At 47.7% G+C, this 72,089-nt stretch overlaps 2 protein-coding genes and 1 non-coding gene across 3 annotated transcripts; 2 read left to right on the forward strand and 1 right to left on the reverse strand.

Moving 5' to 3' along the window:
* Positions 1-23,085: 23,085 nt before the first annotated feature.
* Positions 23,086-23,157, forward strand: Trnae-cuc (transfer RNA glutamic acid (anticodon CUC)). Its single transcript has one exon. It is a non-coding gene; the product is annotated as a tRNA-Glu (tRNA).
* Positions 23,158-27,747: 4,590 nt separating this feature from the next.
* On the forward strand, positions 27,748-28,686 carry LOC128726256 (MIT domain-containing protein 1). Its single transcript, XM_053820054.1, has 3 exons — positions 27,748-27,877; positions 27,988-28,426; positions 28,491-28,686. Exons 1-3 carry the CDS (start codon positions 27,748-27,750, stop codon positions 28,645-28,647), a joined length of 726 nt encoding a protein of 241 aa, XP_053676029.1. The 3' UTR covers positions 28,648-28,686.
* Positions 28,687-30,334: 1,648 nt separating this feature from the next.
* Positions 30,335-31,006, reverse strand: LOC128726562 (uncharacterized). The gene has a single exon (XM_053820377.1). It carries the CDS (start codon positions 31,004-31,006, stop codon positions 30,335-30,337), a length of 672 nt encoding a protein of 223 aa, XP_053676352.1.
* Positions 31,007-72,089: the final 41,083 nt, after the last annotated feature.

Below are 72,089 nucleotides of genomic sequence, written 5' to 3' on the forward strand. Positions count from 1 at the left end.
TTCAGATGAACATGTCAAATCTCTAGAAATGGGCGTCACAGCGGGTGGGTGGTCGCGTTCTATGTGATGAGATTTAGGATAAGGATAAAAAGGGGCTGTTACCCTTTTGCGTGGGGGCGCATGGGGCACGGCTCCACCACATCATTCATCCGCAGCGTCAACCATTCTCCAGTAGCAGAGGGAGCAGTTGTGAACCAGCGCACCCTGAAATGGTTCCACCGAACGGAAGAAGACGGAAATGGTCGACGAAAATGAGAGAACAAAGAGCAAAACGCAAACGCAAACCCGTGCCGTGGGTGGCCCCCCCTGGGGAGAAATGGTTGACATTCGGTGTTTTTCCTCGTTTTACTGGTGCCCTTTATTTTTCCTCGTTTTTTTATTCGTGCTCCGTCAAACGCCTACCACCGCAGGACGCATTTTCCGACCATACATTCCGGCTTTGCCCGATGCCGGCCTGTGGTAAATCTCGTATAGCCCCCTCCCCGACACAAACAAAGCTCTCAACCCTAGTCTCGGTGGTGGTGTTGGGTCGCAGGAGTAGCAGGAATAGGAGCAAATCCAACGGACCGGGGCGATAAAATATTCATAACCGGGCACCCGGACCGCTCCCGGGTTTGCAGTTTGTGACGGAAAATTGTGTACGCAGTTTTGAGCAAAAGTCTCCAATTGCGGCAATGGGGCAACAATGCACGAGTCGAGCGCAAAAGCCTAACCCGGAAGTGGGAGGTCACTTCCGGTTCGCTGATTTACCACCCCCTGACGCCCGTCTCTTCTGCAACTCTTCTGTCACCGTTTCGCCACGTTGCCGTTTGTTTCTTGATTTGTTTTCCCCCGTGCATTTTGAGTGCACTCTTTTTTTTTGGGGAAAAAGCCCACCCCCTTTTTGGTGGTGTTTGACATTGCGTTTTTTTTGCGCCCTTTTGTGCTTCTTCTACTGTCCCACCCCAAAAAGGCTCGAGCGCGTGCAACAGTTTGGTGTGCATTTTTATTGCGCAAACACGAGCGAATCCTTCCGGCTGGTTGGGAGGGTTGTCCTTTTTTTTTGCTTTGCTCTCACATTGCAAACGTTCTCGTACAATGTTTTCAATTAGCGCCGGAACGAATCCCTCGAAGGCGTCCGAAAGACAAACAAGAAGGGCAAGGAATGTCGAACCTCACGAGCCGGCAGAATGAGACGCACATTAAAGCATTTTTCCGGTGGTGCTGGATTTATGCTTTGATTTTTAAAGCCACCCGTCATTAATTCCAACCACACGGCTCGTAATTTATTCATCTAATATTAGTTCAATACCGCTGGTCGGGTTCCCGTTCCTGCCTCTCGAACGAACGAAAAAAAAAATAATATTAATAAACCCCCAGCTCATTATGATTCTTGAATCGATGAATTGCTGGCTAGCGGATGGGAAAACACTCGAACTCGAAAGCACCCACCGGTCATGATTTTCCATGAGCAGGCAACAAACGAGCAGAGACCACACGGCGCGATTCGGAATCGTTATTCGAATTATGATAATTTCTTTCGCGTTTTTGTTTCTTCATTTTTCTGCCTCGTGGCGTAATCGCGAGCCTTTGAAAGTCAAGCAGCGGGATTAGAATAATTTTGCATATCGAGCGAACGACCGACCGGCAGCTTGGATTGGGTGAAATTTTCGAAAGTCATGTGTGATTAAGTTTCCACTGGCGAAAAATGAGACAAAAATCGGCCCCCACAAATCTTCACTCCGCTGCAGCTGCGCCACGAGCCTAAGCACGGCTCGAAAATCACGTTGGTTTATCTCCCGAAATTGATTTCAATATTTATTACCACTTACTGGGTTCCCTTCGCAAGGAACCGAACCGGACGGATCCGGCAAACGCACCGCACCGGCCAGCACGACGAAGCAGTTAAGCGACACGGCTGAGTGGCATCCGAGCCGTTTGGATTATTTCGATAAAAATCATCAACCTTCGGGTGGACGGAAAACCGGGAATCCACCCCCGCTCACCATTCGAGAGGGGTGTGTTTGTTTTACCACCCCCATTCACCCAAAGACCGAGAAGCGGACAAGGCGCGCTTATTATGCAACGCGTTTCTCGCGCTCTCGCGTGCGTCTTCTTGAACGGAATTGCTTTCCCTCGTTGGTCCTTGCCATCGCTTTCTCAGACACCCCCGCTCGCCAACTCATTCATTGTTTTCCCGCGCTCCAGGCGCCATTAAAATGCCAACCGGTGCGCAATAAAGTTTGCTTAAAACCGATACCCGGTTGGGAGGGAAAATTTTAAATTTATTCACCCAAATCGAGCGCACTTTCGGATTGCGATTGCGATTGATTGCGGCCTGCTCGTCTTTTCTGCCCTTTGTTGGGGTGCGAGTTAAGTTCTCATCCCCATCGGCCAGATTTTAACCCCCCCAGAGTTGGGGTGAGAAAATTCACGAAACAAAACGAACAATAAGTGAAATAAAATGAAATACAGAATAAGAAAGAAAAAAGTGAGAGTAAAAATCCCGAAACCGGTTCAATACCGAGGCAGGGAAGTCCCAGTTCCGTTTGATGTTCGTTTGTATTGGGTTTTTTGTCTTTTCCTCTTTTCTTTTCTGCTGGTTGCATCTGCTTAAGAGTGAAATGCCACCGAAGGCCATGGGGTTCGCTTTACGACGCACTCCAAGGGCCCAGATTCACGGCCACAGGATGCGGAAAGGCCCACGTTTTTAGTTTGAAATTTATTTCCTCTTGTTTACGGCACAAAATCAATCATTTCCCAGCGTGCTTTTGTACAGTGTGTGTGTGTGTGTGTGTGTGTGTGTGTGTGTGTTCGAGAAAGAGACCAAGAGTAGCTAAAGCAGAGACGGCTTTCTCAACCTCGACGCACGGATCACACGGACGTCGGATTGGCACGGCGCTTTCTGCGTTCTGATGCGAACAATTCCCACAACACCGATACATCAGCTCAGGATTCCCCCAAAGGGTTTGCGTGGGAGGACGTAAAAGAAGCCAGTGGAAGCCGTAAATCGTAATGCCGATTGGCTGCAGAGATGTCGATTCACCCGTCGGGGGCCAACGAGTTTTGACGCTTTCAAGTGATCGTTTTTCTCGACGTTTTCCACGAGAAAGAAAGTGAGCGAGATCGGTGAAACCCAGCAAGGACGAAAGATCCGATTTTCTCGCGACTTCTTCACGCCGTTCGAATCCGTTCGATAAACCACCCGAATGGAGCTCTCCTTTTCACGCTGCCTTTTTCGACTGGCTGTGCAATATTTGGTTTTTCACGCGCGGAATCTCAACTCCAGCATCGAAACTTTACAACTGCAGGCTCCACGGTGCCCCCGCGCAGCACGTTAATATTCCCACACGTGCCGTTCTTACGCAGAACCGCTCGCTTGTATTGTATCGGATTTCGGAGCGGGATTTCGTTGAGCCCTTCCGAGCCACCCGTAGCAAGTGGCAGCAAAATCTCTCCAACTCCAATCCGCATCTCATGTTACCCCTTTTTTTGCTCTCTCTCCTTTAAGTGTGCGTGGCCACTGCGGGGAAAACACACCAAGAAGGTGGCTTATGGAGGGCAAAGACGCGACGGCGTCAAGATTCGCACCAAGCGGCCGTACAAGTGTCATCGCACCGGTCGAGTGCGCCTCCGAATGGGACCCGCGGGAGTTTGACGGATGTTGGAAACGGAACGTGGATAGGGAGCCACGACCTTCGCCAGGGAAAAGCCACCCAGATGCTCGAAAGCTCTTAAAGCCGTGCTGAAGGTAAACCGCACGGTTAAGTGGATCACCGCGGTGATTAGTGCTGCGGATGGAGATGCTTTAAGATGCGAATCGAACCGGTTCCGGTCGGTGAACAGGATTACGGGACATTTGTACAGATTCATTCAATCCAGCAGTGAACGAACGTACGCCACTTTAAGCACGATCTGGTTGAGGTTTTCTTAGCGCTGGTACGGTACAGATAAATTTAAAGGATACGGATATTAGTGATTGATGATGATAAGAGCACATGGGACATTGGGACAACACCGAAACCTTATAAAAACCAAAACAATATCTATTTTTGCTACATCTCTGGTGAAATACAAGACGTAAATAACCTCATATTAAGCCCTACTTCAAGAAAACAGACATTCTTCTCCCCAAAACCAACGCCGTGCTGGCAGCATTTAAAAATTCCGCATTCAACTGGGCGTGTGTTGCGCTAAAACGCACCGTACGCACTTTTATGGTGAATAAATTTCGCTCCCTTATCTCGACAGCCCATTACTCTTTCCGGCTCATCCGGTGCATCGGACAGAGCGTTAGCGAATGCCTACCCAGTAACCGCCCACTACACGCTCATCGATCAATCGGTGCAAATGGTGCAAAATTGAAAATCACTGCGAATCTCGCCCAATGCCCAAGCGCACGTGCCCAAAAGGGCCTAGTTCGCGGAAGGAAAGCAACCGTCGCACACGAATCTCTCGCACGTCTTCTCTCTAACGCTCTGGAACCGGAAATGACATCGCACTGACGTAGAATCCGCCTTCCCGCGTCTGATCCTGGGGCCGGACGCACCGTGAAGATTTATGACCACGGCCACACACGGACAACGTCTTGCTCGATGCTTCTTTGACCCAGCCCATCGGACGCAATCGAGCGCATCGCGAAATGGTCTGTAAGCGGCCTCGGGGTTTTCAAATGCACCGCAGCTAGAGCCGAACCGGGTGACCGGAAATGGCGTGCGTATGAAAGATAAATTGCCGCATTTAAATGTGAACCGTGGATGTGGCGCAGTTCGCAGTCTTGCGTTCGCTTTTCTAACGGGTGAGTGAAATTTTTAACATTATTTCTTTAGCACTTTTTAAGGTGAAAAAAAAAACACTCGGTTTGGACACAAACGCCCTGATCAACGACGCGCAAGGAGCTCGATTTTCCTTTCGAGTGGGCTCCATGCGTGGCTCCCACCATGGCCACCAAACCCGACACTCGAACTCGGAACCTCGACCGGAAACCACCGAGCACCATTAATCCTTCCATTAAATATCCGCACCGCGAGCATTCGACACTGTGGCCGATGGGACGGCATTAATACACTTAGCGGTGGCTCGGTTCAGCCCGGTCAAATCCACCGATACTAATCGAAACGAAACGTTATCCTTAAATGGGTCCTCTCGCGGTACTCCCCGGGCCGTGGATTAATGACGAGCCACGAGCGGGAACAAACGGTGGGATTTCAAGGCTCATTTGCAGGCATCCTCGCATCCTTGCAGGCTCGAATTTCCAAACCCCGGTCGCTTCGGAAAAGCGATATCACTCGGCGGGTCGTAAAAAGGGACCTTGGTGTTGAATGTTCGCCGCGGAAAGAAGAATTGCAAATTGATTACCCGTGCCCTGCCCGGTGGTGATGGTGTTTCGAGTGAGAAAAAGGAGCCCTCCACCCGTGGAAAGCTGCTCGATGATATCAATCGACAATCGCTTCCCTTGAACGGCGTTGGGTTGCACGGGCGGCTTATGAGGTTTTGATGAGCAGTCGCGGTAATCCCACGCCACGAAACGGGCGCCTGCATTTGACGCAATTTATTTTTATTCCATCTTTGTTCGGATTCTTCTATTTTTTTCGTTACTTCTCTGCTCTTCACTTGCGCTTGCCATTTGTCCTTTTCCATCGCTGCAATTGTTGCGTGGTGTTGCGAGGATTTTCCCAGCACAACTAATGACGTCAACATTAGCCCTCCGATGACGTCGAGCGGGAAGGAAGGACTGAAACACTTTCATTCGAGCGGAAAACGCCACCAAAATGGCCGCCAAATGTCCTAGCTTCCCCCGTTGCCGTTCGACACCAAAAGATGCTAATTTACATTTCTTTTGCCCCGCGTTCGCGTTTCCATTCCACCGTGGTGCTCTCTCCCTCTGAAAATGGCAGAAAAGCGAGACCGCTTAGCTCGTTTTCAATTCACTAATTTTCAATTACTTTAATTTGAATTTGTCCGGCACATCGTTGAGCGCGTGGCAGTGATAAGCCCTCCGTTTGGGGTTAGCAAGTAAATGCCGGAAATCGATTAAAAATCTGAGCAAAAAGGCACGGGGCAATTGCGGAAAACGGTAGGCGCAAGGGCTGGTACGCCTTTTTCGAACTGGTAATTATGTTTTATGAACTTTGCGCATGGAATTCACCTTTAGGAAGAGCGCTTTTGAGAGGTCGTCGAATGCAAATTGCTTTGTAATTTTTGGCTGGGATTAATTTTCATCTTATTTTACTAAGCAAACAATGTTTTCATCAGTTTTAACCGAACAATTTAGCATAATTCAAGGAACATGCCTTCAGAAACTGTCGTGGCGAGGTGTTTTTGAAACTAATTCCAATTGCAATGCAAAACACAAGCCACATTGTTGAAAGAACCAGGACGAGCTCACATACTGCACACACGCTTTGGTCCTTAATGCTTGTTTTTACATCAACCGATGAGTGGAACAATTTGGTTTAATTTGTGATAAAAAATTAAAACCCACTCCTTCGTAAAGCCGCCCGGTAATCGAGCCATAGTCCGCTTAACCAACGCATCATCGCATCGATCGCATTTTGTCAGCAGAATTTAGCCAATTTGCCGAACCAAGCAGGCCATGGGACGCCAATTTCAATCTAAGGTAAACCTCAAACACTTGATCCGTGCAATCGAAACGTTACCGGTGTTACTGCAGCGCCATCGCATTCCGCGGAAAAGCCCACTAGCAGGCCGCATCTCGGGGAGGAAACGCAAAAAAAAACCCGATACACATGCACATTTCCGGCCCGTTGATCCCTTAATCAATAGCGGCGAAATCCCGACCCGATTGGTGCGGGATTATGCTGGCCTTTTCTTCTCGATTTTCCCCCCAGCGATGGAATGTGTTAGTTTTCTGTTTTTTTTTCTCTCTCTCCCTTTTCGCTCGCCTTCTTCACCATTCCCATTCCCTTCCGTGTATGGCTGCGCCAAATGGCAAATGAATGAAACCGCCCCGTTGCAGGGACGAGTCCCCATTGAACCGTAACACAGGACAGGGTGTATTTTCCGGTTCACTATTGAATACTAAAACCTCCGAACACGGCACGGCAACAGCTAAGCCCGCTCTTTCGATCGGGCCACTAGCCTGAAACTCCATCCTTCCCGGGGGTGGATGGCATTTTTATCGATCCCTAATTTCATCATCCCCTAGCCGGGGTGGGTGGCGGTGGTGGTCGCGCTCGTTCGCTCGCGAAATCCGGCGACAATCGGAAATCTTGATTAAATTAAGATCAATAATCCATCCCCGGATATCGGGGCGAATTATTCAATTTCATAAAACTCGATTCCGCCACCACCAGCGATTCGGAGCAGCGAGCGAAAAGCATGAGCGGGAAAAACGAGAAAAAAGAACCCTCAACCATCCCACTCCCACACATACGCACGTAAGCTCGCTTCGGTGGGGAAAAGGCTGATCATTTTCAATCCGCACGGCAGCGCTCACACCACCCACGCCGTGTCCTTTTTGGCAGCGGGTAATTGTTAACCCCTCGCACAAGGTTCGAGCGGAAAAGCGGGCACCGATTCCGGGGCCATCGATTGCGTAAGACGCAAACCCGACCCGGGTTTTCCTATTATCATTCGCGAGATTTTCCTTCCCTTGGTTCCGTCGACAGTGGAACGAGCCTACAAGGATACCCCCATCTTTCGAGGTACCGTGTCCTTGCGATTGGTGAAAAAAAGGAAGGAAACCCACCTCGAAGAAAAACGGCTGCCTCTGAGGATGGGCTTTCATCCCCCCGTGGGTGGGGTCCCGATTGGCAGGGCATCGATTTGCAATGATTCTGGTGCGATCCAGCCGATCGGTCGACCCCCACCGAGAGCGGGCGCTATTTTTATCGGCTCCGGAATTTATGTTTCGTAAATAAATTTATGATAATTATCATTATCATCTTTCCCAGCATGAGCGCTCGCGCGAACCGCCGGCAGTGGGAATATTTATTGGAGCTGGTCGTCGTCGGCGTTCATTGGAGCCTTTCGTACCTAACACACACATACACACATACATCCTTCGAGGAGCTCGAGGCAACCACGGTGGCAGATAACGGTGCGTTTTTCTTTTGTGCCCGCGCCATGCCGTGCGCGTGTTGCGTACTGTGGGGGTAGAATCCTTTTTTGCGCAAACGATTCGTTCGTTGATATTCATCAGGTTGTCGGAGATGGCTTTAGGCAAGAGCCGGCCGTCTCATAAAGTGTGGCATAATCTCGAGCGGGGGTTGAGAGTTATTTCCATAGCGCGAGGTGGCAGAATCAATAAATATCGTGAAAGAGAAGGCGTACTTTGACTACAAAAAAGGATGGGCGAACTAGAGTTTGGTTTGGAACCGTTTCGTGGTGTTAATAACATTCCGTTTTTCATATTTCTTTTTGTGATTCAAAATATTATGTATGTGTATAAAAAGCGTGAAATGTTGTCAGTGTTCTATTGGACTTTCTAATGATTTTTCCTACTCCTATTGAGCATAATCCTCTGTATAATCTACAATGAATCGTTGCCATGGAGACAAGCTATGAATTGGAAAATTTTGCCTAGTTGTTATTGGTGATTAGTAGGCCAAATAAAATGACAAGAAATTTATACAATCACATGCCTATAATGCATTTTTTGATTGTCTTTCCTTTGCCGCTAGATAATCATAAACACCAGCCTCGCAATATGTGTGTTTGCATGTTTCTGCTTCCCAAGCCAACGTTGAACACTCGAAAGGACGTGCCTCATCAACACCCCGTAATCGTAATCGCCCTGACCGCGATCGTAAACCAACGAATCGAGCCAAGATGCCACCCACCCACCCCAAAGACACACTACGAACGTGTGCGTGGGTGATTGTGTGTGTGTGTTTGGTGCGTAATCTGACGGCTTTAAAATTGGCTCCCTAAATTGCACGACGACGAGTATGATTTAGCACGAGTGATAAAGTGGCATTTATTCACCTGAATTAACATCCCGACCGTCTTCACCTTACCCCAACCCACACAGGCCTCACTTCCGAGCCGTGAAGGCCTTCGATTGGTCCGGATGAATCCGCTCGAAGACGTGCCACATGTGGCTGTACCGCGAATCGGTCGGAAAAGCGTCCCTTCTCATCGCCCCGAGTTCATCAACCATTCCGCCGAAGCGACTGTATTGTAAACCACAATTTATTATAATTAGATTTTCCTGAATAGTACGCATCTTCCCGCTTGCCCGCACACCGTCAGCTGTCACTACCACCGAACCTCGGCCCAGGATGCCGAGCACTGAATGCACAATCAAACCATCCATCCGGACCGGCCCAAGATAAGGACATCAGCCCACCAACCAATCAGCGGGGCGTCCTGGTACGGCATGTCTTTCCCCCCGGGTGTGGCTGACGGTATATTTACGATTTAAATCCTGTTGCAATTATCAGCCCCAGAGCCGGAACGTGGCAGGGTCTCGCACAAAACTTTCCCCGAAGGCCAGCCAGCCTTTTGTGACTTTTCCGCAAATCTGTCGTACCTTAACCTCGGGCGGTGAAACTTCTCCAGTGGGTGGAGAATGGTGGAACCGAAGCAGGCGGCCTGTAAAGTTTGGTTCTTCCTCTTCGGTTCCTCCATCCGGGAGGTTCCGGGCACAATAATTCACTCATCTTTCAACCGCATCCTGGTTGTTGCCGGGGAAAAAGTGATAGGAAAAATTCCACCATTCCATCGTCGGTGGTCGAGGAAAACTATGCGCCTGAAACCGGGAGCCAGAGCATTTAAAGTGAGCAAAAGCGGTTTTCGCGTTCGATTTGGGGTAAGTTTTTCCCTCCTCTCCGTCGGGTGGGTGTTTATTGTGTGTCATTCACCGCAAGAAGGAGGTTTGCTTGTTGCAACCGCTGGCTTTGGGATTTCGCCGGCGTTCGGTTCGAGAGTGTTGGAAGAAAAATGGGAAATTTTCCGCACCGAGCGGGGGACAAAAGCAAAGTCAGCATCCGTGAGGCGGGATGGTGGAATATTTTCATAAAACTTTGTCAAGATAAACACAAACAACGGTGATACGCTAATTACACAGTTTTGTCGAGGAGCGACTTTCGCGACGGTACCGCGCGCTGTACCAATCAATTTCCCAACGCGGGCTAAATGCGCGGTTCTCATTTAGAACCGTCGAAAAAGGGTGTACTTTCTTCCACGAACTGGAGCAACCCAAACACACACACACACACACGATCCGGTTCCGGTTCGCTTGTAACACTGTTGCGTCGTGGGTTGTCGTTGAACGAGCGGGTTTACATGCCCTGGATTGGAATAATTATTTTCACTCGATCCTGCCTCGTACGACACACGAGAACGCGTGCTTTTCCCGGAATATAGGGTAGGCTTTTCCAGTGGGTGGATGAATTTTTGACGCCATCGGAAAGTAATTAGTTGGAGTTTTGAAACAAGCACATCGTTCCTGAACCGTGCTGGTGAAGATGGGTGCATTTTCGAAGGAGAGATTGGCTCGTAAATATGCAAAGCCTTGCACAGGCGAACCACCGTGGGACGGGTTGTGCATTTGTAATTATCCACTTTTGGAGAAGTTTTGTCAAGCACTTTGGCCCAAAACTTTCAACTCACTTTCGCTAGTGAATCGGTGAAGATTAAAAAACTAATAATGTGCCGTACCCTACGAGAAGTGGATATATATTGCAAGTAAACGAACAGTGAATGAATCATTCGCAACAACTATCTTTCATGCTATGTTCAGCTATCTTTATAGCATAAAAAATTTAAATGCTATCCATAATACCACAAATATATTCCACCAAAGATATATTCTTATTAGAACATACTTGTGTCCTTTAGAAAAGTAGGCCAATTTTGAAGCAAATATGATAAAAAGAATTTCATACAAACACCCTTAAACGGAGTACATTCCTAAGACGATGAGAGATAAAATGGTAGATAAAAAACAGCTAAGATCCTTGTTTATCAAATTCAAGATCCTTGGTCCTTGAAAATCAAGCACATTCCAAAGGATAATCAGCATCCGGGTGATCGGATTTCAAAGCCCCAAGTAGGTGCACTTCTCACAGCACTCGACCCAGCTCGTATTACTCGATTGTGGCACCCTTAATCTTTGCCTCTGATTTCGCACCACCCCCCGAGCAGGAGACCGTTTGATTGGAAATCAGGCTCAATCCTCCACCTTTTGGGCACACCTCATAAGTTCCGCAACCCAAACGGCAACCGCTGTGAAGCCTACCAATTGATTGGCCACCGGACACCGAGGCCTTCATAAAATCACCGCTTTAAGATGGTGATATTTTCGGTGAGAATATCGCACCGACACGCAGCCTGCATCGTCCTGCTCGTCCTGCGGATCGGATCCGTTCACTCACCATCGTTAAAACAAACCACACACTCTGCCATCGGGATATTGTTTAATGGAAACTATCGAACTGGGAGGCGGAAAAGACAAAAAAGAAAAACAAAGCAACAACCGAGAGCTAACGCCCTACCGCACGGTTCCGAACGGTTCATCCTGGGCGGCCTTTTGGCGCCAAACACGCCGAGGTCCCATACGTTATTCGCAGCAGCAGAAGCAGAAGCATCGTTCGTTCCGGCGTACACGCTCGAGATGGTTTCCCATCTTACCGGCAGGAAGTGGATGTGGAGCAAAAAACCCTCAGCCGCACCCGAAAAAGGAGCCAAAGGGCACCCCGGGAAAGCGCTCATAAACAACAGCTTTTTGTGGATTCATCGAGGGGCATCGAAGAGGCCACGAGGATTTTGGTTGGCCACCGGGGCCACGCCACGGGACGTCGACGATGTATATAGATATATATATATATGTATGTTGTTCGGATGCTCGAGGACGCACGTCTGCTTGCCCTGCTCGTCCTGTAAGTAATCGCCATTTAACTCAATCCGTCCGGAGGGCATCCCTACCGCAGCACAACGGCCACGTATCCTTCTTCCGGCGATGCAAAGTGCCTACCGGCAGCGTCTGGGGCAAGCATAAACGAATTCGAGACACGACCAGCAGTGAGTGTTCTTTCTGCCCAAGGTGGAGCTATTGGGGGTTTGGCCATTGGCGGGCATTCAAAGGATCCGGGGATGTCCTTTTTGGGGAAGCAACAGCGAGGGCAACATGGGCAGGCTTTCAAAGTAGTTTCCACGAACTGGCTCTAATTCCTCACGTGCCTGAACATTTGTCATAAAATGACGTTTAGAACGGGAGAGAGAGAGAGAGAGAGAGAACACGCGCGAGTGGAAAACCGAAAGGTCAGCAACACACAGCAACTGGGAAAGCAGGGAGCCGTATGTGGCCACACTATCTGTCGCGGAATTGGGTGCCCCCGAGGGAACAATAATCACCGCAATCTGAAAGTCAAATATTTATTGTTAATTTATGTTTAGTTTTTCCATCAACTTAAACAAACAGCTACATTAAGCATCCGAAACCGACTCGCGCACCGTGGCGCTCTCCGGGTGGAGGCTGCTTCCGCGGGCTGCTTGTCCTTTTCTCCCCGTCAAGGGGCGCCGTTGGCATGAAATTACGATATTGTTAGAATTGCAATGAGCCGCTTACGCTTTCTCTGGCCCCTCGTGGCACACGCGGGCGCACCATTTGCCGCTCGCAATCCGACGATGAATGGCTCGGCTCGAAGCCCTTTAGGCTTATTTCGTATGGAAAGCACGATTTTACGGCCCTCAGTTTAGTTACACAGTTTTAGATTGCTGCCATCACGCATAATACACACACACGTGCATGCTCTACATGTGCCGGTTTTCTCTCTCTCTCTCGTTCTTTCCCGCTTTTCTTCTCTTTCGTTCATGAGCCTCCGCTGGTGTCCTTTTTTTTCCTCTCACTCGCGACTTATCTTCGCCTGCTGCGATGTTTCCTATTTGGTGGAAAGCTAGCAACGGATACGTTTTCTTTTTTTTTTTGTCGCTTCCCTCGCAACAGTACAGATTTTTTATCCTTTCGTGCTGACGCTCTCGCTTTTGCCGGCTTCTTTTTTTTTCATTAAAACGATGTTTTATAGCTCTCTTTCACTCGTGCGGCCACGCGGGTTGTCAGCGAGGGAAAAATCTCAATAGTTCCCCCCCTTCCGCCCCACACATGGCCGCATCGTCCTGCCCCCCGAGAGGATAAGAAGATTGGAAAGCTTTCTGCGGCAGTTGGATGAAGTGGCGGAAGCAACAACAAAAATAAAAATAAAAAAAAGGAAAACCCATAGGAAGGGGGTGAAAAAGCCCGCCTGAAAAGCGCACACGATCGCACATTTCGTACTCCGGAGCTTGGTTACGCTCGTGCTCGTTCCGCCCAGCACCGAAACGGCTCGACCGTGCCTGCAAGAACAGACCAAGCCGTAAATCCTTTCGACATAAATCTTAATTGAGGCCCCCGGGACCTCCCAATGCCCTCCACCAGGCGCATCCCTGCGTCCAATCGGTCAATAGACAGGCAATATGTGTCAATGTGCATTCTTCTGCACCGTTCGCGTTCAGAGCGGAACGTTTGGGGGCTGGCATCGGGTTGGTGTCGCCGATTCATAATGTATTAAATGGGGGAAAATTTCGCAACCAAACTCGGCCACTCTCTCCAGCGCCGGGCGAGCCACGGATGGTTGTGACCTCGAAAGCATGCTGCGAAATAAATAGTGCTTAAGCGCGAGAAACCCCACAGCCTCGGCTCCCAGCGCGCAGGATATTAAAAGCACCTCATTCCACACCGAGTGGCACGAGGGCGGGGGCTCGAGAAGTGAGGCTGAATTATTCATGGGTCATTGTGTAATAATTTGGCCAGATTGAATGGTGGCACCGGGGAAAGTTTCGCGCGCCCGTCGCCCCGATGCGATTAGATCTGATTAACAACCGGCTCCGATGTCGATTTGCATAATTGCCAATTGGGTTTTTGCGGATGCGCCAAAGGTCCTGGGAGCGTGTGGGATCGGTAGGGCAATGGGCTATGGGTTGGAACAGAAGGCGGCCTATTTTTGACGAGTTGATTTTGTGCCATCATCGTCGGAATGTTGGAGTGTGTTGTCGTACAGGGTCGCAGATGAGTGAATTTAATATTGTCTCATATGAAGCTCTTTCAAATTCTACTCTTTTCCATTAATAATTTAGGCCAATCCATATCGATTTCAATCAGAGGCGGTTTCAGAAGTTGTCTTTTAAAAACAAAAAAAAACCATCTCATTATCTTTGTGAAGCAAATGAGCTGAAAGTAATGCGTTTTTTCCTATTTACTGAATATTCCGCACGAAAGATGTACGTCCACTGAATATTATTGGGCACATTACTTTCCAAAACTACGAGCAAAACTGTACAGCATCGCAGGACGCATTCCCTTTTCGAGTGATTCTATTCCACACCCAAAATATCCATCTCATTTCCAAGCGCCCTGATAAAGAAACGCCCACATTAAATGCACCATTTCGCTCTCGGCTGCATGCGTTTTAATCACATCGAGCTTAATGTTGACACTGTCCACTCAAGCGTAACCGTCCGCCGACGAACCGGCCATCATCGCTTTACAGAGCCACCAAATTGGTTCCGCAAAAATATCTCCAAGAGATTACACGAATTAGTCGCACTCGGTGTGCCTCCCCCACGCGAGGCCTCTTAACGACTCAAGGGAAGAAAAAACAAACCCCTCAACACACGCACTCGCACGCTCGGCAGCAATTGGCTTCATTGCGTGCGTATCGAGCCCAGCTTTAAGCGGCCCACCGATGGAAGGACTTTGTAGCAACGAAAAAATGGAAAAGAAAACAAAAAAAAAGCACCCACACAAGATTCGTCCCCCAGCTCCCATGGCTGTGCGGTTCCACAAGCGCCTGGTCGCATTAAATACTTCCATCGAATGACTCAATTTGTGGAAACTGAAAACCGAATCCTCGCACCACCGCGCAGAGACACGCGGGCTCAAATTAGATTGTCCATCTTCCTTCGGTCGAAGAACCCCAGGACAGGCGCGCCGCAGGAGAAGGACGAAACGCACGCACACAAACGTACACACAAACACACGCAAGCACGCAAAAATATCAGCTCGATAAATATATATCACCAGCCTTAAGCCCACCGACCATCGTTGTGGCCCATCGTCATCATCATCATCATCATCATCATCATCATTGTGGGTGGAAAGGGGAGGGAAAGCCGGGGTGTTTCCAACGGCGAGATGGATGGAAAAATAAAGACTTTTGTGAGGATTCGGCAATTTTTTTTTGCTGTTGCTTTCGCGTCGTGTATCGCCAGCACCCTCGAAGTCGAGCTGTCCGGTTTGCAGCTCCTGCAGGAGCGTACCCAAGTGTCGCTAAAGAAATTGCTCTAAAGACGGTGGACGTAAAAAAAACAACAACACACGGCACTATCACTTAAGAAAAGCAACAAACGAACGTTTTTCATTCACTTTTTTTCTTTTGGTGTCCTGCGCTCGCTCAGGTCCAACCCTCGGTGGTGAGTTCAAAGGGAAAAGGAAATCACGTGCAGCTGGCGGAGAAAGACGGCGATTGAAGGGTGGCTGGAACCTGAGAAAAAAAAATCCACCTAAAGTACGCGGCACCACGGGTAGTGAAATTGGTGGAAAACAAAATACCCCGAGCCACAGCCGGAGGAAAATATGTAGAGCAAAGGAAAGTGAAAAGGGAGATTCGAGCAGGTCCGCCTATCTTGAGCTGCCTCGGTGATGAGGCCGTTCGATTGGGTGCCACTGGCGAATTGGTGCAGTGAGCCAACCAGTCCAACCAACACGAGTCCTTGGCGGTCCTGAGCGCCACCGTAACGATAAGTAACGCTTCATTAATCTCGCTCTCGCTGTGGTTGGAGGAGTGGACGAAAATGGAATTATCTAAAAATGGCTCCGCCAGTCGGTGACGGTGGCTTCATCGGTTGCATCATCGGGGGGCCTTCGAGCCATGCCAGCGATGACCATTTTCCATCATTTCCACGCCGCAGCCCACCTAAGCCCGGCCACAACACCGATGGACTCCTATCTTCTTCGGTGTTCGAAATTTAGAGTGAAACAAAACGACCGACTAGAGTAAAAAACAAAGGCCTTCCTTTCGACCTAACCGATAATGGTGTAGCGTTTTGGGGTTTGTTTTTCTCGGGTTTCGGGTTCTTTCTCTCGAGCCCACGGGTGCGTTGGTAAGTATTACAGAAGGAAATCAATTCAAAACAATCGCACGATGGCTTGTCGATTCGAGCCGCTACCACAAGGCAGCATCCTTCCAATTTAATTTAACTTGAACGCTCCAAAGAACGGCTCGAGTCGGTTTTTTTTCATCTCCGTTTGCTAAATTTTCAACCCTTTCACTCCCTCGCAAACGACTCATGCTCTGTTCATATTCGGTTGTCGTGGCGTACTCGGGGAAGGTTAAAAAAACAACTAGAATCCTTCCCAAAAAAAAAAGCGAAACGGAAAGCATTCTCGTGAGGCAAATTGAATTCATTTATAATTTCACCCATTGTTTCGCTCCGCTAAACACGCGGATCGCTCGGTGCCGACCGTCAGAACTATTGTGTGGCCATCGAGTTCCACGTCCTTTGCAGCCGAAAGTGCCGTACAGCTGACCATTGTGTTCGCGTTTGGCGGGATTTTCTGTCATGAACCAGTGCGGTGCCTGGAATCGTTCGAAAGCCCGGACAAGCGCTCCGGCAATGCCACGTGGCTTAGAAAGGGAAGAAAGGACGCTTCATTTTCATCGCTGCCCAATCTTCCAATCATTACGTCCGGTGGTGGAGTGGTGCTGCTAAGGATATCGCTAGACCAAAACGGGCCTCTGATGAGTCAATAACATTAATACTAATAACAGCCTCGAGGGTTTCAGTTGAAGGCTCATCTCTAAGAACTCGTTAGCAAAGCATCGATAAGCTGCAGACTATACACGGCGAAAGGCAACAAATATTTTATTCTTTTGCTATATTACTGTAAACCATTATGAAATTGATTTAGATATTTTAATTTAATTATGTTATCAAGTATGCGTACAAGTTTTAAAATCACAATTTTACTTCCATTAAATGTCTGAAAGGCGTTTCAACTTTTTTCCTCTGAGCTACGACAGATCGATTTTTATCGTCGTCCTTTTCAGACAGCCTTTTTTCGGTACATTTTAACGGTTTCACAAATCCGCACCATCCATTGCAAATCCCAAAAACTGCTCGTTTACGGCTAATTTACGGTAGATAAATCATCAATGCTGTCAGCTCATGTGAAACTCACAGATAAAATGCCCTCGTAACTAAATCACGATCCGTGGGGCGTCTCGCCAGCGGGAGATAAGTTAATTTCCACAGCCTACTGCGCGCGCGTTAAGTTGATCCCAGACCCAGCGCACTATCAACTGGTGCAGCACGCCCCTATCGGTGGAGCGTGGAGTTTCCATGCCAACCGCAGCATCGAAATTTCCACCGTTTCGCACAAGTTTTGCTGAAAGTGAAAAGTTTCCGAGCCAGCAAAAGCGAGGGAGAGCAAAAAATAATTCACCCCACCACCAAATGGTGACGCGAACGAGGTCCAAACATCCCCAAAGTCCCACGGTTTTTTGTCCCGTTCGTGGAATGGCCACTATTTTATTTTTCCCTCCCGGTTAAGCGAGCCCCAAAACGTGAACGATGGCGGTGTTAACTCCTGCGAGATAGCGCGACAACGTTCACCATTTATGTGTTTTTGGGGCGGACTTTAATTATGGCGCCCTAAAACTTTCAATTCCAGAACCTCAGCCCGAACCACCGAGCCGCTCGCCTGGCGTGAGGAATTAAAAGCGCACCAGGAGAGGAGAAAAAAGTGAAATTTTAAAAGAAACTTCCCAAAAAACTCGCCGTCGCCGCACAGTTGATGAACTATAAAGCCGGGAATAAAGGCCGCGCAACAGAATGCGGCTGGAAGCGCCGACGGAACTTTATACGACCACGGGTCGGCGAGTTTCTAGTCCACGAGGAGAAAGCACACAAAAAAAAGGATCCCCAATATATCACCAGGCTCCAGGATGGCTCTCGGCGAAGGGTGGCTGCTGGAAGCCGCACAGAAATCCAAGACATTGGTCCCAAGCGAAATGTTTCTTCGGAACTCGCAGTAACTTACCGAGCGAAAGGTGCGCAAAAAGAAAAGGAACAAAAACGCAAGGACATGACAACTGGTTAACAAGTCCTGGTGGCGGCTCTACCGTTGGTATTTATACATACATTTGGTGTACAATGAAACACGTGCAATTTAATAAAAAAATGTAATCTAAAAATTAAATCCTTCAAAACACCTTCTTTGAGAATAAACCTTTAACTCAAATTTCAACATACCCACACTGATGGTACCAATTTCCCAGGATGTAAACTCTATAAGTACCGTTTTAAAAATGCATGCCTCAAAGCGAGAGCTCTGATTTTTGTCCCTTCGTGAAAGTTTCACGCGAAACTCAGCCCCAAATGCGCGTGCATGCGAGGTGTAATGGCCGCCAATGTTCTGCGGCAGCCTTTTTCCATCCATTCGCGCCCTTCCACCGTCAAACGGACGCTTTATGATGCCCTGGAGCCCTCGAGCAGCAGCATAAAAACTCATCCATTCACCGGCACTACAAACGAACCCGTGGTGGCACTTACGGTGGCCCGTTTCCCGGTGAGGGACGAGTAAAATAGTGCCACTCGAGTGGGCCTGAACCGCCGAGTGCTCGATCGTACATCGCAACAGTTGCACTCTAGCTTGAAATTAAAAACTTCGGATCACCGCACAGGGCCCAAAACTACACGACCGGTGCAGTGGGCCTTTCCGGGCCGTGGTTGAAAGATAAACGAGCGAAATTTAAGTGGATCCCTGCCGCAAGACGGTGTAACACACCGAGACGCGCACTATCCGGTTTCGGTTCCACCGGATGTACGTGGTGGAACAAAATCTACAATAACGTTCAAAAGCCATCTCGATATCGGGCTGGGAGGATGCGTTTCTTTGCACGCGAAGCATCCTGCTGGGCCGCACCGAACGGACCGGAATGATAAAGAGCTCCACCGATAGGGGCCCGTGGACACGCTTCCGATGGAGTCTTTCGCACGAGACAGACACGCCGGTTGCAGTGAGAGAAATGTAATCCGGTTTTTCTCGACACTCGCTCTTATCACCTCGACGTACCTCGAGTATGTGACGCCAAGCTCACCCAGTTTGAGGGCTTGGAAAACAAAAGCCAGAGCATAAGAAGAGAACGACGGATTGGATTTCGTATTTCACACCACGAGCCACGAGCCAAACGGAAGCGGAAAATTGATAGTGCAAAGTAGAAAGCATGAAAATCCCTACGGAAAGAACTTATCACCTGCTTGATCCTCGGAAATAAACTGGTCGCCATTGGTCTCGGTGGAGCGACAGCACCGGTTGTAGACTGACCATCGTGGTGTCGGGAAATCGTCCGGGAAATCGTACTTGAGATCACCGCGACCGACATGTGGGCAGGGTTTGAAGTGTCGATCCTTTACTTTGCGATTGCTTTCTCGTGATAGTTTTATGGGCAATTATTTTCCTGCGGTTGACACTCGGCTGCTTTCTCCACAGGCAGGCCTCTCGGAAGCTTACATTCAATCCCGTATTCGCTGAACGACATTCGCAAGGTTTTAAATACATACTTGTTTGCTGGTAATTTTTAGGCATCCGGTTGGAAAATTGCGCCAACGAAGCATTTGTCAATTGCCCAACACCGCCCCATTTTCACCCGGGATGGATTGGGTTGCATTTGTTCCGACCCAACAAAGGGGAAAACAAATCCTGGCCGTCCCCTTTTTATCCCGCTCGCTTAAATCCAAACCCTGCTGTCCCACAGGAATGAACTGGTGAAACTTTCGGCTCCCGCCAGGAGAAGACCACGATGGTGGTGGGTGGAATTCGCACGGGAAAAATAAAAAGAAAACAAAATCAGGAAAAAGATAGTACCGAAGTAAGTGGAAAATTTCCTTCATCTATCTCCGCCCGGCTTGCCGCCTTGCACACGGCGCGTGCGATAGCAACCCCGACGAGGGTGGCAAAATGAGAAATGATGTCTTCGTTTACCCTTTCACTTTTGCCACTTTTATTTCCAGCCTCGCTCACCCCATGGGAGGGCCGGGTGATAAGACAACACCAACACCGGCTGAAGCGGTCGGATAAAAAAAACGCCCCTTTGCGGAGAGCAGCTCGTCGGCGAGAAAACGGAAGAGATATCGCCAATAAAACCGACGACGACCAACGCAACGCAAAGCGCACATCCGTCTCCCATTCAGCCCATCCGTGGGCTCATTTAAGGGCACCCGTGGTGGCGTTGGGCTAAGAGCGAACGAGAAACGAGATCCGTAACCCATCACACATGATTTTCCTCTTCAGATTTTGTGCTTGGATTTTTTTGTTTTTGTGCGTTTTTTTTTGGCTCGTATTTTTTCCGCCCAAAGTACGTTTGTGTCTCGGGTAGTGTTTCCAATCCGAAAGAGAAAAGAAGGGCTCCCACCGGTGTTGCGAATGAAGAGGACATGGACAGGGCGTTTTTAAAAGTACCGGCGGTCGGAACTGAAAGCAACACGACGCCCGCGGATCTCGTTTCGGGCTTATCACACGGTGGGATGAAAAACTGCATCGATGGGAAATTTCGAGCGTGTGTGTTTGATGCATTTGTGCAACTATGTATGTTTAAGAATAACAATTTTTAACAAAACTAAGAAGTAAGTTCATAAAAAAAATCGCTGTCAAATAGGAAAAGTAGGCATTGGAGCTTATGTTTATTTATTTATATTTTTTAACCCAACATGGTTATTGAATGCAATTTTTCCTCAAATCCTGCACGACGCACCTTGCTCTAAGAGGGTTTATTAATCACTGATTAATAGTAATGTATAAAATCAACCTGTTTCCAATGCCACTAGCTATTTGTTCGAACTCGACTGTATCATCCAACGAGCATTCTTTTGCCATGTATGACAATTGCCTGTGAAAGCAAGGTGAGCCACGTGGGATGATGGATCTGCGTCTCGTTGCCACTGACTGGCGCGAAGTAACGGAATCCCAACACAGTGCCACATAATGGCGCCTTCCGATGGGTTGTGCGCCGAGCCTGACCCGATGATCGTGCCGGAAAACGGAACAATACCAATACCATCGGCACGAAACGGATACGGGCGCTCGATCTGCCGGGTGGACGTAGCAAAGCGGGAAATTCAATGGAAAACTCCCTCACCATTTGGCAGAACGAGTGCCGGGTGAGACGAGTGGACGAAAACATTTCGATTAAGATTTCGGGCGGAGATTATGTTACATAAGAAGGATTTTACGGGACGCGGGAAGAAGTCGTAAGGATGCGTAATCGGTGGGAGCCGGTGCGTCCCGTGTGTCTAAGAGGTGAGTGAGTCCTGCAATCGGTGAGGGTGGTTTCAAGCAACAGCCACCAAGAAGCTGGCAAGTGCGCAAAAATAAGAGCACTGCAAGGAGTCGATTTTTCCCAGCAGACCTGCGACTGCTTAAGTGCGCCTACGTCATACGGGTGGTAGCTGAGTGGGGCTTTTGGCAGCCCGGAAAAGCCCGTGGAAAACACCCCGGACCCCGGTGAGGCAAATGTGAATCCGGCGTACCTTTTAGCAGGGGATAATGCACGGATTGATAAAAGATTGATTGATTGATATTGTACTTGTTGTCAATGCGGGTTTTGAAAGGAGTTCCCTTTCCGCCGCGCGCAGGATCAGAAGGCCCTTTTCGGCAAAAAGGTGGAAAACCCTGGTTGCGGTTTTCTCCTTGGCTTGTCAACGATGATAAATTGGTGCGTCCCGATTGGTGTGCGCTCGATCCTTATCGGATTGGCCACAATTTTCTCGCACCCTCGTGCGTGGTGTTGCTTAGGCTGACCATTACACATGCAGGGCTTAATTCTTTCCCACCGGTGACCCGGGAAAACGACAGCCGATGTTCCTTGACCAGGCCCGTGGAATGCGTACGATGCCGTCAGATTCTTTTCTCCGACGGCTTATGTTGATGTGGAGGGTTTTTTTTTGCACGCCAGGAATTAGAATTTAGCGACGATAAAAAGGGAAGATGAATAACAAGCTAAGCATTCTATTTAGCACGTCTTCGTTCGTAGGGATCATTGATCAATCAGGGTAGGAATTTGAGGAACGTGCCATTGTTGGAGATTGCTTGGGAAAGCCTCCATACAATAAAATGCAATATGATAATTTTCAACCCCATTGAAACGTATGCGTTCAACTGTTTCTAAATCTCCCGCGCAGCATTCATCTTAGCAAAAGGGATGCACAAGTATTTTCTCACAACAGCACTTAGTGGAGCATTACTGCAAAAGATACGAACTGAAAATAATGTATCGCATTTCGAAATTGTAATCCCTTCCGTAAAATAGTGCACACGTTTAACAGCAAGACGCTACCGCTTGGTGGAAAGCTGACAGCGCCAGGCACATCCATTTCGATGGGAAACTTTCTTCTGCCACCAGACGCTGCCAGGACCAGGACGGATAATCCATTTCACTTCATGCCACAAAACTGCTACACGCGCCGGAACTGGCGGTAAAAGCCATACGAGTAGTTTCCAACCCGCAGCCACGATGGCGGTTGCGAGCGATGAGAACCCCAACGAATGTCGCTGTGTTTCTTCCTTCTTTTTACCGTTTTCGCTTTCCCAAACCGATAAAACATGGCACGCGGGCTGGGGAAAAAAATTGCCAGCACAACGAGCAACGAGAGCGCATCGGACTCCATCCATCTATTTATCTAATGAATTACTTATCTGGATGTTATCCCATTTCGCCGCGCATGGCAGGAGTCGGCTCCGGGTGCCTCCCGTGCCTCTGCACAGCTCATCAATTTTACCAACGTCGTCGTCGACGTCTCTGTCGTCCTTGTCCATCGCAAGTCACCGTCGACGGCGACGGCGAGTTAAGGCTCGGTTTATCGTCGAACCGAACGGAGGGGGCCGTTAAACGGAAGCTAAGGACGAAAGGAGATTCCGGCTCGCCAACGGATGCGGTGATGCGTCGTCGGTTTCAATTACGGTGGGTAACTGCTTCGACATGGAAGAAACATGTTGAGCAGAAAGAAAACGGCTCGCATAAAGCACGGGAAAACGTAAAACTAAATTAAATGTCTTATAATTGATTCACATTGGCTGATCTTCTACGATCAACTTGCTCGTACAAATCCCATATTGTCTAGTGGTTAGGATATCCGGCTCTCACCCGGAAGGCCCGGGTTCGATTCCCGGTATGGGAAATGAGCGCTTTTCTTTTTTATCCTATCTCTTTTGTGTTTCTACTTGCAACAAGTTGCAGTATTTTTAGTGCAAAATGGAACGCATTGTTCACATTGACAAACATATGAAACGAGTTTTTCGCCCTTTTCCGTAATCGCATCGCACGCCTCACGTAACATCTTAAACGCTCCCAGGGCTAGGCGAGTGTCCACAGATTAATGGCGAACTGAGAGACAGATACGGCACGAGCATGGATGGGCCAAAAATAAACCAATCCACCCCAATCACCCGCTGCCTCGATCGTTCGCGTTTTTCCGACGACGAAAATGCCATCACGCGGTCAGTGCGAGCCGCCGCCGATGGTGCTGATACGACGCGACGATGTATTTCCGTAACGCATACACTTATTTCAATCCGCCATTGGAGCGGCATACGAGCGCACCCGTTCGGCAAACACACATCAGACGAAGGACGCTAAAACCTCAAAATATTGTCCTACGTCCGAGCGTCCTTTCCAGGACTTCCTGCGACTCGATACCAACCGAGATCACCGAACGGATGCCGTCTCTCGGTTACGATAGAGAATGCACACCACGGGAGATACTATCGGGAGGAGGTCCTTTTTCCTCGAACTCAACCGCCATGAGGCCCATCCTTACCGAGCCTGGGATTGTCGCGGTTAATTCAACATCAGGCGTAGTCGGCACGAGAAGCAGCAGTAAAAGGATGCGTGGAAAGGGCCACAGCCACACGACGAGGAAACAGGAAAAATAGCCACTCGTACATCCTCGGGAACGGATTACGATTTAACGCACGCCGCGCGGCTACGCATCGCTTCCGATTTTGTCGCCATCTCTTGCGCCGTGTCCTTGCGTCCGTGCGTGTGCGTATGTGGGCCTCCCTTTCATCCCTCTCCCTACGCAGCATCCCGCCAGCGGGCAGAGAAAAAGGATGGAATTTGTTTAATTTAATTAGTGGCCAGTGGCATTCCTTGGATATTACAGGCTCCGTCAACCCTCCCGGCCATGGTTAGTATTAGCAATAAATTATAAGCTTGTTGTCCGGGGCTCGGTTTGTCGCTCGTTCCGGGTGGCCATTAGCCGCGAGGGATGTGGCGAGCGGAGCCGGCCCATAATGTTGCGGCCGAAGCCACCCCCCGGTGGGGTGGGATGGATGCCGTCGATGCTTTGATAACAACTTAATTAATAATCTGGAAGTGAATTTGAGGGAATGACCTTGTTTATCTTCTGGAGCCTGCCAGCTAGCTCCCGTACCAGTGGCCAGTGTCTTGACCGGTGGGCAGCCTACGCCCGAGTGGTAGGGTTTTCATTCGCAAGCGTGCCCGGCGGTGTGAGTGAGAGAGGGCATAATAAATACCCCGAGATTAGACGGCGGACCGGACGGGCATTTTCCACATTCCTGTGGAATGAAACTTTTCAAGAAAAACCCTTCAGCATGGCCCCGCCGCTGGCTCGGGGACATTTAGCAAAATGTCACATAAAACATGGCCACCGTTGGGGGTGAGTCCTTGGGGGTTGTGGGTTGAGTCGTGGGGGTAAAGATTTGTCGCCAAAGCCGGAAGCCATTTGTCGGCCGCCGGGGGTCGATCGTTTGCTGGATGGGAAATGTTTAATTTTGCGATGTCGTATCGAGCCGCTGGGTCTCATGTGTTTGCGCGCGTTGGCGAACGGGCATTGATGAAATTCATTATGATCGTCCTTTTCGGGGCGTAATCAAAGAGGTAAATGAATACGATCAGCTTTTCTTTGGCACGGGCAACAATTATCCGGACAGCTATTGCACAGTAATTGATTACGGAACGGAATTTCGACCGGTGGGTAGGCCGATTATAAGCGGCAGAGTGAAAAACGCATCACATTAACGTGAATAGGAAAATGAGACCATACGCCACGAAAAACTATCTGTCCAAGAGTTTAATTTTAGGGCAAATTTATTTGCTAAATATGGCTACATCAATTACAAGGCACAATTAGGGAGAAAATCAAATAAAGAAACGTTTTTATACATGCCATAAATGTTGTGAAAAATGGTCATAAGCTATTTATTTTTACTTTCTTGAATCATGCCACTCCCGAGGGCTACCGTATGGGTCTAAGGATTGCTGTTTGAGAATTTCTCTTCCTTTACAATCGCTTCAAAATCGTGCCTTGCGTTAAAAAATGCCTTCTCACATTATGCCCTCCAAAACTGGCCAATAGGACTTACTGGGCTTATATACCTAGAGCGATACAAATATTTCACACCGATGCCACGTTTCGCATCATCAGAGCCACACCCAACCAAAGCATTCTCAATCGTGCCGTAATCCATCACCACCATGATGGATCGCTTGCTTTCTTCCCACCATGGCCGCACAACTAATCCATCCCACTCTCGGATCACGCCGCGGAAGGATTCTCGCGCATTCTCGTCCTTTCGCACGGCCGTATTCATATATTACCCAAAACGATGTGCCAATCATCCCGAGAATCGACAATGGCCCTGCAGCACCGGCAGATAGCCGTCATTGTCCATGCATGACGTAAAAAACATTCATTACCTGCGCTGAAGACGCCCCGAAATGCCACCCTCTTATCGGTGGGGGTGGAAACCCCAAACAGATAAATATAAATACGAGCCCGCCCTGGGTGAGCTGACGCAACCGCAAGGTGGACGACACCCTGGCAACTCAATTTACCACTGCAAAATGAATCGCCCAAGCGCCAGAGTTCGTCAAAATCAATTTATCACCATTGGACCAACGGTGGGGTGGAGCAACAACTAGTGAAGTGAGGCGTGGGTGGACCTGGAAGTGGAAATACAAAACAAGCCGCCACGGGTTCCGGCCGACGCTAAGCCCAAAATACCAACAAAAAACATCTCAACCGGACCGCCGAGAACCGTGGCCACTTTATCGGAACCTTTCCATCAAATGGACCGTGGCGGCATTGTTCGGGAAAAGGATTTTCTTCCAAGTGTAAATTAATCATCCTGCCAGCCCTCGAGATGCCAGCCCTCACCCGGTTCGGTTGCATCTTTTCTTGCGCTCGTCTTTTTCCTAGGAAAGCGGATCGTTGAATTGACCCACGGAAGGAAAAGCGTCCCGAATGCTGGGTCGAAAATCCACCGCCACCGGGTGCTGTGAGAAATTGAATCCTCTTTATTATCACCGGCCAGAAATTACCATTTCTTTCGCTGCCGATGGTCAGCCCTCCGAGCCGAGTCGCACCTAGGCCCAAACTTATTGAATAAAAAAGATATTACTCAATATCTACGTCGTTCCTCTCGAACCGAAACGGGGTCGATATGGGGTCCACGTTCCGATACCGGGCTTTGTCGCACGCGCGCCTCCACCGGGCTGTTGCCGGCGGAAAAACCCACAAGGATGGTAATAAAAATCCGACGGAGAAGGCGCATTCATCCCACCCAACGGTTGGGATAGCCCACACTGGGGCCGGGATCGAATCGGAGCGGAAAAGGCCAATCGGACGCAAACAAATGAGAGGCAGAAAAAGTTTCCCGAAACCATTTTACCGTTTCCGTGTCTCGGGGTCTTAAAAATAAGTCATTTTTTATTTCCACTACCACCGTCTCTATCTCTATCGCTGTCTTGTTCTCACTTTCTCCCTAGTATTCCCATCTTCCATCTTTGGGTTGGGAGCCATCGCGCGGGAAAGCTAACCTCCAGGTATGTGTTTGCGATTGGTGTTTCCCTTAGCCTAGTTCGTGCTGTGGAAAAGGATAATGCACTTTTTTCTGGCCCTGTGCTTGTTGGTGGCCCTTTTTCTTATCTAACTGTGCGATGGGTTGAAGAATGCCTCAATTTATGTTGCCAGAGCCCCTCCCGCTGGGACGGGTAATGTCTGTCATCAAAGCGTTTCCGAAACCCGACGTTTCATTCGGATTTAGTTATCCTTCTATCATACGCAGCCGACCGGTAGTTTGCGGGGTGGATCCAATAGCTACACCAGCGTGTAATAGCAACCGTCGTAGCGTAATTTCATGCTATCTTATTTTCCAAAACATATATGTTTCTTCTTTACGATGCGTCTAGCAAACGCTTTGATTCAATTCGAAACACAAATGGTATATTAAGTTAGAGATCTGTTCTTAAATTTACAATAGCTCACTTGATTTAAATACTGTCGCCATATATTCTACAAGTTACTGGATAGTATTATAACATTGAAATTTTCACGGATGTGGATCCAGTTCTCTAGCAACCAATTGTTGCTATCACATGATTTGTTTTCATCAACGAAAGAATCAACAACCTATGCTCACTAGACTACGCATAAGAACAAAACATTTTTACGATAAACAACCATTCGAACGCATGCGTGAAATTCTCCTCAGAACATGTGCTTGCCGAGCGAATGGCGGTAAAACATTCAAACGTTTGCATGCTTACAATAACTGCTCGACTTTCTCGAGCAGTTTTGACAACACGTGTTCGCCGTCAAAAACGCGCCCTTTGATATTGTTGTCAAAATGGACAGCTGTTTTTGCGAAACTTTGTTTACGTTCGGAAATGTGTTGCTCCGTACGGCGGAGGAGGAAACAAAAGACTGTTGCTTGCAGTGAAAAGTGATAATAGTTTATTTATCGTCATGGCATCATCACCACTGATGGCCATTACGCTGCTCACGCGAGCAATCGAATACGATGTTATTGGCCGAAAATTGGAAGCGCTGAAATTGTACCAAGACGGAATCGAATCATTGCTCAAGGAATCTAAAGGTAAGTGTTGAGAAACGAGATCTGAAATACATCGCAAATATGAGTCACCGGTTGTGTGTTGACACTTTTTTCCACTTCACTTGCCACATTGGCATTCTCCTCAACTGCAGCTGAAACAGATGCACAAAAAAAGCGTCACTACCAAAATAAGATAGTTGAATATATGAATCGCGCTGAACAGGTGAAAGAATTGCTCGATCGGATCAAAAATAAAGGTGTGATCAAGGACAAATTTCACATAGTAGACGACTCTACTGGGTACGACTACCATCGAATCTTTAATAAATATTTAAACGATAGCGTACGGGAAATTTTAATTGAGGAGCCTTACGTGCGTGACCATTACCAGATCTGCAATCTCGTAAGGTTCTGCGAATTGGCCGTCAGCAGTTGCACAAATCTTAAATATGTCCAGCTGATGACAATCAAAGACGCGAAAAACAATGATGAACAAGGTCGAGCGTTTCACACGCTGGCAGAAAACTTACAGCAACATGCCGTAAAATTTGTGATAGAATACTCTGAGCATATGCATGACCGGCAAGTAATGTGAGTAAGCTACTCATATTTGTCCCAAGTTTCTTCTAACGCTTGCACCACCTTCCTTTTCCAGCTTAAGCAATGGCTACATCGTGAAGATAGGCCGTGGACTGAACTACTTCAAGAGATCTCCCAGCAACTATTGCCTCGGAGCCTTCAGCTACAACTTTCGAAAGTGCCTGGAAACGAACGTGGACGTGTTCTACTGTCCGGAAAATGATAAATCATGACCCGAGTAGACGCCTCAGACGATGTATGTACTTGAGTGAAAATACGAAAATAAAAAGTTCGAATAAACATGGCAAAGCCGTCCGCTGTTTGTGTACGCCGCGTCCGAAAGCTCATCAATAGCACTTCACTAATTGCCAACACTAAACGTTGCAGAGATTTTACCCTGAAGCGTTCTTTTCTTGGTGAATCGGGAGGGTATTTTCCTTTATTTTTGCTGTTTCCTTCTGTCGTCCTTTATACTGCTATCGCCCGTCTGCTCGGTGGAATTCGATGGCTCTTGGCCGAAGTTGATTTTTCGTCCTTCGGATGGCTCATTAATTCGCCATTTCCACCAGCCGCCGCTGTCGCCTTCTTAGGCTTTCCTTTTTGCTTTAGCATTCGCACCGTACACCGCCGCAGATGGACATTTTTTTGGGTCCTCGAGACACGGACAGTGAGCCTTGCAAACGTTTGCCGGCCCCGCCAGGAACCCGTGTGCCAATCCGCACTGCAGTGGCGATTGTTTGTGTAATAATTCATAACTAATGACTAAAGTTGATTGAACAAACTCAGTCATGGCCGTTCGGAGCTGGAACTTTCCTTTCGAACCCTGGCCAAAAACATTCGTTTCGTAAGCATCATTAGTCGGTTGCCACAAGTAAGGGAACCAAAGTACCTTGTACATGTTTTGGCTAGAATCAAAGCAATTTCCAAATTAATTATACTAATATTAATTAGTACAAGTATATTAACATTGGTTTTTTAACATATAAAATATTTTGTAGATTTAGCAGTATATTTTATTAAAAAAATGTAATAGAAATAGTCAATTCTTTTCGTATTTTAAATGTACTAAGATAAATCAAACAATCGATTGAAGCGAACATTTTTCAGCAAACTTGAAAGAGCTATGCTTCCAAAAGTAGAGACATTTCCACACTGCGGAACAACCTCCGACACGGGGAACCGTTGCAAACGAAAACAAATTCATTAATTACAATCGCAAACCATCCCAGCCGTTTTGCTTGCAGTCAGTAGAACTTCAGAACGGAGCTCGGTGCTAGTGGCCTGTCTGGGACGTTTACTTTTGCCGGTTCCGGAAGAGACATAATGAATTATGGCAGCGACAAGCGGTAAACAGGCGCTACTAAAGGGTATCCTTGGGAAAGAGTTTTCAACTGGTACTGCAATCAATTTCCGATTGAACATCCAAGGCGTCCAGAACGCAAATCTGCTTCCCTTAGTATACGATTGCATGGTTTGGAATGATATATTCCTTGCATTGTTGCAGATTGATTTTTTTCTAGATACATAGAATTTTGTCTGATGATTATCTCGATTGTTCTTATTTTAATTTATCGTATTCTGTGCTAAATACGAGACGTAAACAGATAAATGGACAATCATTCCGACGAGAAGTAAATCCAGCGAACAATCCATGAAAAAAAGGAAACGGAAACAATAACACACTGATAGATGATAGGAACGCTGAGCAAGTCATGTTTCGGGTTTCTTTATTCGCGTGAATGGGAAATGGAATTCAATTCATACAACACACCTTAATATTCTCACCAATTTTCTCCCTAAACACAACTTATGCGCATAACAAGGAACAACAGCACTCTATTCCACAGTCCAGTGTTAGGTGGGCAAGAAGAAACGCACTGAGCGAGCAATTTTGGTATCATCCTTATCCGCATTCGCGCTTCAAACATACCGAGCGTACGTGCTCACGACCGGATCAACTTCCGGTGCCGCAAACGAACGCTCTCCGACCGGGTTGCGATACTGGTTCAGAGACAGAACACTGACACACCTCATATCCACACGTTCACCGATGCGAGCCGCTTCCTTGCACGTGAAATCCGCACTCACTACCCGAAAGCGAAGCGATTTTCCTCGTGCCAGCTGAAATTCCATGAGCTTCTGGCCAATGGCTCGACGCCGGAAGTGTGGTTCTACGGCCAACACGAACACGTGGTAGGCACGGCGTGATCGAAAACGCCCACAAACATCTCCGGTGTGCTCGAGATGCGCAAACAACCGCAACGTTTCAGCCCACTGATGCGATCCTGTTTGTGGTACCGCCGTCAACAGATCACCTGCCGTTGTTGGCTTCACGCAGCGCGCGATCGCAACACCAATGATCCTCCCGTGGTCTTCCTCGATCGCCAACGCGGCCATACCCTGCTGGGCGAAGGATAACGCATGCTGGAGCTGTTCTTCTGGTGGTCCTGCTCCGGCGATCTGCTGCTCTCCGGCGTACGATCGACTCAGCAGTTCCTCTGGGTAGTAGAATGATAGCAGGGCCTCTCGGATCCGATCGCTCTCACTTGGAGCCGCAATGCGGTACAGGATCTTCGGATATTCTCCGTTCATCTGGCTCAGTCGGTTGTGGTTCTGCAGATGCTTCCCGAGATCACCGATGGATCATTTCACGTACGAAGATCACCTTCAACCGGAGGCAGCACCTTCCAGGGACTGTTACTGGCGAATTCGTTTGGCAGCATGGCGCTATGATTCTTTTTACTGCGTTCGTATGCAGTGATGTGGTCGATTCGATGCAGAGTAGTGCACCCTTGTTTGGCGTGGGAGCCTTATCGCTGGTAACCGATAAAGGGAAGCAATAAAACGAACACAGCGCAAGAAAAGTATTGTAACCGGTCACGAGAAACATGCAGAAAATGAACAGCGAAAAGTGGCTGTACATTAAGAACGAATCTATTTACTTCTTTGCTAATAGGTGGAAAGCATCTCTCTGCACCTTCAATAATTTACTAGCATACTGTATAAAATTCACAGTCTCTCTACCAGTCAGTACCATACTGTACAGTAGCGTACTGTTCACGCCAGGTGGTCCGTTGTCACGCCAACTGATAAGCATTACTAACTACACTCATTTCCCTTTCCCTTTCGATATTTTGCGTGTATTTCTTTCCCCCCTCACATCATGAGCTAACGTTCGAAACATTCCCTCGTGATATGTTTCGAAACAGCTTGGTATTTGAGCGCGACACAGCCTATGCCAGCAAAGCTACAGGCAGCATTAATTAATTTGCTATGGAGTGGGATAGCTGTAGCTTTGATAACCGGAAACTGAACCAGCAACTTAGGCTAGTGGTTGTTAGTAATGGGCAGCAAATGTTGTTGATGGTTTGCGGGAAAAACAAGACTATTTCCTCAGTATACTTACATACATGTTATTAAATGAAGATTTTGAAATTAACTGTTCAACTTTGTCCTTACAAGAGTGTTATAGCTGATACGACGTAGAACGATAACGATGTTTGTGTATAAAGCTCAACTTACCAAACGTACTGTTGCCATACATGATCATGATCATATGGATACGTATGATAAATTCCGTTTTCACGTTATCGCTTCCTAAATTGGTTGCATTGTCCTCTAAACATTTAATGAAGATTTAATGCCAAGCCCAAGCTTTGTTTTAAATGGCTTCCCCTTCTTTACACTTTACAGCACCGCCATGCTCCGTCCCGAGTATTGTCGTTTGCAAAAGTAAATACATCGCAACATGATGGGAATGCTTCTCAAGCTTGTAATACAAAATTAATTACACGAGAGGAGTTCGCAACTGGTCGCCTGGCAGCTCTCAACGACACTCCAGAGCGCTCCAGAGAACAGCGGGAAAGCGCTTTAAGCTCACCCCAGTCGGTTCCAATCTTCCCGACAGCACAGTACGGCAACCATGATAAATAACATAAGTCACTGGTAAAATAACATTACGCTTGCTCCAGTCCGCCCGAGAGAACTGCACCCTTTAGCGATGGCCCCGGATGCACATGCACCGTGAGTTTCTTTGTTTTTCCTGCACGACTTCCCGGTTCTTGTTCGTTCCGTCGAGCGTTAATCTCGTTCTTCGGCTCTAATACGGCGAGCATAAGTTCAGTAAGCGTGACACACACACACACACACACTTCTTGACGGGTGAAAAGGGGTCGCTTTTGGTGGATGGTAGAAAAAACAACGTCCCCGAGAGTCCCTGCTCGCAGGATGAACAATAGTGCTGCACATGCACACAACCACACACACACACTAGGGAACGCAGCATAAACAATGATAATGATACGGACTGCCACTACTCGACAGGGAACCGGCTGCGAAGGGGATGCTTCGACGTAAGCCAGCTTCACTTAAACGTTACCACGACCGGATTGGCGAGAGGGTATTAAATTTATCATGATCATCGTTATTATCGTTATCGTCGTCGTCGTCGTCGTCGTCGTCCTCGCGGCTTCGTCACTGCTGACAACAAAGACAATTCCTTTCGTTATCCTTGCCGCGTTTTTTTTTCTCTTTCTCTCGCTCTCACTCGCGCTCTCCTCTGGCATGAGCCGTATTTCTAATCTCTATCATTAATTCAATTACAATAATTGATTCCGTAATTATTTAAAAACGTTACTTAACGCGGCCGCCGGTTCACGGACGACTCGCGATGTCTTCAAAATCCGTCGTCTTCCGCCCGATGCTTATCAGGACGCGCTCCCGCCGAAGGGTGGATGCTGGAACAGCATCGGCGTTGTGAAAACTGCGCAATCCTTTGACCCGTCTGGCATTCGATCGGACTTCGAAAACTTCGGGTTTCTTGAGCACGTTTTCCACCGTCGCGGGAAAAGAGTTTCGATTACCAGCGAAAGTGAAAATGGTTTCTGCCCTCCCGGCGACCTCGTTTCAAATGACACCGAATGGATTGTGGAACATAAATTCTCAATAAGACTAATTGTAATTAACGAAATCGTCGGCGATGGCTGCAGAGCAGCACAAAAGGGGTTCGAAATTGATATTACCTCGTCGTGTGATTTTTGCGGGGCCCGATCCGACCCGGCCACTACTGTCTGGCTTATGGAAATGAGTATACGCAGGCTGCAGTGGGTTTTTTTTCTTTCCACGCCACTTTCGACCGTAGCAAGGGCGCGTGCGTTTCACCTTTTCCTCCACACAACCGCCACCAGGGTTCAGTGGTTCATCAGCATTTCCGAAGCGAATTTTCTAATACAATTATGGAGCGGAAAATTAATGGCCGTCGGCGGCACAGTGCGATCCGTCCGGGGCGCGTCTATTCGCTAAGATTCGCGCCCCCAACACGCCAAGGTTAATGGTGCTGCGGATGTAGCGACTCAAGCCCGGCTCTGAGGTTAAGGTCTGCGAACAAGGCACATAAATCAGGATAAGATTGCATATATTTGGGAGCGGAACCCTCGGCATAATCCAAATAAACTGCCCGCCAGGAGATGGGTTTTGTCGCAGCGAGCCGAAAGAGTTGCAGGAAAGTCAATCTTTTAGCAAGGGCAAATGCTAAACAATGTCCTCGTTCCAGCTTCGGTTTGACTGTTTTCCATTCCTTCTGCAAAATTGCCAAAAGGATGAATAACATAAAGGCTACGTTTCTTCTTTAGATTACCTGTATGATGAAAAAACAAGTGACTTTATTGTGCAAGCAAGTCCAAAAACACGATTTAAAATGCCAAGGATTGAAAATCTGTAAAATCAGCACAAGTTTTCACCAGACTAGGCCATTTTTTTACTATTTTCACAGACGTTTTCATGCAATTTCTCACAAAAAACGACATTTTCAAAGCCAACCAAATCATGGCCTGCTTGAGCAAAAATCCGACGCGTATAACACCGAAAAGCCCCACCGCATTGGCCACAAGGCTTGACTGATAGCCAAAAACCTTCCCCGCAGACAAATCGGCCTCATTTCTTTCCGGAAGTGAGGAAAACATTCCACACGCCCAACCCACCAGCCCACCGGGTGGCGACAAACACTTTCCGCGTGCAAAGAACGCGCTCATCCCTCAGGGCCGCCGCTAGCAAACAACCGAAAACCACGTGAAATGCTAAACGAAGAACTCGCTAGTAAAGGGCTCGAGACGCAGGACGTCAACAAGCAATATTTACGTAAACAAACCGCAACGAGCCAACGATCTCGGGTTTGGGTTTTGCGCGCCGACCAAAGGAACTATTTGCCAAAAATACTTCCCCAGTTATTTATTGTCCCCGCCATACGATCTCGGTATTCAATTTGTCAACGTTCAGTCGCTGTCGCGGCCTTTCAGCCGTTCTTCACGTCCTCCAAAGCTGCTAAAGGAGGCATGAAAAGCCGCACCGTACCGTATATTGAATCCGGTGCGCGGTCGTCGAATTCCAGCATTTCACTTCCGATGCCCAGCTTTTACAGCGCTAGGAAAACTATTTCCATCGCGTTACGCGCCACCCGAGCAGTTCGATTCGAGCAGTCGGCTCACGATTCGTTCGTGGCTTGGCAGCCACGGCATTCCTTGCCGATGCCGAGCGGCTTTCCGTGGAGTCCTTGGCCGGGAGAAACCTCCAGAATCCATCGATCTAACGTAGAACGTGGTGGCTTTTGCAAACCACTGACAAACAATGCACTGGCCCAATGAGTGATTTTATGCTTCATCTCAACGACTGCAAGAGACTGTTCTCCTGTGCCTGTGCTAGCGCACCACTAGAGGCTGTAAATTTTTATTATTTTTCAAACTAATGGTCAAGACGGGATCACATACCAGCCATGTCTATTTGCTTCTCGAATGCACTTTGATCGATTAAAAACTGATGCCAAATGTGAACTAAACTAAATCGCTTAGATTGCGTTCTTCAAGAAGGTAGTGTAAACTTTATATTGCTATACAGAAATAGATAAAACGATTTGTATAATGGAATTTGTGAATATTAGAAGACCTACGATGCATGCATATGCAGATCAAAACATATACGACAGTTGGAGTAAAAGGCCGTTTTAACACACATCCAATAAAAAATAAATTTGATAATGTCTCAGGGTTAGCAGCACTTTTAAAATAATCAAATCAACAAATGAGCGAACAAGCTTTTAAACTACCCCGACGAAACCAAACGTCCAACAATCAAACAGGCAATCTCTTTAGATGGCGCCATCCTAAGCGCGCCGTAAACGCTTCCTTTTTATTCGGCAATGCAAACGCTGCAATTTGCACAATTCCTAGGACCATTTGGCTCGGCATCTGGTAAGTGAGTGTTTCACTTTTTTTTTCTACGTCCAACCATCCTCCCGAAACGACCGCCGAAATTACATGCAGTGTACTACATATTCCCGTTTCCGGACTCGCGACCTCTCGCCACGAGTCTCCCGAATGGAGACGACACGACCCACAGCCCCAAAGGATACAGTGGCGGCAAAAAAAAACTCCCCATCGTCAACGATGTTGACACAGTATCGCGGCACCCAGGAGGACGCCTCGAACGACGAATGGCACTGCGGAGTCGATCAATTTTCCCCCGTTTCCACGGGTTCCGACGTGCCGGAAGGACTTCCCTCTACCAACACAAGGCGCCCGTAATGCATCGCACAAGTCGAAAGTGCATTTTCGGTAGCTTGCTCCCATTTGTTTTTGCGTTTTCGTGTGTGTATGTGTGTTTTTTTTTTGGTTTCTTCAGCCGCACCGAACGGACAAGGTCCCGAAACGCCGTCGCCTTCAAGTAACGACACACCATTAGGAAGACCAGGTGACTAATGATGCTGACAGACATTCGCAACAGCGGAATTCGAGTGGAAATAAACGCTGTTTTATCTTCCTCGCCGGCCAACCGGGGAACGCCCTGTATTGGGGCCAGGACTGAGACCCACCAAGGCAGAAGTGGGAAAAAAAGAACGGAACGATGAAACCTTCCAACTTTCGGCTGCAGCACCTTAGTTTTTATGGTAAAATTATGCACCCTCCACACAACCATGCGTGTGTGTGTGTGTGTGTGTGTGTGTGTGTGTGTGTGTGCTCACACATAATGCATAATGCCTGGCAGGACCGCCTTCGTGCCAAAAGCCACAACCCATTCGCCCAGGATGCGCACCCGTGGATGCAGTGACGTTGTTACTGTGCGAAGCCACTCGTTCGGAAGCACCTCCTCGAGGTGGGTTTTAATTTCGGTGCCATAAACCATGCGGCCGGGGTCACGGGGCGTAAGAAAGTGCTGAATGAACCTCGCAAACAAACAAACAAACAAAAAACACGCGAATAATATCAACAAACAACTGTTAAGCTTGCACGGTGGCGACGTTCGGCTGCCAAAAGCCTTCGGTTTGGTCTGACAAAAGCCGGCCATCTGCGCGTCTGATTTGCAGGTCTTTGTCGGCTCCGGGATGCCGCCCGGTTAACTGCAGTGGCGTTATTGCCGACCGGTTGAAGCGTCGAGGTCAGATCTGACGATCCACAGCTTGGCGGCGACTTGTGTGGCTATTGGAACGGAACGGCTCCATATTCCGTTGGGTATTGGTGTCGGAATGCGTGAAATATTTGCACCGTGTCGCACCGGAATGGGATACACTTTTGGTTCCCGGGCACACGGTGGAAGGTTTTTGCCAATATCCTGCGCATCTGAACATACCGTACCGGAAGCAAGACAAATGTCCATGCACAGACGCCGTTTAGGACATCAGGTATTGATAGTTTAATTCAACGATTTTGTTATAAACCAACGCACAATAAAGACCCGCCGACAGCAAAGAGAACAACTAACGCCATATGCTGAAGATTCAACCATGAATATCCGGATAAATAGCAACCATTTTGTGGTGGTCCATAATTTACACTTTGCTTACAGCTTTTTACGAGCTCCCAGAGGTCATGATGCGCTAGTTGGCAACAATCTATTTAGCACAATTTGGAAGCATAGTTTATTACTTACAATCCACTGGTATCCTGTTGTTAGAGCAAAAAAAGCCAGAGTTTACTGCACTGTTCAACGGCTTGCAGCGAAAAAGGGAAAGAATGTGAAGCGATTGCTTACAACACGTTACAGGACCAGCGCCAACAAAGGAAGAAAAAGGAAGAGTTTTCTTGTAATCTTGTTTCACGTAGAATTCCGACAAGTACACTATGGAGTAACAAAATAGCACTCACTTTTTATATAAAAAAGATTTTCTTATACTGCACATTAAATGAATTAGCCAATGTTGTTCCATCCAAGCAACCCAAAATGCACCACTCATACGGAACACCCTGTTTCGCGAAGCATTTCTGTTAGTTCCTAACTTAACCATCGCCCAGTTGGGCCAAATGCATGCTTTTAGCAAATGTAACCCTTCCCAAAGTGAGCATCGAGAAAGCTCTCCCATTCTACGGATCGTTCTCCACTACTGCGGTCCACTTGAGCTTTCACTGGGGCTTCATAATCAGGAGTAATTAGCCTGAAAATTTCTGTTCCGGCAAGATTTATGATTACTCGCTAGTCAAGAAAGTAGCACGCGCTTGCTTTCTTGATAAAAGTTTGCCTCGTTCGAGTGGTAATCCTTTCAGCCCACCCTGCTCGACTGCCGATCTGTAATGGAAAACTGGGCCACCACTGTACTACTGATACGTTGGCGAAAATGGAACGAAGATGAAGCCCATCTCTCGCGTTTGCGTGGATGTTTTTTTTTTGCGTCTGCAGCATTTTAATGATTTTGCTTTTCTTCTTCACTTCGCTGTTAAGCACCCGAGTAATTGGGTATTTGTGACCGGACGTTTCTTTAAGCCACCGGGTTTGATGATCGCCAAACAAAACCCCTTTTCGCTTAACAACACACAATAATTGCACAGCATCGTATCGGTGCGAATAATTTGCGAAATTTCGTGCCCTCCCAAAAAAAAACAGCACCGTTTCATGATTTCATTTCGATCGTCCACAACGCAACTAGCGCAAAACCAGCCGCATCAATATCGCCTCATTCGCCGACACCTTCCCGAAGGGTGAGATCGTCTGGGCAGTGTCCTTCCGCGAAACCAATTACCGCTCGATGTTCCGGATTCACACCACAGCCATCCGCTCACAGACCCGAGAGTGAGTGGTACCGTCGTTAATTTGAATGCTGCTTTTTATTGTTATGCATATCCTGACCTTTGTCTGCCGATGCCGCGGGTCTGCGTCTGAGAGCATGCTGGAAAAACAAAAAAAGGACATCGCACGACTCCGCAAACATGCACAAAAAGTTCTTCCCCAGTGCTTGACGTCTCAAACCGGTTTGCTCGGTTTGTATGACGATGTTGGTGCGGATGTTGATTACCCGAATATACCCGGTGGAAAATTTGATGCACAGACTGGAAACTGTCCGCCTTCATTTAGCTGAAGCGCTCATTTGCTTCCTCGTGGAATGGAAAAGCAATACACTTGGCTACTCGAGTGCTACCAGCGAAACAACACCGGCAAAAGGGAGATTAAAGTTTAAACCATAATGGACAAACATTAGCGACACCGTCATAGGACGCGCGGGACCGTTAAGTAGCTCGCCAGCTGACCCGTGTCCACTGGGGTCTCGGAAAAGCCACCACGTCTGGCTGGGAGAAATATAAAAATCCATTCTCCAGCCAACCGAACCCGATCCCACCGACCTGCCGAGTGCCATTAACATATTCGAGCAGTAATTACTCCATCGGCATCGGCAAAGTGTCCACGAAAGAAGCATTAGGAATCAATTAAAATGCAATAATTAGCAGACGACCGACCAAGGGTTGGCGTTGAAGCAGACCCACAAAAAACCCCCTGGATATCCGGATTCCACCCCGACTGTGGGCGCGAGCGATTATTACACCCCGGAACCGGTTTGGCACGGCAAGGCAACCCCTTTTTAGTGGTTCGGTTTTTATCGACATTTTCGAATCTATCATTTCCACGAGTGGCCCTGGTACCGGGGTTTCGGGACTCCCCTGCTGACTGGCTTCAATTATTTGCGATGCAAATTTTTGTGACACCACCGGTCATCCTTTATTAATGGGAGCGTGGCATCCATAATTCTCGTTTATGACACGATAGCGAGTGAGGTGGGCATTTTTGTTTCTATAAATATTATAGAACCGCCTCTTTACGACCAGCAGCATCAGGGGATGTTAGTTATTATATCAGCCATTTATTAAAGGTCATACATCTGAGGCAGCCCCATTAGGTGCCACAATTTTTAATTAAATCATATTTGCGATATTATTTATTGTCTGCTCGCGCTTCCAAAAAATCAGCGGAAAACAAAACATACAATCCTCATTCTTCGGCACCGGTAAAGGGGTCTCGTTTTTACTGCATCAAACCGTAAGAAAGTAGCTAAACATTGTGCGCCGTAGGCTTCCCAAACTTTTCCATTCCTACAAACGGTAAACGCTCCGTTCGTGTCTGTCAACCATCGGTGCCAAAAGTCTTCTGGTCACAGAGATCAGAACAAGGGGTTTGAAAAGTCAAATACGTGTGATGCAAGTTTTCCGCGGCCTCCGGCCTAACCGGGTACACATCCTACACTGCGGACGGAATGTATTCTCGGTACGTTAAATCACTCATTTCGCGTTCGTCTGCCGATGTTTAACGTTTGCTTCCAGTCAAAGTTGGGCTCAGTTTAGCCGTGCATCGGTAAATATTTGAAAGCAACACACAGCAAACAAAGCGCAGCGTGGGATAGGCAAACCAGAGAATAATTATTCGTTGCATGTTACTCATTACTGAAGAAGACGATGTTAATCAAATGCCCACATTAAATGTATGAAATTACATTTGCACTCCTACATATTTATGATGATAAAATAAATAGTAATTAATAGTAATAAATAGTAATAGTAATTCTAAAATTATTACACGTGTTGCAATAATATGCATTTTACTTCCTAAAATCAAAACCACCCACATTAAAGGTAAAGTAAAGCATTTTCTAAACAAATGATACGAATTTCAATATTTTTCTTTCAAAATATTTGAACGAAAGCATTTTTTCTCAAACCCATCAGCTTAAAGCATACCCTAAAACTGTCCTCATTCATCATTTTCAAACCCCACACACGGATGGCCCGCGAGGGTGCACAACCTGCAACCGAAGCAGCACGGCCTACTGGGGTGGTCGTTAAATTTTCCCCCATATTTCAACGCATTCATCTGGCAGCAACAGAGCGCCTGGCTTGCTGGGATTGAGTCACGTACTCGCCATCGAATTGTGCGCGTTTCTCATCGATTCTTCAAACGCACGCGCTCGAGCGCACGCTAAAAAAACAAACAAACTACTAACAAAGCGACTGCGGAAGAAATCCTGAGATCCAAAATTGTCAAAAGCGACTTGTTGGCCGTCCGGCTCCGAATTCCTCACCCGCGTGAGCCCTTTCGTCCTCGACGGATTAGCTAAAGCGCAACATCCGTCGGTGTGGGCCAGCTTTGGAAAGGAATCCTGGTTCTGCTTATTACCACCACCGAAAGGGAGGGCAGTCGAGGAATTTTTCATCTTAATCTCCACCCCCCGTCACCCGGGATGGGGCGGAAAATTCCCGCCCGCCGAGAATGCCAAACGTCGGCGAAAATCAAGTCACTCCGCTCCGTGTGCGACCCCTCCGGTTTTTTTTTTGCGACGGTTTATCGTTTCGTTTTATTTATTACTTTCTTTCGAGCCGTCGGTGGCGTGTGTTGCTTTTTCCGAATTCTCGATGCTGGTTGCAGCTTATGTTCGGTGGAAGTTTTTTTCTTCTTCTTTTTTTCCCGCCCCGTTTGGGTGTTTTCCACCCCGTCGTTAGTTCCGCGTCTGCACGTCCGAGTGTTGCTTGCCGCATTGGCCCGCCAGCACTGCGCTCATCATTCAGCTTGCTTCAGCTCAAACACCCCTCCCACCTACGGACAGGACACTGCGTCAAGAATCCGGGAATCCAAAGATAAATATGACAGCTACGTGTTTTTGTTTGACTAGGAATTAACATCGTTCACGTCGGTGTGTTCACCCTCGTTCGCGGTAGTTTTTCCTTCGTTCTTCCATTGTGCTTTCTTTTGTTCCTGCTTTCTTCATGTCTCGTTACTTTCTTGCAAGGACATCATTTCTCGCTCCCAGTCTCGGCTGCCCAAGCAGCTGAATGGGACGCGCTGGTTCTGTTGGAATTTAAAAATAAATTACTCAAAATTACGTGCTGTTTGTAAGTTGCTTCTTACGCGGTCCTGGCCAACACGGATTGTCGCGTTCGGTCGCTCAACTCGCTCGAAAGTGACAGGAAAGCGCGCCTGCCGTCGTTTCCGGCGAATCATCACCGCGACCGCGTTACTTGTTACACCGGCAAGGAATCACACGGTTCTTTTTTCTTTTGCTTTTTGCCCACTCAAAAAACCCACCAAGAGAGCGTCGCGCGAAATCCATCGCGGCATGTGTACGACAATGGGATGGAGCTTTCATTCTTTGTTGCCTTCTTTTTGAGCTCCTTTTTTTTTGCTTAACTTTATTTGCCTTTTGCCAAAGACGTCCGCTTCACGTCTTCTTCACTGTGCCGCATGCCGCAATACCTCACGAGAAATCTAAATGAACATATTTCTTCACCCAGCGGTCCCTGTTGGTGTATTTATTATATTTGTTGGCTTGTTTTTTAGCTCTCTCTCTCTCTCTCTCTCTCTCTCTCTCTCTCTCTCTCTTCTTTTTCTTTCGAGCACCATCACCCAACCGGTGGTTCCGGTGTGCGCCACTCGCGTTTTTCGGGTGGCCTCTTCTGCGCCCGCTAATGACGTCAGCGAAGTGAGAAAATTATGCGAAATGAAATTGTCCCACCGCTCTCGCGAACGGTGTTTGCGTTGTATTTATTTGTATTCCAAGCTGCGAGTGCGCGCGTGGTGGAACAAACAGAAAAGAAACAAAACATCAACGGCTCCCGCATGGCATGATGGAAGAATCTTTTCCACCGCATAGCCGAAAGAAATTGCTCTACGGGATGAGCACAAACAACGCGAACGAGCAATCCGTCGGTTTCGAGGCTTACCGGGTTTGTGGTTCCGGCCCGGCGTCGTCATAGGTGACGCACGGGATTACAAATTGCTTCCGAGAATTAGGATCAAACTTTTGCACTTCAATCTCCGTGTGTGTATGCGTGCGTGTGCGCTAGTGCCGGTGGCTGTGTAACAATGGCAGACTTCACGTCATGTTGGCGTACTTTTTCTTCTTTGGTTTGCTTTTGCTTTTATTTCCACCATTATTTATCAGTACCGTTCTTTTGGGAGGTTCCACACAACGCCGGTTGCTTTTGCATTGAAGTATCCACGGCAACGAGTGCCGAGATTCATCTTGCAGATGTTAATTAAAACATTTATTTCGATTAAAGAAAAAAAAAGCATCCCAAAAGCCAAGACTCGTTAACGTAAGGGAACGAATTTAGTCATCATTATTCCCGCAGGAGCATATATAGCATTAAGACGTTTTTTGTGGCCTACTGAGTATGCCGTTCTTACGAGGCGAAGTGCTTTTTAAGTTATGCAACCTTTATCGTGGAAGAACGTTATTAAGAAGCACCCGGCTCTTACGTAATCGCTTGCATGCATGGTGAGCGAGCCAGGCTCCAGCTTCTAATTAAGGTCAATTTCTACGTTCATACAAACGGCTCGAAAATTATCCTCCCGTGCGCGTTATCATTCATCTTTTAAATCCAACCACTCCCCCGAGCAATAACGCGGGCGACATCGAACGCTAGAGCGGAAAAAAAGAAAACTCAAGACTATCTTTCGAGAACTTTGTTTAATCTTTTGTAAATTAAACCGCTCCTTTCCACCGGCGGAGCTCGTAATCGAGCGTGGCATACACGGCGTTACGTTACGACACAATCTTGCACTAAAATCATTTGCAAAATCTTCATTTACTCCCACCGCCGTGAGGCAGGTAGTGAGAAATAATCTACAGTATGGGAGCCACCACGGCCTAGTTAATATCTGCTTCCACCTGCCACTGCAACGAAGGGGGGCGATACATGGCCGATATGCAGCACATTCGTGCCATCTTTCCAAAACCGTCCACCGTTGTTGGTTGTGGTTCGCTTTTTAAAGACCGATTAAGCCCACCAATATCCCGGTGCGCGTGTTTCGTGTTCACGTGTGCACCAGCAGGAAGCCCGGAAATCGGGTGCGGAATCCTAAAGCAGGTAACATGTGCCTAATTAAAAGAAACTGCTACCATCCGCACCGATTACTGGCAGTGTTGCAGCCATGGGGTCCCGTTCGACCGGCACCAATCACCCACGTGCACCGGAACGGCCACACCGATAAGATAGTCCACCCACCGTAATGACCGGCGTGTCTTTCTGTAGTGGAAATAGGACGGCTTACCCTCCTGTTTTCACCGTCACTTTAGCTCTCGCTCCGTCTCCTTAGCTTCATTTAGCTAAACTAACAACTGCGGTAAAGTTTCATTAGAATTTTTAATAATATTCTACCCCACCCAGCACGTGGTTTCGTGCGCGACCAGGCGCCTCCACCACCATCGTCGGTGTCATTTCGATGAAGATTTTAAATTATGCATGCATGAGAGATAAGCGCGCTGATTCGGAAAAATAAAGCCGGCCACAACCGGGCTACCGATGGTGAATAGAAACACACAAACACGCGTACATATCATACTTCTCCTCACCGAAGCGCTGCAGCGCACACAATTATATTAGCCGTTGGAGGCAGAACGCGAGCAGTGAGATAAACAAACAGCATGTCTTTTTGGAGAGAAAGAAAAAAAACCCACCGGTGGTGGTGAGGACCAGCAAAAAAAACATCATCATGCTTCGTTATGTTAATGTCCCGGGTGCTCTCTTACACGGTGGCATTTTTCCCCCTGAGGCAGCAACCTGAGGCAGCAACCGAAAGACGCAGAAATTTGTGGCTCACCGATATATCTCACAGCAAATCATGCCAATCGACGATCGTGAGCCCGTGGGGTGATGAAAGCCACCACCACCAACGAAATCGCGCTCGCCGCATTTCACTCGAGACGGCTATGAATACGCTAGTGCTGTTTTTTTTTCTCTTCCCGCCTTCGAGGTTTGCTTTCTGCGGCTTCCCAAACAACCACCGCGAGGTTCGTCCGTGGTCTGAACCTTTCCTCGCTCAAATCTTCATCATCGAGGCAGCGAAAAAATTTCACCGCACAAATTTCGTCCCGTCCCGCGAGAGTCCCAAGCAATGGCAAGGGAAAATTATTCGTGGCCCGCTCCCGATGGCACGATAAGCGGGTTGGAATCGGTTGGTACGCTAAGCGAAACCAAGCATGGGGGGTGCTACGTGCTCGGGGTGCAAAGCATTTTTCACTTCACTCCAGCTAATCGTCCTGCAAAACGTCGCCGTGATTGCGAACGTGTCCTTGCGGTGGGTGGCCTGAGGATGTCGGGGTTTGCTGCGGTTTTTGCAGTATCGGTTCCAAAATAAACACTAACCAAGTGAAGGCACGCGCGAGAAGGGACGCCTATGACGCATGCCGCAGTCATATCGCCGGTAGCGAATGCCTTCGCTCTTTCACGCTGCAGGATAATGATGAAGCTTTGGCGCGGATGGGTGGAGAAATGTAAATGATGACCACGTGTGCTGAAAGATGTTTTAAAGATCAATTGGTTCAGCTTCACCAACAATGGTGTCTTACCATGGAGATAAAGCCTTGAAAAGGATCGTGATTTAGCTGAGGGAAAACAACATGCAATATGATAAAATTTACATCGACTCCTTGTCAGTTTTATAAGCTATTGAAACTCCAGTGACAAAATGAATGTGCAAACACCTCATTTTGTTTGTTCAAGAGTTATTTATACATTTTTTTCCATTTTTTGAAACAGATTGGTGTACCTTTGTTGTTTGTTCACCTATGCTGTATTGTATTACTTTTATGTTTTTGAGCTCACTCTAACGAAGTGGCTCTCGAACAAAGAAAGAAAATCGCTCACCACTCAACGTCAATGCGTATCACGAACAGCAGCACTTCAAAAACGTGCCCATTAATTTATCCCATCGTATCCACCCCACTACGGTCCCTTCGAGAATTCCCTTTCGGTGCACGTGTGGACTTTCGAACAACACCCTGATAGCAAACGACAAAGAAGTGCGTTGTCTTGCAAGAAAAACTCCAACCACGTTCACAGACACCCGCACCGATCGGTACTTCATTAGGCATCCCTCAAAAGTCCCTTCGGGTCGGTCGAACTTTTCCAATATTACCCGCCCGGCGCAATCATTGCAAACCCACCTCCTTTTCGGCAGGAGCCAGGCGGTCTGGCCACACGCTGGCACAGATTATTCCGCTCGACATAATCAAAATCCCGCTGCGCACGTAACCCCACTCTCGGGTTATGCGGCATCGGTTTTCCAGACCGATTTTGGTGTTATCTCGCCTCGTGAGTCCTCGCGCGGCCCACGGAAGGAGACACACGTGAATCTCGAGCACCCGAGCGTTGCCAATTCATGCCAAACGGTCTCACTGCAGAACATACTGTACCGAACGGCCATCTCACTCCGTCCTCTCGGCTGGTGGCGTCGTCGCTGTTGTTATTGTTTAATTTTGCTCAACCATTTCGGTGCGATTTCGATTAAATTCAAATTTACAAAAGCCCTCTCACACATGCGCCCGCTTGGTCCACTTGGGTGGTTTTGCCTGGAAACAATGATAACAACTGGCGCCGGATCGAGTGAGCGTGAGGGACAGTGGAAAACATTTTATTAGCCGTGTTCAAGCTCGTTCGAGCGGCGGTCGTTCGATGGAGCTGGCCGGGAAAAGAATGCTACACCACTTCAACAAGTGCTCCCCGAGGACAGCTTGCCGCACTGTGCCTCGAGACCCGAGCCCGAGTACCCGGGCCCTGCAATAAGCGTTTTCTTCCGCCCGGGAAAGCCTCAGGAAAAGTAGCACGGCAAACAGCAAACGCCCGAGATGTGTGCGCCGGATGTGTGCTCGAAAACACGCCAAGACAAACACGCACACACGCGTGTGGCCACATGAAGCCCACCGTGGCCACCAACCAAACCAAAGCAACCCACTTGCACTTGCCGATACCACCAAAAACACACCCACGCACGGACATGACTCTCGCTCAGCAGCAAGATAAACAATTCGCAACAGCCCGATCCATTCGAAACAACGGAAACCAAACAAAGCGGCATCATATAAACATAAATGTGAAAAGCATCACACGAATCGCGTGCGAGCGTCCCGATGCGCATATCCTGCGGCGGCCCAGAGAGAGGTTGAGGGGAAAAAACCCCATAGATCCGTAAAGAACTGCGAGCGTCCGGAAGCCGTCCTGCTTTTCCATCAAGCCCCACACCAGCCCGGGATTCGGAAGGATAGCAATCAAACAATGAAAACCATTTGTTGAGTGCATGCCGTAAGCGCCCGCCCAGGTCCGCCTGCGTTTGTGTGCCAGTGAGTGAGTCTATTTGGCTTGAGCGAAGTGATGAAAATATCAACAAGAGAGAAAGAGAGAGAGAGAGAACTGCGAGGCAAGAAAATCGAAAGAAACGCCAGAAAAGCCGGAACCAGCAGGCAAAGATGTGTAATCGAATTTACTGTCCCCATTGCCGTCGTATGTTCGCACGTTTGTATGGGTCACTCGAGGCGCCCAACAAACATCTTCATGCCATATCCCACCCACCCACCCACCTACACACACAATCAACATCCTCGCCCGCCGGCTGGGCCGATATCCTTGCGGCCGCCCGGCACAAGTTGAATGTTTTGAGTTCGAATGTTATTGTTTGGCCCTCAAAAGTTCCATTTCAAGAAATGGCCCCATGGCGAGCAGCTGACCCCGGAGGGGTAGGTTTTCCTCGCTTGATTCTTCGTGCCAGTTCCCTACGGCTCGCGTCGGTGGGTGGTTCAGGCGACAGAATGGATGTACTGTGGGAAAACTCCTATAAAGAGACGGCACCGGTATGGGACTTACAAAGAAGCAAATGCGTCAAGCTTGCTGGGGTGAAAAACTGGTCGGAAAACTTATATGATTTGCTCGTGATTTTTTCCTGCATAATTTTCAACATTATTATTACATAAATATTTTGCAGTAAATGCATGCGCTGATTATTTCATGCATTTTCGTTCAATTATTGTATTATACTAATTTCACCACACCGAATGGATTAATTTTCCCGGCTCTTTTGTTTCCATTGTTGTCGTCGTCGGATCAAATGTGTTGTTCTTCACTAGTTTGCCTTCCCATTCCAGACGGATAGTTCCCTTTTCACACAGCCACCCACCGGGCAGCCCTCCGGGATTAGATGGTCATGGAAGGCGGCTACAAGGATGGCCTACTCCCAACCTTCGCGCGGATGAACAAACAAACGAACAAACATGCTCGGTACAATTTCACGGAAAAAGCAAAAAATCAAACGGAGAAAGAGCGCAAAAAAAAAGCCACGGCATAAGAAAGAAACCAAACCATAACGCTTTTGTTCGCACGCCAACAAAGGGCATGTTCCGTCACTTAGAGGCCTCCCCGGTGGAAGATGATACGATAGAAATCCATTCAAACGGTATCCCGAGAACGAGTGAGAGAGATAGAACGAGCATCATAACGAGCATCAAAACCTCACAACAATAACCGTGCCCCATGATTCGTTTTGATTCGGCCGACAAAGAATTCAACAATTGAGTTCCGAACTCGCCGGTCGTCGGCCGGTCCTGGAAGTCATACTCACGACCGCCATCGGGCCACCCGAGATGACCACCCTGGGAGTGAGCATAATGGGTGGTTTTTCGAGGGAAAAGCGCCGGTACCGTTTGTGCTGCTCGACGCTCCGAAACGATGTCACTTTATCTTGATGTTTGGTTAGGCCCTGTAATGGCCAATACGGCACCCGGAGGCTGTCACGTGCTGGGTTCGCTGGGGTTGGAAACTCAATGAAACCGCGCGCCCATAAATAGAGGGTGAGTTTTTCCTCCTACTCTTGTTTTTTCGCTTCGCTTTTTTACATCCCTTAGGGCGTCGTTGTGAGCCGCTTGCTTGCCGGCTGGTCTAATAACCCGCTTCCGGTGCGCGTCTTGAGCGGCTTGGTGGGAATTAGAGGCACATTTTTAAACGTCCCAAACGATGCAAAGTTCGATGGTTATGCTTCGGTCGGTTGTGGCGGCTAACGGGTTTTTGAACACGCAGGTCGCTTTCTTGGGAGTTATTTTGCACGATCCCGAGCATGTCCTCGATGTCAAGGGACACATTGGAAAAAGGGTTACACAATAACAGCTGATAAAGCAACGTAGCGAAACTCTGATACTTGACTTTGGTTGTTTGCATAATGAATCCAGTAACTTCAGCTACACAAGTAACGCCAAAATACAGTAATGCAATTATCGCAAAAAGCCTTTCTTTCTCATTTCAATCACGAATTCACTCCATCTGCAGGGCTAGAATCCGCTCTGCCGAATCAATCACTCGCCTACGTTCGATTAATATTTTCGCCAACGGGGTGCAAAACCATCGCCCGGATAACTTTGCCCATAATACCACGACATAAACACGCCTGATCGGACACCCTTCGCCCCGAGTGAATCTCCCGAACCGGCGACTTCTCGTAAATCGTGGGAAAAGTTAACCACCTTCATCATGAGCTTAACCCCGCTCGCAGAAAAACTCCCCAACTAAGCTTGTGACCATTCGGTTGCGTCGATAAAAATGATCCAAAACACGCACGCGTCCTTTCGCCCAATCCACCCACACCCCGCACAGGACGTTGATCCTGACTCGCGGTAAAGGAAGATTGCCCTCGCAGGCAGGCTTTCCTTTCGATTCACTCAATGATGCGTAAGTGATTAGATACTATTGTTATTTGAATCATATTGTTTGATTGTAATGGTTATGGATATTAACACGCGAGTCGGAGACGTCAGCCCGTTAGCAGTTGGTTCCTTCGCGTGGCAGGATTCGTAATTTTCTGCCCTTTTTTCCCGTACTCGTACCGACGACATGACACCGGATGGCGTGGAGTTCGTGTAATCGCATCGCAATGGCTGCAGTACACTTGAACATTCGAATTCGAGGCCAATGAAAGGAAATACCACCGTCGGTCGGTGGCTTTGGTCCGGACAACGTAGCACAATGGGTACCAGGCACGGAAATAATCATTACACCCGCAGCCAAATCGCAACACGTCGGTTGATCCACGGGCAACGTGAACGGATTAGCACGGTTCTGGCATGCGTTAGGAAATGGGCCAGGGCTTGGAAAAGGTGGCTTTTCGGTGGAAAATTTTCAAAACAACCCTCTAATGACGCACACACCCTAGCGATCGATGCCGCAGTGTAATAATATTCGACGACGCACGCATCCCTAGCCGCACGTTTGTCGCAACAGTTATGCGGAAACGGATTACGACAACCGGTATCGGGTGGGCTTTTGGTTCTGCAGCCATAAGCATGGATCGTGGGGGAAGGATTTCATGATTCGATAGACCGCACGGGCATCTTCTCGATGCGCCATGTCGTTAATTGTAGCAGGGGTTTTTGCAGAAATCGGTGAGTTTTCCAATCGAACCAACCTCGACTGCAGTAACACGTAGTAAGCACATTAGGATAGCCAGTTACACATCCATATAAAAATGAAACTAAACACAGTGGGTTCTATTCAATCAAGAATAGAAAACATTAAAAAAGGTACTTTAAAAACCAAAACGCGTTATATCACAAGAAAGAGCGCTGGAAACTTTGTTTTATTTGCTCCCAATTCGACGAAAAAATTGTTTCCAATCACATTCAGCGCTAGCCTGTGTTTTCTTCCGGCCAATAACATCCGCAAACACCAATTAAAGCATTTCCAATTGATCCCAATCCGATCACCAACGAACCGAATGGTATCCTTGGAATGAAACAAACTGACACTCAATTGCCGCACTTCGATATGGGATGTCCGTTTACGCGTGTGTGTGTGTGTGTATTTTTTTGTGTGCTTCATCCTACCAATCGATTGGCATTCAATCATCCGCCAGTGGGCTCAATTTTTGCTGAGTGTCGTTTTTCCACCAGTCGCTCGCTCGACTCGAAATGCTACAGGTACCTTCCGGCCGTCCTGTGTCGAAATCGATTCTCCCCTTTTTTTCTCATCCGCTTTGTTTCGCGTGCCCATCAACCTTTTACGCACAGAATTTAAGCCGCTTTCGCACATTTACTCATCCCATGTTCGGTGTACGCATGAAATACACAAAAAAAAAGCAAAACTGCTCTATTCCGCACTCCCGCACAAATCTCTATCAATTTCTTCAATCCATTTAACACAGCCATCGAAGAAACGAGCCATCGCTAAGTCCCGGTTCCGCACGTTCCCGTTGTGATCGATGCAAGCCGCGAGCAAAAAATGGCTATAAAATCGACCAAAAGAAGAGCTCACAGGGAGGATAGCAAAAAAACCCTTCCGACGAAAGCAGAACAAAACAAATGTGGGGTGGAAATTTCCCTACAAAATTATCCGATAACATAATGCACCCAAAACGGGGTGCAATCCATCAGTGGAGCATATCATCCACTCAAACGGATGCGAACAACCATTGCACTCCATCGGGTGGCTGCGAGAGAAGGAAAATGGAACATGATAAGAGAGCCCGATATGAAACAACCTGAAACACCCGCCATAAGGGACCGGATGGAAACGGTTAGTCTACGAAAAGCCAACCTCAATCGAGCGTGTTGGGGCACACGAGCAACAACGGAAGCGATATAAATAAATACTCCAAAAAAGGAAAATCCCACACAACAGTCTAGCACAAAATCTCTCCACCCCCTTTTCAGGAAAGAAAAAAAAAACTGGCAGATAAATCGTCACCGAACCGGAATAAGCGGATGTGTGATTGATTTTGCTAAATTGAATTCGAATCAACAGAAAGTAGGCGCTGCGTTCGGGAAAAGGGCGTCGTCCTTGTCGATCGTGCGTATCGTCCCGGCGCTTCTCGTATGTGAGGTTATGTGTTCGTTGTTTTCATTCTTTTCTCCACTCTCGAAACGATCCTCTCTCTCTTGTGTTTCTTGCAAACCTGTTCGCGATACTGCTATTTTGTTTTATAAAATGCGATTTCAACTCGTCCCCGGCTGACGATTCCCGTAATGGTGAGGAAATTGAAAAATCCTTTATTAAACAGAGCGCATTTCGCGTAACCCAATCGAGAAGACACGTTCTACCTGCCTACCCTTTGACCCCGACAAAGCTCACGAATCCTTTCCGATTATCCTCGACGCAAATGGTAGAAATTAATCTGTTAACCTTCGCCACCGGCGGTGGTTGAACGCGATCACGTCGCCGTTGCTGCTGCTGGGATTGCGCGAACGCCATTCTTACCATTCGCATTATGATTGCGGTCTCCGTCCTTTATCAACTCTCCACCCCTGGGACGTCCGTTTAACCCCATTCGCTCGGTGGGGCGCGTGTGCGGTGATAAATATTTACCCCAACATAATTCTTACGCAAATTGTCACATTTAGTGGGCGAGTCATTTGCGTTCCTTGCGCAAGGACACCACGTGGGTGTGATAAGCGAAGGGCTGGAAACGAGGACAACGGGACGCTAAGAGCCGCAACCTCTTCCGCATCCGCAACTCGAGCCACGGAAAGAAGCCGGTTTGGTTGTGTTTTGGTGGTGGATCATCATGAAATTAAATTAAGTCACTCCACGCGGTGCCATTCGGGCGATTGGCCCACGGGCGCGTTTCGCCTCGATTTAATGCCGCTTTTCCACTCCTGCGACGGGTCCCGGTGGTTCGTGGGCTTCGTTAATGAAAGCCACATCGATAATCGGGCTTTCCCGGGCTCCGAACGGGCTGGGCTATTTATTCATGGCCCACTCGCTCCACCCAGACAACTGATGGCTGCCATCGGCAATATGGTGGAAAACGGAATGCGTCGAGTGGAACACCGGAGAAGGTCCTGGTGCGTACGTACGCAACAGCTACGCAAACAACGGCCTGGCCCATCCCGCCCCCACGCGCACGCACACCCTTCGATGGACGATAAATTATTGAATGATAATCGGATTAATTTATCTCAGCTCATTTGATCACAAAATGAAAATTTTGATTGTTTCCATTTTCCCGGACAACCGTCGGGCAGATCCGGCCGATGACCGATGTTGGGATCGGTATACACCGGTCTCCGCGGGCTGTCCGTTCGCCCGGCGGGCGTCGGAATGGAGCAAAAGGGTACGGTTTGGAGAATTTAACGATGCTTGAACGTGTAACGATTCACCGCCCGGAGGGCACAGCGAACCGAGCTGTGCAGGCAAGAATGGATGAATGGGGCCTATCTCGGTGAAGCCCATCCAGGACACAACAGATGTAGCAATTTGTTCCTCCTGGAGGCACCGGCTGGTCCTGGGGATGGCCAATTGTGGCGTAATTGAAACAATACACGCGCATTGATGGTTTTTATTGTGCCTCGTCCATGGACTGGGCCTACGGGTATGGCCGTGCGAGCAGATAAGGATTAATGTTCATTTCACAGCTGCATTAAATTGTTAAATTGAGCATCTCCACACCGCCGGATGTGAAGCTCATCTAGTTGGGTTAGTGCTTATGGTTTACTGTCCTTCTTTGAAACGAGAAACTTTTTGTCTTGAACATAGAAAGGCGCTACTAAGACAAACACTCATGTTCGGTGGTTGCATTCCATGGTAATTGCATTCCATGGTTTAATCAAACATCAAACCTTGGGCTTCTATGATTTGTCTTTTATTTGTCTTTAATGGCGGTTATTTGATGTTTTCAAATTTGTAGTAAATATTGACGTTGACCTGTCTGATAACGTTGATCCTGCAATTTCTAATCTGTGCACATTAGCCACTTTTGCTCTTTTTTCCTTTCGAGGGTAATGAACGGCATTGATAATGGAGCAGAAACTGAAGAGCAGAACAACTGTTTTGTGTGATGAACTGTCGGCTTACATGACAGCTATGTCCCCTTATCGCTAAAAAAACAGGCCCCTACGTACTGACATATATTCCACAAGCTCTATGCTTTCAAAGTACATTCATCTCATAGTAATCCGCAGGCATTGGGTCGAATTTCGTAAAAAGACGGCTAATTCAACGCGGAGAATACGCTTATAGAACAAATTTACGCATATTTTAACGAAAATTATTTGGTTCGGTTGATTGTAAGAAATGTTTGCCAACGGTAAAACCATGTGGCCGGTATTTCTTTTACTTCTGCTGAAGCTCTCCTCGAGTGCTACCGAGATGTCACCAAATGGAACCTCCGAGATCACATTGGAGCTCATATTGAATAAACTAGAGTCCATCGAACAAAGGTAAGTACGCATCGATTAGACAGCTGACGAGGAAAAAATGGCCACTTGTTTGCTTACGTGACATTGTTTCAGATTGATTAGGCTAGAGGAACGGCTTACAAACTCGAGAGAAACCCTCACAATGAGTAGCAGATCGAAAAATGAGCTAATAAACGGTGCTGGTGACGTACTTATCTCATCGTAAACTAAATTCTCGCGCTATAACTAACTGCATGTGGTGTTTTCAGATCAAATCCCCAGCTCTTGTCGGCGAATGTCACCGCAGGGCACTGGCATCTATCGCATCCATCCTTCGAACGCTTTTCCATCGATGGAGGTTAGATGCGAAATGCTACAACACGGAGGCGGCTGGATCGTGGTGCAGAATCGTACACTTCACAACGAGTCCTTCAATCGCACGTGGAACGAGTATGAAGCCGGATTCGGTGAGCTGCATGGTGATTTCTGGCTCGGTTTAGAAAAGATCAGCACCATCGTCAACAATGGGCATCGATGGGAAATTGTTTTCTCAGTCACAGATAATGCACTGAAAACTTATTCAACAATATTTAACTCATTTGAGTTGGGAAACGCGTCGGACGGTTACCTGCTATTACGACTTACAGGTTCCAGTGGTGATGACACCGACTGGTACTCCCAGTACGTTGATAGGATGTTTTCTACCTTCGATCGGGACAATGATCAGCAGTCGTGTAACTGCGCCACCAAAAGCTCAAGTGGTTGGTGGTACGGAGTGACGTGTTGCGCTAGGTAAGCTACACCTGACGTTCAATACTTCAAGTAATGGAGTATATTCTTCATTCTTCACGGTTTTTTTTTTTGCTAGAATTGGCAACATTAACAGCCTGCTGAGCAAGCAAGGCAGTGGAATTTGGCGTGATGTAAAAACTACATGGATTATGATACGAGAATCACTGTAAACTCCTTGATACCTATAACATCAACCAGGAAGAGTACTTTTTATGGTCATTAGTATACACAATTTACGAACATAAATGGACATAATACATGCGAAACCGAAACAAAAACAATAAATACTGTATACGTTAATAGAACTTCCATCTTACAATTTCCTCTCTCATTAAAACAGTAACTAAGTATCTGAAACAAACCATTAGGTTTTAGCATTATATTCTGTTTTTCACCATTTTTAATACCGTTTGTAGAAAAGAACAATTGCAAACTCCCAGAAATACGATTGAGTAATCAGAACGGTTTTTTTTGTGTGACTAATTTCTTAAGTGATAACGAAGCCTGACAACTGCCTTATCTCTTGAAAGCAGCAAGTCCCTTCTTCTATTAATACGCAAGAATGGATCACAGATAGATTATTACTAAGAAAGCCACGAAGCAAAGTAGTTCGCATACGTATGCTTAATACAATACAAATTGTTCCTAGAGTTTTCATTGGAGCACAACTGTAGGCAAACCTTACCCATTTTGAGTTGGGAGATCACAAAAAAAGAGTCCGCGACCGGAAAATGTGGCCAATTTTCTTGCTATTAGTATTGAAGCTCTCCTCGAGCGTCATCGAGACATTGCCAACAGACGAATCCGGTATTAGTGACGAGTTTTCAGCATCTCTTTGGTGATCTACGGAGAACGGTGATAATATATATTTTGCATCAACTCCTGTGTTTTCAGGTGGTTCAAAGCTAACATCGACTCAGAACATTCCCAGCTCATGTCGGGAGGTCTCTTCGAATGTATCTGGCATCTATCGCATCCAGCCAACAAAAACCTTCCCACCAATGGACGTTAGATGCGAGATGCAATTTGACAAAGGCGGCTGGATTGTGATCCAGAACCGACTTTTCAACAACGAATCTTTCGATCGCACCTGGAACGAGTACGAAGCTGGCTTTGGCGAGCTGAACGGCGACTTCTGGCTTGGTTTGGAAAAGATCAGCGCGATAGTCAACAATGGTCGCGATTGGGAGATCGTCTTCACGGGAACACATAAAGAAATGATTCCCCCTCCAGCAAAATACACTAATTTCAGGCTGGGTAGCAAGGCAGAAGAATACACACTAGAGCTCTCAGGATTCCCAAGTAAAGGCATTGACCTTACCAGATCCAATGGTAAGAAATTTTCCACCTTCGATCGAGACAACGATGGGGAGCCGTGCAATTGCTCCCAAAACAAAAAAGGAGGCTGGTGGCACGATACATATTGTTGCTATATGTAAGTTTTTCAAGTGTTTCATACCAGAGCTATATTTATTATAGTTTTTTTTTATCATGCTATGTTTTTTTTTTAGGGATGGAACTATGAATGGGCTAATCAACCACGAAAATGCTGGGGTTTGGAGTGATATCACAGGTACAAGTATCTCTATACGAGAGCAGGTTTGATCCAGTTGACATCGAATATACTTTAGAGATATAATTTTGCATCGTCGAATGTTGAAAAAAAAGAACAAAGATCAATAAATGAGCATTTCGTTCCTATATGGATGAACACTCATGTCCTTGTGAATAATACTAATTTTGGTTTTCCAAAAAAAAGGTAATGGAAATTTTATGTAATAAATCGTTCACAGCATTCAATAGATTCCACTGAATCAAGATCACACCTAAATTTGTATCATGCTACTTCTGCTTTGTTATTTGTAAATACAAAGAAGCTTCAAAAACCACCTGCGATGCTCATTCATGCCCTAACATTCGAATCGTAAGGAACATTTCAAAATGAATGAAAATTAAAAGACAAAGAATAGCCTAGAGTGGCACAAGAAATACAAGTGACGAAACGATTAGAACCTTACCGTTTTGTTACATTATAACTTTGTGTTGAGTAACGGTTTGGCCTTATCTACAATTTACCTCATTAGCTTTCCTTTTTTGGCTCATGGTCCACATTACACAGCTCCAACCCGAAAAACTCTTATCGGACAAACTTTCGCATTGATTTATAAACGTCATTCGAGTTAAATCAGTTGATCGCGAGAAGTCGTTGCTAACGGTTGAAAGATGTGGCCAATGTTGCTTCTGCTTCTGCTGAAGCTCTCCTCTGGAACCACCAGCACGGTATCGGAAATAAAACTATCCAACATCAGTAACGAGCAGCTGCTGGCCAAACTGGAGTCCATGGACATGAGGTAGCTCTCACCAATCAATACACGAGTGGGAACCATAAACAGCCATGTCGACTTAATTTCAGATTAGTGGGTCTTGAGGAACGGCTGATCCGACTAACAGAGTTGTTGGTTCCGACGAGCCCAACCAGTACCAGTACCCAAGTGAAACAGGATCTAACAAACGCTAGTGATAATATCGTTTCAACTAAAACGGTTGAACCCTCGTTTCCAAGCAGTACTCTGACAGAGGGACTACAACATCACGGTGGAAACATCCTTATTTCGTGAAATGGCCGTTACCCTTATTTAGAATGTACATACTTTCAGATGGAAACAAAGCAGCACCGATCCAGCAGCCTGATGATCTTCAGCACATTCCCAAATCGTGTCGCGGGATCTCTCCGCAGGTCACTGGGATCTATCGCATCCAGCCCACGAATGCCATTCCACCAATGGACGTCAGGTGTGATATGGAAGAAGACGGAGGTGGCTGGATCGTGGTGCAGAATCGTATCTTTCGAAATGAGTCCTTCGATCGAAACTGGCGCGAATATGAAGCTGGTTTTGGTGACCTCCATGGTGATTTCTGGCTTGGTCTAGAGAAACTCAGTGCCATCGTGAACAATGGGCTTCAATGGGAAATAATATTCTGGATGACAGAAAACTATTCTACAACTTTTTTGATAAAGTTAGGAAAATTCAAGGTGGGAAACGTGACAGACAATTACACTCTGCTGCAGCTCGCAGAACCATACGACGACTTCACCTTGGACAGCTACATCGTAGGTAGGATGTTCTCCACCTTCGATCGAGACAATGATCAGGAACCATGTAATTGTGCATTGGAATTCAAAGGAGGCTGGTGGCATGATTCGAGCTGCTGCGAAGGGTAACACCCGGTTTTTGAGTACTTTACGTATAGTAGAACTCTCATCAAACATTCCGTTTTTAGGGCCCCCTTCATGAACGGCCCACTCAAAACGGACGACGAAAATGGCCCCGGAAAGTGGACTGATGTAGAATCGACAAGGATTATGATCCGAGAAAAAACATCAACGAACTGATACCAATCACACCACCAAATCTACATATTAGATCATTGATTGTCGATAAGAAACAGGTTAACAATGGTTAAAGAAATGCATATAAGCAGTAAATTCTAGAATTTTCTTTCTGACCAGTATGTATAGACTTTTTTGACAAAAAAAATCTTCCAATTCGGCAATCAACCTTTTGACATGTTTGGCTTTGACTTGATTAGGATTTGTTTTACAATATTAGCAGCCCATTAGAGAAATTACCGCCATCCATGGTAACTATGCTCTATAATTGCCTTATGTTGTTTAAAAAACAACAAAATCATCCGCTCGTTTATATATCTGCAGAAGTTTATTCAATCATAGGGAGTCATACAAACGATTCATAAATGATACAAAACGATTTTATGAAAATTAAGGTATTGTGTGATACGACTGCCACTGAAATCAGATGAAAACAATACGGAATCAATGTTTCATATTCAAAAAGACTTCCATAAATTTGTCTATAACAGGTATACGATATCTATAATATCATGAGTATAATGGCAGATCGCGAAAAAGATAAAACAACGTCCCACTCACTTTTCCCACAACAGTGCCACGCCGAACGCCACTGGCCAACCGACGAAAAAAAGTTATTCTGATTCGATTTTAGTGCCGGCTCGATTCGCAATTCCGTTTTCCGAACGCAGCTGAGGTTGCTGAGCTCCATCGAACACCTTAACTCCTGGTTACTCCCATTTTGTGGGAGCATCTTCGGCAACGAAAATGGTGGGAGAAGCGCAAAAATGTTCCTTCCAAGCACTCCCAGCGAAGGATGATGCTTGATTTGCTATACCCACTGGTCAAGAGCGGTCAACGAGCAAGGATAAACTTGATGCCTCTAACGCAGACTCGTCCGTGTAGGAGACCGCAGGTGTCCGATGGTAATTGGGATGCGTGGGATGAGCAGAAACGGCAACGGAACGGCAGGAAACTTTCCCTGCAAGCAAGTAACGCACCCGAGTTGCCCACAAAACTTTAGAATAATCGAATTAAACTCGATCCGACTCGGTCGGGAATTTATTCACCAAGGGAGACAGGTGTCGCGGAACTCGCTGAAGTCAGCAGCGTCTTCGCTGGCTCGAACCCCACGAGAACCGAGCGAACAGCACCACCGGAAAACGACACCGGGAGCGAGTACTCGGGATCGAAGCCACAGCATCCCGACGATCGATGCGAACCAGGACGAGAATCTAGTGTCAATTGCGTGTGTGTCGGCGATTTATCACTGTCATGTGGCAGCCGTGCCGAGGACGGTTGAGCTACAACAGCTCAGCTCAGTTTGGTGGTTGAACTGTGAAATTGATTGCGATTTGATTCAGCCATCCGGAAACCGGCGGACCACCGGGTGCTGGGACCTCCGGATGTCAGCCAATTCGGATCGCAATCGCGTTGCGATGGTTCGTTATTTTTCGGTTGCTGGTGGGTGGTGCCTTTTTTCACTTGCTTTTTTCGGTTTCGCCCATCCTTAACATCGTCTGCTTCGGGTGATTGCGCGTGGCTAGCGTTTGATGAAAGGAAAAATTAACTGTTGCTGTTGCGCTTGACACCGCGGTAAAAAAAAGACCGACGAGCCAGGAGCAATTGAGCCAAATCGTTGGACCTTGATCCTCAACATCAACCCTGTTTGTTTTTTTTTCTTCTTCTTTTGGTACTCATTGGTGAGAGAGTGCTCTGATACTTTAAAATAAGCTCAATTGTGAAATGAAGCCAAAAAAGGGGGTGATCAATCATTACGCGTTTTAAATTCGAGCTCGGATTTGAAGATCAGCGTCGTGGAAAATGAACCTTCGAAGGATACAGGGCGCTTTTCGACATGCAGTAATACGTTAGGCTGATCTCCGAGATTATCTAACTCACCTGCCCTGCATTCTTGGTTGCATCTGGAAACTGGAATTGCTTGCTGGAAACAAACACCTACACGCCACGCCATCAAACGCAACCCATCGCTGATTTAAGCCTCACTGGTGAACAAAAAAAAACACCCAAACCCATCGTGGCCCTTTCACAGGCGCTGTGGCATTCTACCTGCACCAACGCAAAAGGGCGGTTGCTTTGAAACACGATTTCCAATTCATCGCAAAGCGTAACGACTTCAATTTGTGCAAAACTTCAAAGCGGTTCCGCCGGCGAAACAAAACGTTTGTTCATGATAGTGGAGCCCTTTCGTGGGTGGGTCCGTGGTGCGATCGTTTTTCCTGCTTTTCCATGCATCGACAGCTCGAGCGAAGAGTCGCTCGCTTTGGTTCGTGTGGTTGAATCTTCCAGCCTGGGCCGCCGAAACTTCAATGGGAAATAAATTTGAATTTCCGCACGACCATTTCCGCATCGGATACATGAAAAAGTTTGTTCTCTTTCTCTCTCTCTCTCGCTCGAGCGCGCTACTCTTCAGCGAACGTGGAAACTGGCACTCGGGTTCTGGCGGGCGTTACTTGCATTCTAACTGCACCTTGCATTCCTGCATTCGACCTGCCCTGCCTGCTAGTGAGTATGTGTGAGTATGTGTGTGTTTTATTGCAAAACGAATTCCCCAGTCCCGGCGACAGGAAATGCAGAACAAACGGTCACTTTTCCTTGCACGCGTTTTTTCTCCCAGCCGGTTCCCGTTCTTGAGCTGGTAAGTGCAATGCTTTTTTTCCCCATTATGTTCCACCCCTTATGTACTTTTTTCTTTGGTTTTTCCTACGACCCCCAGCAAGGACTCACAGCGTAGGGCAAAAGTAGGGGGGGTTTCGCGCACGCGGAAACCGAAAGCAATATAGCGTGAATATAAATCTCCACGCAGTCCCAACGTCGCAGCCGTCGCGAGACATCGTGTATTTGGCAAAGCCCGTCTGCTCACCTTAACACACCCCAACCCTTAGGTGGCTGAACCCGCGCGCGTCCCGGACATGTTGACAACGGAGTTTTCCACGGCCCCAAACGTTGCCCCACGGCGGCACTTGTTGTGCGCCGGAGCAGAGTTTCGGGCTGCATTCGGCCACCACCACGGCCAAATGCACCGCAAATGCACGCCGAAACTGAGCGGAGAACCACGGCACCTAGGAAACGGAGAGCAGGGAACCGTTTTAAAATGCATTTGCATTTCAATTATATGCGGCGTTATGTGAAATACATTTGGCAAACGGAATTTGCACATAAATTGAATTTTGCTTTGCTATTTTGCTGCTTCCGCCGAAGCCCGTCACGAGTGGTGGGCAAGATCGCCCCACGGTTAACACGAACAGCGAAAAAGAGAGAGTGTGAGAGAGAGAGAGAGAGAGAGAGAGAGAGAGAGAGAGAGCGAGAGAATGCTCGACAAAAAGGGTAACGCGCTGACCTCTGGGAGGTTGACTTCGCGCCCCAAAAGGGGTGTCACGCGCGGGATTGGAAGGCCAGCCCAGCTAATGGATGTCGCGGCCAAACCTCGAGCCCCGAAGCTGTTTGCAGCAGGGAACCGTGCCAAAAAGTTTGCAAATCCTGCAAACGGTCGGCGTTGCCGGGAAGATGGCTTTTGATTTCTTACGCCATTTTGCCGGCGGCAGGCTTTTCTTGGGCGCCGGGCACCGGTTTGGGGACGGTTATTTATCTAGCGGGCATACATGATTTATGGTTATTGAAATTGTTTACATTTCTTCGAAAACACACGTACGTAATGGCTGTTTGTGCGGGCACTCCGTCATTCGGTTGGGTTGTTGGATGATATTCGCAGACTGCCACTAATATACGGGCTGGTGAAGTTTACTTGTACTTATACAGCACCGTAATGATATAGCGCTTAACTGACGATGGAAAGAGCTAATATGGCAGCAAATCCTTGTACGGGTGAGTAGAGAAATGTGCCAAAAATAAACTGTTACGTGAAAATAACCATCCAACAATTGAAATCTGCAGTGCATTCAAACGTAAGTTTGATAAGGATTTCTTTTTTTGGGTTGATTACTAATGCTGTAGGCATTCAATGGTAGCATTTATTTTTACCATCCACAAACTATGGCTAACGATTTGATGCGGTTCTGCATTAAGCCTCATCATAAGACAGACAGATAGCCCTCAAACGAGATAAAAACCAATTACAAATCCAACCAAACGACACACACGCTCCCGCAATGAGCTCTAATTAACGCAATCGGAGTTCGGGGGCTGAGCCTAGAATAAAATTACACGCCATCCTGGTGTTCGAAATCAAAAGTGCCACCAAGCACAAGTTCTGTTTGTGTGATCGTCACAAAACGCCACCAGAGCATAAAAATGCCAGTCTCCCCCAGGGAAAGTGGCATTTTTCATCCTTCAGCGCGCGGCAAAAACAGCGAATTAACATATTTCAATTTTATCATCCCTTATCGCGCCCGCGCGCACAACCACACACACACACACGCCATTACGAGCAGATAATGAATCGGCAGCGATGGTGGCTCGATCCAGCATGCCGGCATCGATACGTTCCGTGGCGCGTTACTCAGCCAGTGAAAAGAAATGGCCAGAGCAATGGAAAACCGACAAAAACGCCATCTTCCTGCCAGTGCCTGTGGGAATGCTGAGTGAAATTTATGCACCCCCCTTTCTGTGAACTCCAAACGTCGTCTGCCATGGTTCCCTTGGCCAAACGGTGAACATTAAATCTCTCCCTCCGGAGAGTCCGCTTTCCCGTACGCACGATGCCGTCAGACAAGAAAACCAAACTGTATCCGTCACGCTTCCGGGATGCTCGGGTGGTGGTCGTTCGCTTTTCCACCACCAAACCGAATGATCCGCAAAACTGCACCGAACTGCACCGCCACCTTTCCAGGGAGACGGTCGACGAGGAGGTGTCGGTTTGCCAGCAAAAGTTAGCCGGACCATTTAATTCGGGAAATGCTGATTTTCGGGCACACTCGAGCACGCTGCCGGCCGGGATCGGTTGCAGCGTTGAGGCGGAAAACTTACCCACAACCGACCGGTATGGACGTCCTTGAAAAGCGAAACCGAGCACACGAGAGAGAGAGAGAGAGAGAGAGCGATAGAAGAAATGGCTGAAACATCCCTGGCCATTGTTCGTGATCGCTCGAGGGGTTGGGAAAATTCAAATTCGTAAATTTGTTGTCTTCCGAACGTTGCGCAGTATCATCTCAAAGCGATCGAGTACAAAGAAATTCGCACCCGAAAATATGGACCCATTTCCGGTTTCGTGCGTCCCGTGCGATGGGAAGGAGAATTAAAACCAACCCAACCCAACAGAAGCACAGAAATGGAGACGGAAAATCGCAACCATCGGCCACAGCCACAGTTCAACAGTTACGCTTCGGCATCGCTTCATGATAAATGCATGAGCGCTGAATTCCTTTTGGGTGTAAGCCAAATATTGCCAACCAACACGTTTCGGTTGAACTAGTTGCAATTTCCTAGGGTGGCCGACCGAGGCAGGGAAAAAAATCGGCAGGATATCCGGACTTTCATCCTTTCTCCCTTCGGCCCAGGGGCGCCCAAGCCGAACTCTCGGCAAGTCAACTAACCCAGATGGCCAAGCGTACAGAGACCGGAGCCAATGCTGCGATGCATCCGTGCAACAGACCACACCGGTCTGAAAACCGGGAGTCGTGCACGTCCGGAATGGTGCAACAGAACGCACCACCCTCTGCAAACCGTACCACGCGACGGTTTATGTATGTTCCAGGCATGGCAAACTTATTGTTACAGCGGGAGGAAACTCGGCCCAACGTCGGCAGTGGATCGTTGGGCAAGTTTTTGTCTGTTTCTCAGACCAGCAGCGAACCGGGCCGTGTATTTGTGAGCTTCTTTTAATGCATTATGGTGGTCCTTATTCCGGCTTTACCAATGGAGGCGCACGATGCCGGTGCTCACCGACAACGGGTTTCTTACATAATGCAAACGTTTGCCAAAACGGAGGTGCTTTCGGTTCATAAACATGGCATCGGAGCGTTTCTTTAATTTCTGTTTGCTTGCTTGCTGTTGAATAACACACACCGAGGTGGCTGGAAGCTATATTCCAGGTTATTTTACCCTTATTTGATTTAAACATGATAAACTAGCTAAAAAGCACCATCAAACGGATATCCTCCTAACTAAACTTGAACTCTTTTTACCTAAACTTGTATCTAAAACGTCGCTACTCAGCTCTGGACGCGTTGTCCGTCTAGTGGATGTTGAAAATTTCAACTAAATCAAATCAATTTGAATTAAATGCGACCGAATAAAAGGACCCTAGACCTAGGTAAATAACATCCAATTTTCCTATTATCCTCCACCCCGGCTCTGAAATGGAATCACCCATACCTCATGTGGGACTTGGCCACATGATCCATCTAACCGTGGTGAAATACCGGCCAAAGTCTCGATTCATTAATTATGCCTCGTACACTAACTCGAACTGCGCCAGGGAGAGAAAAATTACCTCAGCAAGAAAAAAAAACAAATCAAATCACCTGACTCACCTCATCAACCTCCAGACCAGGGTGGGTTTGGTTCGAACTTTTGCAATAATAAACCAAAATTACCCTCAACGGCTAATCCCACTCGTCAGCCCCAGAGGACGTCGGAAGTTGGGCAACCTCCGTCAGGTTAGACTCCTTCGGCACATCCTCGAAAGTTCCCGACGGCCACCCAGCGGGGTGTCATAATCATAACCTCATTATCCGGAAGCAAACTCCGGACGGAAATCCAACACGTTGGCGTTTTGAGGCCATTGTTAAGGCCGGGAAAGCAGCACCATCCCGCGATGGGCCACCATTTTGCTGCTCCCCGGGAAAGAACTCTCGTGGTCGTTCCGTGACCACGTTGTACTGTTGCTTGGGACGAGCAGGACGAGCAGGGCAGAAAATTTGTTCGTAAACTGTACAAAATGCTTCGCGACCACAAAAGGAAAGAAAACCCCCGATGGGTTGGGTGCTTTAAGTTCCTGTTTAACTATAATTTACCGTCCTGCTGGGAGCTGCCGCTTTGCGCTTTGAACCTTCAAAACCGGCGCGGCTCGAAGGACACTCTGCACCCCGTCTAGAAGCTTGCCCAGTGCCGGAAGCGAGAGTCAAAAGTCTTCCAAACTCCAGCCGATTCAGCCTTCCACTAGACGGCGTTGGGCGACAACGAAACAAACACAAAAAATACACACTTACACACACACACCAGCACTTCGAGCCACTCAGACCTCAGGGAGTAAGTAAGAGATCACGAGCTTGTCGCCAGCAGTCCCGTCGTGCCAGTCGTGGTCCCATAGGGCACGCTGACAATCCTGCACCCACCCGGGGTACGGAACACCCGCTGGGCATTCCTTCCGTGCTGATTTCATCGACTACACGGGTGTGGGATGGTGTCGGGTGGCAAGGATTTATTAATAGGAAAATAAGACGTCGCCGTTCGACCGTCGGCATTCGTTGCATCCCCAGGATCGCTGGGCCCCAAAATGCACCACAGGAGGCAAGCCGATTCGTTGGTCGCTCATTCCCGCGGGCTGCCTCGAAGGGATCCTTTTGTCCGGCCACGACGGACGGTAGGATTCCGTCCGGGGACCTTCGAAGAAGTAGCCGGGTTGAGTCACCTCCCAAACACTGCACCGTCTTCGAAATGCACTCCTGAAAGCGAGAGCCACCAGCGGGCTCGGAGCTTACAAGTGGAGTAATAATTGAGTTTATTAAGTAATTTATAGCAGTTTGTTAGTTTTGCAGTTGGCGCACCGCACGGTGAGTGATGTTGCTTTATACGCCCGGCTATTTTTCCAACGTCCTGGAGGTAGGGCCAGTGGTTGAATTGCGGCACCATTCCTTCAAGGGTGAACGAAAGTTTCTTCACCACTCGAGTTGAGCTGGTCTGAGGAAGTAGACAGAAAAGCTTCGAGAATGGGGAGAAAAATGGAGCTCGTGTCGAATGTGTGGTGGAGTGGGTGATTAGAGAGGTCCTTTTTGGACCACCGACAAGCTCGCATGTACAACCATCGATTGCAATCTGATTTCGGTCGTGAATTATGATGGCAATATAAATTAATTTATCCTAACGATGCAACTAACACGTTTATGTTCGCACAATGAAAGAAGTTGGATTAGTGGTTTTTGATAGTGAAAATTGTAATGGATTAACCTGCACAACTTTGAGATGTTCGAGACCTGTTGCTGGTAAAAATTGAAGACCAGATGCTTGTATTGTCGTCAGGATTTGATTTTAGTAGATCATTTCTGTTGTGATTTAATGACATCAATTTCAAAGCCTTTAGCTGTAAACAAAATAATACAAAACCTTCTTTTCCAGTCTTTGCATCTTTTGTCCTTTATTGAATGAGCACAATGAGCAGCACAATTCAGTCCCCCATTCGTCAATTAATTAATCCCACGTACGAACATGGTAAAGAATCAATCAGAAGCGTAGGCAAAAAACACACAAAAACAACACACTAAACCAAACTTCTGCTTATCGTGCGCAAACAACACACTTTTGTACTGTTTTCCCAGCACAATATTGACACTTTATTACAACCCGATAAAAGCTACCCCTTCGCAGGATCCGCCAGACAGACCTCGAGGGCATTGGTTTTCCTCAAACTTCGAATCATTCGCGCACCATTCCAATCACCAACCACCCGAGCGGAAGTGCCGTAGTAGCCGTCCATATTGCCGGTTATCGATGGCCATATTTGTCCACCATCAAATGCGGATAGTTTCGCTGAAAATCTTCAAACTTTTGCATTAATTGCTGGCAACACAATCACACAAACTTTACCCACTTTGCCCTCACGGGCGTGATCCGTATTGCGATGGAGGATTTGTGAGTGTATGTTTTTTTTTATTTGTCGTCACTCCCCACGGACACCGGTGCTTCGTTGTCGTCCTGCCGCAGACAAAACCACCAGAGAAGCTAGATTAAATGTCCCACACTGCACAGAATGCCCTCTTATCTTATCTGCCATTCGGTTGACCGCTGCCGGACAATACTAGAGGGATTGCTAAAGTTACATCCTCGCATCGCTCGCCCGCTTCACTGGTTCGCCTCTTCTTCGGGCTACATATTGTTGAAAGGATAATTAAGTGATTCCCATTCGTCGTCCTTCGCTGGCGTAGGGTAGGGTAGCAGAGCGTGTGGAAATGAAATGTATCCGAACGTGTGACGATATCGGTGCCCACCCAGAAACGTTCGTCCAGTTCCGTCCAGCTATGTGAGTGTGTGTACGCCTTTTTTTTCGCTACTTCCCCTTTTGCGTTTGTGCTGACGAAGATGAAAATCTTTTCCACGTTTTACGGGCTTTGGGAGCTAATGAAATAATGCAAGATAAAAATGATTTATCGTGTCAGCCCACCACCCCCGAAGGGTGGTTCAAGGGACCAAAAGGCTCGGGCTGCACCTACCGGAAGTGGGTTTCCGCTTTATGGATTCAGTTCACCTTAAAGGATATAGCAGTGGCCCACAATTGACACACACTCGCGCTGGTGAGTTCAAAGAAAACGCCTGCAGGCCCTTTCTTCCCCGAGGCCAACGAAACGCCTTGTATTCGCACTTTCACCAGTCCATTTGCGAACGCAAACAGATGTACGCCCGTGTACGTGCGCTCGTTCGAGTGCATTTCCCTGCACGCCCAAAATGGTCAGAACCGAAACAAATCTTGTTTACGACCATAAATAACATGTCCCTATTTCCTGGGGCCTATACTAAGGCGAGCAGAAGTCCGGCTGGCTCGGGTGGAAGCGAGATAAAAATGGGTTTTATGCACTGCCAGACAGCGGCTGGTCAGCAGATTTGCAGTCCAAGCCGTCTCCACCGAGCGGTTGGCGGGAATTTCTGCTCGATCGTAAAACCTACGTCCATATCAGCAAATAGTGCTTGCTTCAGCCTGGCAGCGTGGCACTGGCTGGCATTCAAACAAGTGGACACGAGCCTAAAGAGCTGCCATCAGTTCAGGAATAGTCGGCAAAACCGAAAGGCTTTACGCGAGAGATCAAACAAATCCATGGATCTGCAGCTGAATGTGGGCCTGATTTGGTCCTCGTCCTCCTCGCCGGTCCATTGAACTTGGATATCTGTTTTTATTTAACATCCTTTCACCAGGATGCTCACCGAGCGTCCATGAATTATTGCCAGCAGGATAAGAAAATTTTAAAGGAAGTGGAAAACACGCTGAAGGAACGAGACTAAAAATCCCACCAACATTATGCTTCAACGAATGGCGCGCGCGTTCTAAAGGATTTAAGGACGATTTATAAGGTTAAATTATGGCCCTCGCAAACCTTCACCAGTAAAGGCGTCTCACCGAACGCAATCACCGCTTCAGGCGCTTCTTTTCACCATTTTTTTTTCCAATTACGCATCCCGCGAATAAAATCACACACTTTATGCGAACAATAAAGCTCAATAATGCCGCACAAATCGCGTTAAACCACCTGCCGCAATCGACTGCAAATTTGTGAACGAAGTGCTGCGAAGAAAAGTAGGCACTGCACAACAACACGAAATCATCCCGCTTACGCACGCATTTCGAACATCCACTTGACGAGAACTGAAAATTGAAATCCCTTTCGCCCGCGTTCCCGGGGGAGTTTCGCGAGCCGGTTTTTCACCTCCCGCGTAACGCCCAACCAGCGCGGGAGGAATTGTGTTTCGTATAATTATGTTTGCCTGTCGATGAAACGTTAAATTCGTCGATTCATTCCGGTGGAAAGTCGGGAAATCCTCCGGGGAGCTTGAACTCCCAGCGCTATGCGGGGAGCACTTCGAAAACAGGCAGATCACACTCACGTCCCTATCTCGGTTTTCGTTCGACAACTTCATTTGAAGGACCTCACATCCTCGAGCGCACCGAGTAGCCTGGGATCCGATCTTCGTTCCTCGCACAATGCCTACACGTTCCTACGTCCTTCCCCCAGGGGTGGCCGGTTTAAGTCTCATCATCGCAATCAGTGGAAATAAAAACATTAAACGATATCAAAACACCATTAAAATATGCACCCCTTTTATACCAACCAGCACCAGTGCCCGTGCGCGTCTCCGATACCCCGGTGGGCAATAAATGGTACGCAGGGATTCCACCCAACCCTTGGCGGTGTTCGCCTTGGAAGGGTGCCGCTTTTTTCCCCTCTTTCTGTGAACGGTTCGCTTATTTTTCCAGCCTAGGTCTAAGCAAACCGCACCATCGGTAACCATGGTTGCTGGCGGGCCGGCAGTTCGGTTCGGTTGCTGGGCGGGGAATGTGTCTGTGTTATGTTATAATTTATGTTTCTCCACCCCCACCGATATCGCTCGACCGCAGGAAAACCCGGTAGGGGAGGTGAAAGTGTGCTTTTTTTTCCTCCCTCGAACGCCATCGAACAATCACGAGCGAGCATCGATAGCATCAAGTGGCAAACATCGTAGGAAAATCGCACGTGGAAAAGCGAAGCGAATAAAACAAAACAAGCGAGTCATCTGTCAAAGCGTATGCCCAGCGCACACCGCAAACGTCAAAACGGCATTCGGAAAAGCGTTCGGCTCATTCCTGTAGATAATGAAAGCGGAATGTGTGGAAAAAAGCGGCACCCGAAAAACGAAAAGTGTACATCGACAGAAATGAACACGCAAAATGCGACGGCAAAATGGATGGCGAGCAACGCGAAATGCGGTTAGATAAATAACACCGGCACAGAGACCGGGTGCTCGGTAAGTGCTCATGAGGGTATTTAAGACATGTTGCTTCGGTTGGCCGGAACTCCCATCCACATCCTTGCCACGTTGCTCTCGCTCTTACTCTCCCACCATTTTGGGTGCACACGTTCCTTCCGCAGGACGAGAGGAAAAAAAAGGCAATTTGCTGCGATTTATATCACCAAACCCTCACCAACCGACGGTGCGTGGCGAACGTCGAAAAGGGTCCTTAGAGCTGGCGGCGAGATATCTGCGATAAATAAGTATCACCTACGACCGGTTTCTTCGCCACCGGCCGTACCTACATAAACAATACGATTCTACTGGTCAATTTTTATGATTGCTTTCTTTCGCCAAAGCGCGAACGTGGCCACGGAGAAGTACGCTGCGGTTGATGTCTCCCCCGAACTACCCGAGAGAAAGCAAGGACATGCCGAGCCGACGGCAGGGCGGCCATTTTCTGGACGAGTTTTGTATTTTATTGCCAACCGCAACCGTGCGCCCGATTGTCGCCCTACGGTTCCGCCATCGGTCATCGCGCAATAAATCCGATCGATGCCATCAACATCACCGGCAGATTCTCTCGAGGCGCCAGCGACACCTCCCACTCGCCGTTGGCCACGCCACCAGCCCGCCATTTCGGTTGGTTCGATTTGTTTGGTCGCAGTTTTTGTGCTGCGTTTACGGTCCCAAATTCCGGTGGCGTACGGCCGTGTTCGGACTCGAGCTCGCGCCTCTTCACGGTACATTCATTTTTATCTGATTTTACCGATGGCCCTGCACGGCCATCGGTTCGAGGCTATTGGGCCGTTTTGTCAACCACCGAAACGGCCACTAAACAGCCAACTGCGCCCTGCGGCACCGTACGGGGACGCGTTCTGCATCCGTTCGCTGCAGAGCTGCCGATTTTTTTTTTCTGCGGCTCTTCTTCTTCGTTTATTTATCGCGAACCATGTGTGGGGGAGACACGGGTGTGCCCGAGGATTGCCGGATATGTTTTTTTTTTGTTTGCACGCGTCCTTGCGCTCGTTCGCTTGTTTCCCGCGAAAGTCCCCGAAGGATCATAACCGGTGTAATGGGTTTATTTGCGATGGGACAGAACGAAGTGACAAAGTGAGTGTTTTGTCGAATCGCAGCAATTGGACGGCGCGTCACGGGATGGCGGAACCGTACATTATTGCTATTACGATTGTGCGTTTTCTCCGCCCTGTTCGCACGTGTCGTGGTGCTATTTTATTCTTTTTTTTTTTGTCGATCCCGCACTCGATTGCACAATCGTTAACACGAGCCTCGCTTTTGCGCTCCTTGGCAGAGTGTGCGGTCTCGTGGAAGGTTTTTTCGCTTAGGTGCAGGAAGAATTTATGCTACAAACATTGCGATGATGCGTACAATTCTATTGTTTCAGTGCACTTCAAATAGACATCTAACGCTGCTCTAAAGTGTACATATTCTATGTACAATGTGCATGTATTATTGGCTGAAAAGTATTCAAAAGTTAATTATTGAAAACTTGATTCCATATAAGGATAATTTTACACCCATTTCAATTGCCTTATTAAGGACCATTTTAAGGACATCCTAGGTTTGACAAAACATGATTACAAATAATGCTTAACCTAGACAGTCAAAATCAATCAGCGCGCTTCATGCCATCATTCTAACCCCACTGAAATCCACGACGAAAAAGAAAAACAAAAATTGCCCATCACGATGTCAAAATTGACTTTACTTTTCCACTTCCACAACAATAATAGGCTATAGGTCTTCTCTCGATTTGTTCCAGCGTATTCCTTCCAACCTAACAGCTCTAACATTCAGCCTGCCAAATGATCCCGAAATGTTCCCATTCGACCCCGCACCGGTTTGCGTATGCAAAGTTTTTCACCGAAAATTCATCAACAATTCCTCGTTAAGTGGAATTTGCTGTTTGGCAGCTAAGCGCTTCGGCATTTCGGGACGTCATCCAGCGCCATCAAACCCCACGCTCCGCGCAATGGTCCTTGGTGCGTACGAGCACTTAAGAGCTTAATTAATCGCCGAAACATCTGTGCCGGGTGTTGCCATCGCCACATGTGAACCGAGCGCCGCGCCAAGGGACACGCGGAGCCGGTTTTAAAAAGAAGCCATTTCAACCACACCCCAACCTCTTGAAGCATATCAATCCTGACAGCCCGGAACCGTCCACCGCACGGTCAAAACATCAACCCCTGGTCCACACACACACACACACACACGCACATTTGATCCCTCGCGTGCGGTACCCAACGGCAACGAAAGGGTTTAAAATTACATTACCTCTATCTAAATCGCCCGTAAAACTATGGCCGCCCCTTTCATTTCGGGAGAATATTTCCGCACACATCCTATATCCTGCGCTTTGAAGGACCTCCTGGGTGGAGATTGAATAGAACGCTCGAGTGCACATAACGTTTGTGTATGTGTGCGTTTGTGGATATGAGGGCATTTTACGACCAGCCTGTCAGCGTGAATAATTTGGAGCAGTTTTCCCTTGATTTTTGCCCGCTTGCTTTGTTTGTGTTTTATTTTATTTTCATTTTTTTTTACTTCATCCCAACGTAACGTCCCTTCGTAAAAACACACACCCGGGCTTCGTTCAACAGGCTGTGATGCGGAGGGATCGCAATTCACGTGGCCGTGTGGCACCCCTCGCAAAAGGCTGCCAAAAAACGCACCAACATACTGGCTGGCGATGAAATGTGACTATTTTG

The sequence above is a fragment of the Anopheles nili genome, chromosome 3, assembly GCF_943737925.1.
Source record: "Anopheles nili chromosome 3, idAnoNiliSN_F5_01, whole genome shotgun sequence".
NCBI lineage: Eukaryota > Metazoa > Arthropoda > Insecta > Diptera > Culicidae > Anopheles > Anopheles nili.

What these genes read in the sequence shown, in the direction of transcription:
- LOC128726256 (XM_053820054.1), top strand. Translation starts at nt 27,748, where the DNA reads ATGGCATCATCACCACTGATGGCCATTACGCTGCTCACGCGAGCAATC. An exon ending in ATTGCTCAAGGAATCTAAAG is followed by an intron (nt 27,878 to 27,987) that starts GTAAGTGTTGAG and finishes CCTCAACTGCAG; the next exon opens with CTGAAACAGATGCACAAAAA. An exon ending in ATGCATGACCGGCAAGTAAT is followed by an intron (nt 28,427 to 28,490) that starts GTGAGTAAGCTA and finishes TTCCTTTTCCAG; the next exon opens with CTTAAGCAATGGCTACATCG.
- LOC128726562 (XM_053820377.1), bottom strand. Translation starts at nt 31,006, where the DNA reads ATGAACGGAGAATATCCGAAGATCCTGTACCGCATTGCGGCTCCAAGT.